Genomic DNA, 56,296 nt, shown 5'->3' with positions numbered 1-56,296 from the left:
ATCCTAGGCCAGCAATCAATCCCTGGCCTTTAAGGACAGCAGCAAATGCAGGCAAACACTCATACACATAAATATATGAAACGACAAGTATTGATGAGGCTGTAAAGAGACTGAAATCCTCTTCCATTGCTGGTAGAACTATAAGATGATAAACCCACCGTGAACATGTTCAACATCTTTAGCCATCAGGAAAATGAATATCAAAACTACTTTGAGATTTTATCTTACACCTGTTGATTTCTTAAGCTCCATAATACAAGGGACTGTTAATGCTGGTAAGGATATGTGGCAAGGACATGTACAAGTGCAAACTTGTACAGCCAATGTGGAAATCAACATGCAGTCCTCAGGAAGTTGTGAGTCAATTCACCTCAAGACCCAGCTATACCACTCTTGGACATATATCCAAAAGATCCTACCACAAGGACATTTGCTCAACTGTGTTCAGAGTGGCGTGGTTCATAAAAGACACAGACTGCTGTATCTGGGAGAGATTGTGTTGATGATTGACGTGGGAAAGTTCCTCCAATGAGGGTGGCAATATCCCTAAGAAAGTGGGCTTGGGCTACAAAAGGGAGCTATCTTAGCACGAATGAAGGAGTGACTGGGTAATAGAGAAAGCCAGGAAACAATCTTTGTCCATGGATTTTTGCATTCAACTATTAACATGATTTCCTATCCTAAGCTCTAAAAATGATGAAGTCAAATTACCCCACTCATTGTCTGAGCTGATTTTGGTTAGGGGATTTAATCAGAGCAACATAAATGTAAGTTAGGACAAAAAAAATGGAAAACCAAAAGTAATATTGTTGCTAGGCAGAACCTGGGAATGATGTCTCTTGAAACAGTGTAGAAGATATCTAGATTTTAGGTGGTGAAAAAAATATAGAAATTAGTATACAGAACTAAATTGGCTGTTCTTATAGGACCAGGAATATGGAAATGTTAAGAAGAATGTCAGAAAGTAGAGATTGAGATCATAGCATTTCAGTTGGAAATGATACACTCCATAACAGATTAAGTTAGAGGTCATTTGTGTGATATTTTGGCTCCAAAATCTTCCTTTTATTTTCTTATTGAGTGTGGTTGAAAAGGTACTTACAAGGGTTTTGATTCTGTGGTTGTTTGAATCAAAATGGCCCCGAAAGTCTCATGGAGAGTGGCACTATTAGGAGGTGTGGCCTTGTTGAAGTATTTCATAGTCACTTTCTGCTGCCTGCTGATCTGGATGGAGATCTCTCAGCTCTTTCTCCAGCACCATTTCTGCTTGCATCCACCATGCTTTCTGCCATGTTGATAATGGACTAAATCCTCTGAAACTGTAAGCTTGCCTAAATCAAATGTTTTCCTTTATAAGTGTTGCTGTGGTCATGGTGTCTCTTCACAGCAATAGAAGCTTTAACTAAGATACCCAAAAGGCAGCCAAACAGGCACGTCTCCATCTAGTATGTACAATGGCTCTCCCATAGCTGCATATGTGGAGCTTACCTTCTCTCTACTCTTCCACCGCACATATGCTTTCCATTACAATACATTTCTCAGTGAACGTAGAAAGTAAGCCCGATAGCACTCAAGGTAAATCCCCACTTTTAAAAATGGCTTTCTCATAGGTGCATACAAAGAATGTACATCCTCCCAAGTCTTTTCCAGGCTGTGTACTCTAGTTCATCTCTGAAACCAGAAGGTCACATGTCATTAGGCATGATTTGCATATAGGTGACTGGAAAAGAGGCTGTGTACTCAGATGGAGGGGATACTTTCTTTCATGATGGAATATCAACAGTCAGCAAACCCGGTGGTGGTCATCCTTGGTAAGCAGTCACAAGTGATCACAGGAAGGTACCAATTTTTTGTCTTTAGATAGTGCTGAGTAACAACAAAAGAAATCTGAATAGAAACTGTATATGATAATGTAATAAATTAGTATTTCCTAGGTATAAACTGTTCAACTAAACCTTAGATAAAACACAATACATTATTCATATGATACTTGGCATTACTACTGAAAGACCCCCAGTTCTTGGGAGACTCTCACTCAAGTCTTGGGATAACACGACACCCCCCATAGTAACTCACAAAGGACCATCTTTGCTGCAATCACAGGAGGCTTTAATCAATGAGATGGGAACCAGTACACTGGGGCCAAGACTCATAACCCATGCAGGGGAAGAGTTTGACCCTGAGTGACTGGGAGAAGGAGTTTTTAAGGGAAGAAACCATAGCCCAGTAATCCAAAAGTGTCATAGAAAATTTCAAAAATCCAGTGTTGGTCACAAGGGGGCAACTCCCTGCCTCTCAAGATCACTTCCAAGATTACAATCTAACTTTATCTTCAGCTAGTTCTTGAAACACAGTCACTGAACTGGCTAATCCTAGATTCTTGATTCTTCTTTTCTTGCTTAGATTTTTGGCTATTTTCTTCCTGCTGGGAGGGTCTGGATTTAACCAGGTATTTCACCACTATAACCATGCTTTTGGGTTTTAATGTATGTAGTTGATACCAAGAAACAGCAAACACATAACAAAATATCATGGAATTGATCCAGTCCAACACAACTAAGAAATCCCTCTTAAAACTGTGATGCTCCAGCTTACTCTAGAGAGTTACACAGGCAGACTCTCTATCCTTTCTATGGGTGAGTATCTCATTTGCTTTTTTCACTACAGACATGTATACAAAAAAGTTAAATAAACATTTACATCTTTGCATCCAAATCTCTAATAGTTCTGATTAACATACTACTTGTCTTTGGGTGTATTTCAAAGGCAGCCCTCCCTCAGCTAAATTCTATATTGTGTGGCTTACTCTCTAAGCATTGGTCAATCCTTTATATCACCAATTCTACATTGCGACTGAGTAGTAGAGTACTACACAGTACATGAGACCCCATTTACAACGTCCACAAATTAACTCCAAATGGACCTTACACCTAAATGTCAAGTGCTAAGTGCAGAACTTCTAGAAAATACTTGAAACTAGGCCTCTCTGACTTTGGCAACCCGCCTAGGCTTTGGGAGGTTTCCTTAAGGCAATGATGTATAGAGCAACAACAGAGCTCTGTCTCTGATCTCAGGAATACGCTTGGGTGGGAGAGCTGGCAAAGATGTGGGGACAGGGCCTTTGGAAAAGGGTTGTTTCAGATTCTCAGAACCCAAACCTTTACACAGAAGGGTGAAAGCTGTGGTTATCAGTTCCAACACCACTGTGGACTTTGTTTATAATGTTCTTGGTTTACCCAATGTTCTTCTCGTGCAACTTTTTCTGATTAGCCTCTTTCTGAATTTGTATACTTCCTTTTAAAACCAAACCCATTGATTTACATTAGCAAAAGACTTGCTGTTGAACTTGACTTAGATCTCCAACCAATCTGGGATTTGTTTCTGTAGATTAGCCGCCAGTGCTGGGAATGCTGTGCTGTGTCCCTTCTGCTTACCTGCTTCTGTCACTCAGACCTTACTAGCCAATGAGAGCCTCCACCAGTCAAATGGGAGGGTTCTTCTGGGAGCCAGACTTCCGGTTTAGCAGTTCCTGAAGAAATCACAGTCTCTCTCATGCACTGCGCCTTGTGATTCCTTGTGGGGTTAAAGCTTGTCAGCTAGGCAGCTGCACCATGGTGAGTGAATGGTTGCTCTCCCGAATGGGAGGAGAGGCAAGCCAAGGAGAGCAAGGGGCCAATGTCCCCAGGTGGGGAGGAGTTGCTGGCCTTGGTGCACGTGGTTGCTCTTCCCACGTGTGGAGGAGTGGCTGGGCTTGGTGGGTTTGGTGCTGCTGTCCCCAAACTAGGTGGAGCGGACTGCTGAGGCTCGTGGCTGATGTGATGCATCTTCGCCTGGCTGGGCGGGAGCCAGTGGACAAACACAGAGTTTAGTGTGTTCCTGCCTCATCCTAAGTAGCCCTAAGTGATCCTTGCAACTCCCTGTGGCAGACTCTGAATAACTTCACTGCCTGGGTGGGTTGTGTCTGCACAGAGCAGAGCTTTGGGAGCTGCAAATGGTGGTGCCTGTAGTGCTTATGTTGTCGCATGTGGAGAGATATCACCAAATTTTCCAAACTCAGAGCCTACTGGTCTCTCCAGTATCTACAGAAGTTCTGCACTTTTAACATTTATGTTTAGGATCCATCTGTAGTTAATTTTGTGGAGCTCATAAATGGTTTCTCCTGTGTAGAGGCACTCCGCTGCTAAACTGTGAAGTAGGAGAGCATAATTGAGTATAGAATTAATAGTTTAAGGATTTGCCAGTTCTTAGGAGACATTAAGTCACACAAAGTAGAATTTAAGTGAGGGAGTACTGCATCCCAAATTCCCCAAAGATAAGTAGTATGCTGGCCATGCCTGTTAGAGATTAGTATCATGAGATGCAAATGTTTGTTCACCAGGATTAATAAGCGAGTAAGGTACATTTCTATAATAAATGAGACAACCATGATTTACAACCAGCCAAAAGACCCACTTCCCCATCAAAGACCTCTAACATGCTGCCCAAGGGGCCATTACAGGGTCACAACCTGTGTGCCATGAAAGTATAATAATTCTAGGACAGCTGCATTTTTCAGTTTTTAAAAAAGCAGTTTATAGTCAATGTCCCCTATACTGTTTGAGGTGGACTTGAATCCTGTCTGTAGCCCCACAGAGCGTTACCCTTGCTATCCTCTTGGTTAACCGCCATAAATTTTTGGATTAAAAGTATGCTGCACCACAGAGTTCTAAAATTACCACTTTGAGTCTTATCGTGGTGGTGTCCATTGCAATAACAATAAAAGGATTTGTGTGTGGAGCATGGCTTCTCCCTTCAGACCCGAAGTGTAGGAACAGTATACTGTGTACACTGGAAGGGGGAAAAACTGGACAATAACTAGATCACAGAATGAAGTTTAAGGGAGTGAGCTTCAGGGGTATCCATTACAAAGAAGGACCTGATTGACACAGTGTGTGACTTTTGGTGTGATTTCCCATCATACATTAATTTCTTGCATGTGAATGAAGACAGACACCAGTGGGTGTGCAGTTTAAGGAGGATAGCTTGAACAACTACATATTTAGTTTCCAATTAGTGAACTCTCCCATGCAGGTATATTTAATCCTGGTTGACACCGTGAATTCAGCTCAGATGTTTGAGACACAGGCCATTGGCTGTAACTCCATGTGTCAGCTTACAGCACTCAGAAGCTAACATTTTACATGGGACAAAGTCATGCTTTCTCTTACTAATGGCATTCTCCCTACCAGGGAAGTGCCTACTCTGTTTCAAAGTCATTATAACTTATCGAAAATCCAAAAAACAAAAAAAAAAAAGAAAAACAAAGTCAGTATAACTAAGTGTTCAATTATTTTTTATTATTTTAAGAAATCAATTAATGGTTGTCATATTTTAGATTTCATTTTCTTCAAAGGCATAACTGCTATAATCTTGTATTTTCTAATGTTTCCCAGGTTTTGAATTTCATTTTTAAGAGCTGTTTATTTATTCATCTTTTTATTTATTTCAGATTAGAGCAGTGATTCTCAACCTGGTGGGTTATGACTCATTTTGGTGGATCAAATGAACCTATCACAGGACAGGCCTAAGACCATCAAAAAGTACAGATATTTATATTATGATTCATAACAGCAAAAATATAGTTATGAAGTAGTAGTGAAAATTGTTTTATAGGTGGGGAGAATACTACATCATGAGTAACTGTATTAAAGAGTCATAGCACTAGGAAGATTGCAAAAAACTGGTTTAGATCAGTGTCTCCTGTAGCTCGGGCTTGCATCATACTATGTAACTGAGAATTGCTATGAACTCCTAATCCTGCCTCTGCTACCTAGTGCTGCAAAAACAGTCCAGCAACTCCTACCATGCTGGACATTGACTGGTCTGTGTGAAGGAGAAATAGATCAGTGAATGAGTATACTCCAACTTCTTTAGATTTTATTGTGAATTTACAAGTGAAGTAGGACCTGTGTAATAACTGAGTTCATGGACCAATTCTAAAGCCAGTATCGTCACATCAGAAAAAGGGATGGGAAAGAAGGAAGGTAAAAGCTTTCCTACTGTGACAGTAGTTGACATTAGCAGTGAGTAGTGAGGTAATCAATTTTAAATGTTCCATAAATGTGCTGACTGGCCATTTCATGGGTCCACAGACCATGCATACAAGAATCTATATAAAGAAATTAACTTATCATTAAAGCAAATTACTGTAGTTACAGCAGTTCAAGTAAAATAGAAGAGCTGGATAAAATGGTGTGGCCCTGCCTACCATGATTTATTTTCTAGGTTTAAGATGTATACTGTGAGAGAAATGATGTGAGTAGCACTTCGTGTGCTCTGATACAAATCCCTGGTCTCTGGGGCACATGACCATAAAATCTGTTTCAACTTTTTAACAGAATTTTTCAGGATTATAAATACATTATTTCCACTATCTCTTTCCTGCCTCTAAGCCCTCCCATAGACCCTTTGTTGTGTTCTAATTCTCATGGCTTCTTTTTGTTTAATAACAATTACTGTTTGTGACCTGTGTTTGTTTGCAAGACCTCCCAGCTATGAAGTAAGGGGTTGGCTACTCTGGACCTTGAGTGTGTAATGGAAAGTGTACATATAGGACCATGTGCCTTGGAGGAGGAACAGGAAGTGCTCTGGGAAAATGGAAGATTTTACTAAACTACAAAATTTCCAGATTAGTATCTTGTCTGACCATAGTGTGGAAGGACAAACCTGGAGGATTTTTGCTTTCTAAGACATTTGATTTCTGCTCTCCCAGTAGGGTAACTGCCAATGTCTGGAAGCCCAGCTGGGTGGTCCTAGCTAATGAGGGACTCTGGTTGGCAATTAGGAGCACCAGCAGGAGATAGTTTACAGGTTCTTTCCAGTATTGTATCCACATTCTCTTGCCTGTTCCCAAGACTTACCACAATCCCTCAGTGTCTTCTAATTCATGGCCCACTTGTCTTTAATAGCAGTTGTAAATGTGACCTGTGTTTGGCTGCAAGATTTCCCAGGTATGAGGCAATGGGTTGGCTGCAGTGCACATTGAGTGTGTAATAGGATGTGCACACAAAAGACCCTGTGCTTTGGATGAGGAACAGGATATGCTCTTTGAAAGTGGAGGATTATCTACTAAATTACTCACTTTCTATCTAGGGCCCTGACCACTGGGCTGGAAGGACAGAACAGGAAGTACTGTGCTATCTGAGTCATTTGATCTTTGATCACCCAGTAGGGGAGCTGACAATATTCTGAGGCCAAGATGAATGGCCCTAGCCAAGGAGAGATTCTTGAAAGTCTTAGCAATCAGGTATAATAGTGGCAGGTTTCTTGCAGGTTCTTTTCAGGATTCTTTTCTACTTTTATTGAAGTGAGTTTTTTTAACTATACTATTTTGTTTTTTAAAGATTTATTTATTTTTATTTTGCATACAAAAATCTGCCTCCATGTATGCCCACATGTCAGAAGAGGGCACCAGATCTCATTACAGATGGTTGTGAGCCACCATGTGGTTGCTGGGAATTGAACTCAGGACCTCTGGAAAAGCAGTCAGTGCTCTTAACCACTGAGCCATCTCTCCAGCCCTAGGAATACCACAAGCTATGCCATGGTGAGTATAGGGTGTTCAGAGAAGGTCTGTTGAACTGTCATTTCTGCTGGGATTTGGATGGACCATGAGCCAGGCTGTGGTTCTGTTGCCCTATGTAATGACCTGGGCAGTGGTCGTTGTCCTCTGTGCCTCCCTGTATATGGATTTCCTGGGAAGAGGGACACTCTGCAGCCCCGGCAAGGTAGAATATTATACTTGTAATATCACTGTCCAGTGTACACACAGAGTCATGCTTTTGGTGTGCAGTGGGAAGACAGATTTGAAAACTTATAGTTTTATTTCTAGAAGTTCTGAATATTACATTCTACTTTCAAGTTTGTCTTATAAATGTTTCAAATAATTTAAAAGCTGGCAGAACTATGGTGATGTTGACTGTCTTTTAGCAATACATGATTAAAATGTTTCTAATTTGTCTGATACTACTAGCCACAATGATGTCATTCAGTGATATTTAGTTCCAGGTGACAAAAAGAGTTTCTGAGCTGCAGAGGTTTCTTAGGTGTGTATGGTGTTGGGCAGGTAGATAGGGCAGAATCTATATCTTGTGCCATAATCCATGTGACAGGAAGCAGAAATTATACTATATTGCTTTGGTATTGGGCATCAGTGAGACTGGGTTTACCTGAAAACATAACAAGACCGAAGGAGAGGTCTCTAGAGCATGGAGCCTCGCTGTTTGGAACAAATACCAGTAGCTGTAGGGTCAGAAAGAAGAGTTTATGGGTCATTTTGAGGTAGTTTTGTGAAAATTGTGAAGTCTTTATTTATTTAATTTCTCTACACATAGAATCATAGGTAGGCGAGTAACATTTTTTAAGATCACATGTCTTCTAAGTTTTCTTTGGTCTTTTTATTAATAGTTAATGATATTTTTCTGCCTATTCTCTCTTCTTTTTCTCTCCATCTCCTTTATTCTTTCTCAAATATTGTACACATTCTTGATTGTTGTTGCTTTTTCCCCCCAAGACAGGGTTTCTCTGTAGCTTTGGAGCCTGTCCTGGAACTTGCTCTGTAGACCATCTGACTTTGAACTCACAAAGATCCATGTGTCTCTGCCTCCTGTGTGCTGAGATTAAAGTGTGCATCACCACAACCCAGCAAGAATTCATATTATGTCAATTTGTGTACTATTTTTTCATAATCCCACTGATTACTCTGGGTGTTTCCACTATGAATATAACTTTGTAATCAGTTTTCCTGTTATAAATTGTTTTGCATTGTCATTTTAATGTATTTATCATGCAAATTTACCACACACATCATCTTAATTTTGATGCATCATGTTTCCAAGGGTCATTTATTTACTTCTTTATTTATTTTGGTTTTGTTGCTATTATTGTTAATCTGAGAGACTTTTGGTTTATTTGATAAAAGCCATTATGGGGATGTTGGCAGATGGCTCATCACATACTCATTTTGGAGAAGACCTATGTTCAGATACCTAACTCAAGTTGTTAGGCTCATAACTCTTCCATTTCAGATCCAAAGCATCTGAACCCTTCTTTTTTGTATGTCACCTGCATACATATGGAAGATATTCTAACTCATGTAAAATATATGCAAAAAATAACAATAAACTTGTTTTCAAAAGTACTTTTGACTTATAAAGCAATTAAAGTAAAACAAGTTGCTTTAGGTGTACAGATTCTTTAAAAAATCTGTTATCTTGCATTTTGTTTAAAAATGTTTTCATTTCCTCACTCTGATTGCAGACTTACAGGCAATTATCAATCATGGGATACAAATGGTGTCTAAGTGACCCTAGGAGACATCCTATTCCTTACTATAAGATAATGAGATCCTTTTAGTAGTCAAAACTATTTTCTACGAAGTTAAGACATGAGAAGGTTTCAAGGGAATCTCTCCAATTTTGGTGGAACATCCCTCCTCACCCAAGCCATTTTTTGTTATTGTTAAAGGAGAGAGAACTGAAGTCTATAGGATGAGTGCTGGTCAGTGATTTCTTAGAGTTTGATTTTGGTTAAAATCTTGTAGTTTTTATTTAAAGGAGCACAATATGTCTTTGTGTCTTTGTCATCTATGTTATTGATTTTATTAATTGTTATTTAAGAATATTCTTCATTTCTGGAAAATAATGGTCTCACTAACTTTGTATTCAAAAAATTTCTCATGTTATTAGTTCCTTGAGTTTTTATTGGTTTGGGAAGTTTCTGTGGAGAGACAGTACTAGTTTTTTCTTCTTTATCTTATATGTTTGCCATTTTCCATTTTCTGGCATATCTATCTTCATGTTTGTGTTTTTGCTGGTCAAGTGACTGATGCTATTAGTACATTGCCTTTAGATCTTTAAAATATTTTTGTATAATATTGTCTTTTTCTCTTAATTAGCCTCAGCTATCAGCATGACATAGCTTAGAGTGATCTGAGAAAACACCAATTAGGGTATTCCTAGATCAGAATGTCTGATTAAATTGTCTGAGAGAGATTGTGTTGGTTTTGATTGATATGGGAAGGTTTTTCCACTGTGTTGGCAATATCCCTGAGCAAGCAGCTCTGGGATAGATAGAAGAGCTAGCTAAGCACAAGACACTGACAAAACAAGAGAGAAAGCCAGAAAATAATGGTTCCACATGTTTTGCCGTTAGCTATTATTTTTAGCTTGAGTATCCGCTTTAAGCTCCCATAATTAAGAATTGTGAAATAGGGTTAACAACCAAATAAACTTACTCATTACCTGAGTTGCTTTTGATTAGATAATGTAATAGCAGCAACAGAGAAGAAAGTTGGAACAAAAATGGGACTCAAGTGCTGCAAAAGACTTTGGAATGTTGACTGTTATAAGAATGCTACAGATATCATAAAACTGAACAAAAAGCCTAATCAGCTGTTCTTTTGGGACCTAGAAGATGGAAATGTTGAGAGTAATGGCAGAGAGTGGAGGTCAAAGTCATAAAATTTTTGTGGGTTGTAAGCTCTGCAGGGAACCATGGAGTTGGCCTGACCTAACTTCCTTGAGAGACCTGTGTCATAGGTTTTTCAGTTCCAGTTGAATTCCCTCAGATAGTGAAACGTTCAGGCTGATTTGTGTTTCTTTGTATGATCCCTTAGTAGTCAAGGAATCATGAAAGTTTAACATGACAATTCAATTTAAACATTAATCTTGTGTACACTGTATAGCTTGCAAATTTTATTATATCCTGGTGTATACAGATGCCTAGGCTTGCAATAATTATAAAAAATTATTTTAATTACAAGACTGCTTAGCCAATAGCTTAGGCTTTTTATTAAGTAACTCTTACATCTAAAATTAACCTATTTCTATTAATCTTTGTGTCATCACATGACTGTGGCCTACCAGTAAGGTTCCATCCAGCATCTTTCTCCTTCGGCAGCTACATGGCATCTCCCTGACTCTGTCTTCTTTTCTCCTTTATCTCTGCTTGGAATTTCCACTTGTTCTATTCTGTGAAGCCATAAGCCCAAAGTAGCTTCTTTATTAACCAATGGTAATAAAACATCTTCATAGCATACAGGAGGAATCGCACATCACCTCCTATTTTCTGTCTAAATAAAAAGGAAGGTTTCGATTTTGACATAACAAGATTACATATAATGAAACCATTATCCAGCAAGAATTAGAGTTACAATATTTAGTCCCTTTACACTTGGCAAGTTAAGAAAAATACTATATCATCTATTCCATCTTTTTGAGTCTAAGGTTTTATGTCTAATCTATTTTTTATAATTATAAAACTGTCTCTTTCTTCAACTCCATCAAAGAATCCAGAAGGATATACTACTACCTAAGTAAACAGGAAGTACGTTGTAAGCAACTTCTAAAACTCTAGAATTGACAAAGACATCTTGCTGCCTGGACAGTCACCCAAAGTTCTTCTGTAACAGTGGGACATCCATCTCCAGCCTATAGGCCCATAGTGTCTGGCAGACTTTTCCATGAAGCAGGAAATTTCAAAGACAGTTCTGCCTATATTGGCAGTTTGTTAGTCACCTTTTTTTTGTGGATCCTGCAGAATGTCTGGCAGACTCTTGCATGGAGCAGGAACTTTGAATGACTTTCTCACCTTCTTTAGGCAACTTTAGCAGTCATTTTTCTGTGGGTCCTGAGTGTCCAGTTTATAAAACATACCATGAAGCAATTCCAGCAGAAGTTTCTTGCCCAAATGGCTAGTCACATTGAAGGCAAATTCCATAATGAGATTCTTTAATGCCCATCAACCTCTCTGAAATAATATGTGCTGCCAGAGGCAGATGTGGCTCACTGTCATGAAAAGTCCTAAGTTTTTAAAACATTTTAAATGCCATATTATGTATGTCTTTGAAAGATTTAAAGAATACTTATCCCATCTGAAATATATCTCTGTACTTCTAGAAAGCCTAACATGACTAAAAGTTTAACTGTTATAAAAGACAATCTATTAATTTGTATTTCTTTTTATTTATTTTATTGAAAAAAATTCTGCCTTCTCCCCACCTCCCATTTCCCTCCCCCTCCTCCCCCTTCTTCCCCTCCTCTCTCCCTACCCCCACGCACCTCCCCCTCTCCAGTCCAAAGAGCAGTCAGGGTTCCCTGCCCTGTGGGAAGTCCAAGGTCCCCCCCCCTCCATCCAGGTCTAGGAAGGTGAGCATTCACACAGGCTAGGCTCCCACAAAGCCAGTTCATGCAGTAGGATCAAAACCCAGTGCCATTTTCCTTGGCTTCTCATCAGCTCTCATTGTCCGCCATGTTCAGAGAGTCCGGTTTTATTCCATGCTTATTCAGTCCCAGTCCAGCTGGCGTTGGTGAGCTCCCAACAGATCAGCCCCACTGACACAGTGTGTGGGTGCACCCCTTGCAGTCCTGACTCCTTGCTCATGTTCTTCCTCCTTCTCCTCCTCATTTTGACCTTGGGACCTCAGTCCAGTGCTCCAATGTGAGTCTCTGTCTCTATCTCCAACCATCACCAGATGAAGGTTCTATGGTTATATGCAAGATATTCATCAGTATGGCTATAGGATAGGGCCATTTCAGGTTCCCTCTCCTCAGTTGCCCAAGGAACTAACTGGTATGACCACTGTATCCCTAATCTCTCCAAGACCTTTATCATAAACGGATGTTGAATTTTGTCAAATGCTTTTTCACCATCTAATGAAATGATCATATGGCTTTTTCTTTCAGTTTATTTATATGCCGGATTACAGTGATAGATTTTCATATGTCAAACCAGTTCTGCATACCTGGGATGAAGCCTATTTGATCATAATGGATAATTTTTCTAATGTGTTCTTGGATTCGGCTTGCCAGCATTTTATTGAGAAGTTTTGCATCGATGTTCATGAGTGAGATTAGCCTGTAATTCTCTTTCTTGGTTGAGTCTTTGTGTCATTTTGGTATCAGGGTAACTGTAGCTTCATAAAAGGAATTTGGCAATGACTCTTCTGTTTCTACGTTGTGAAATACATTAAGGAGTATAGGTATTAGGTCTTCTTGGAAGTTCTGGTAGAATTCTGCATTGAAACCCTCTGAACCTGGGCTTTTTTTGGTAGGGAGGTTTTTGATAACAGCTTCTAATTCTGCACAACTCTCGGTCTATTTACATTGTTCACCTGGTCCTGGTTCAACTTTGGTATATGGTACTTATCTAAAAAAATGTCCATTTCTTTTACATTTTCCAATTTTGTGGCATACAGGCTTTTGTAGTAAGATCTAATGATTCTCTGAATTTCCTCTGTGTCTGTGTTTATGTCCCTCTTTTCATTCTGATCTTAATTTGCATGTTCTCTCTCTGTCGTTTAACTAGTTTGGATAGGGATTTATCAATCTTGTTGATTTTTTCTCCAAGAACCAGCTTTTTGTTTCATTGATTCTTTGGATTTTTTCTGTGTTTCTATTTTGTTGATTTCAGCCCTCAGTTTGATTATTTCCAGTCTTCTACTCCTCCTGGGTAAGTCTGTTTCATTTTTTCTAGAGCTTTCAGGTGGGCTGTTAAGTCTCCAATGTTTGCTTTCTCCATTTTCTTTTTTTTTTTCTTTTTTGAGACAGGGTTTCTCCGTAGCTTTTTGGTTCCTGTCCTGGAACTAGCTCTTGTAGACCAGGCTGGCCTCGAACTCACAAAGATCCGCCTGCCTCTGCCTCCCGAGTGCTGGGATTAAAGGCATGCGCCACCACCGCCCGGCTCTCCATTTTCTTTAAGTGGGTATTTAGTGCTATGAACTTTCCTCTTAGCACTGCTTTCATAGTGTCCCATAGGTCTGAGTATGTTGAAAGCCTCTAGAAGACACATTTATTAAAACACTATGCTTGCCTGGCCTCCCTTGCCTACTCGGGCATCATCTGGCCTTTCTGTTGTGTGTATGCATCACTGCCTGTGGGCTGCATAGGTAGAGGCAGATTTGGGGTTTCCTGGAATAAGCCTTAAATCAGTAGAGGCTTAGACTGATCATCTTCTCTAAGTCCATGATGAGGAAAGGGCTTCTCAGAGTGTTGCCACCTCACCTCCTGTTCCCCAGCAGCTGCCACCGGAGCCTGAACCCCTCCCTCCTCTTCATCCCCTTATGATGGCAGTGCTTTCTCTAAGCTTTCCAAGCTGTGACTGTCCAACTGGAACATGAGTAATAAAATCTTGGAGAAATTGGGGATATTATATTATATTATATTATATTATATTATATTATATTATATTATATTCCTTTCTAGGACTGGTTTCTATAGCAGCTAGTATGGCTACTGGGATTAAAGGTGTGTGTTACCACTGCCTGGCCAGTAAGACTGACCAATGGGGCTGTTTTACTCTTTGAACTTCAGGCAAGCTTTATATATTACAACATAAATGAAATGCCACTACATCCAATACAGGATGAGCCTGTCTTCCCAAAACTACTTCAACTGCCTGCAGCTGTTCCTGGGCTAGGCTTTTATGTCAATGAGCTGTGTGTCTGGGAAGAACTTTTGTCACAGGAACATAGTCTAGGCTTGTATCCATGGTCTCTTAGTGTCTGCAGTACATCTATCTAGGACCTTCTGGCTTTCATGGTTTCCATAGAGAAGTCAGGTGTAAGTCTAATAGGTTTACCTTTTTAAGTAATTTGACCTTTTTCCTTTGCAGCTCTTAATATTCTTTCTTTATTCTGTATGTTTTGAGTTTTAATTCTTATATGGAGATTTTTTTTATCCAGTCTATTTCTCTATGGTTCTTGAACCTTCATAGGAATAACTTTCTTTAGGTTGGGAAAGTTTTCTTCTATAATTTTATTAAATATATTTTCTGGACCGTTAATCTGTACTTCTCCTTCTTCTACCCCTATTATTCTTTGATTTGGTCATTTTATTGTGACCCAGATTTCCTGAATGTTTTGTGATGAGAATTTGTTGTATTTGCTGTTTTCCTTGATCAGTGCATTTATTTTCTCTGTGGTATCATCAGTGTCTGAGATTCTTTCTTCTATCTCTTGTATTCTGTTGGTAATACTTGTCTCAGTAGTTCCTGTTCGTTTACCCAGATTTTCCATCTCCTGCCTTCCTTGGTTTGGTTTTCTTCATTACCTCCATTTCATTCTTCAAGTCTTGAACCGTTTCCCTTACCTGTTTGATTGCTTTTTCTTGTTTCTCTTGTTTTTCTTGGGTATCTTGGAGAGATTTATTCATTTCCTCTACCTTTTTGTTTGTCATCTCTATTTCTTTAGGGCAGTTTTTCACCTCCTGTTTAAGGTCCTCTATTATTTTCATATAGTTCCATTTAAAGTCGATTTCTTCTATTTCTTCTGGAGTAGGGTGTTCAGTTCTTCTTGTTTTGCGATCCCTGGATTCTGGTGATGTCATGTTGCCTTTCAGGTTGTTGGAGGAATTCTTGCATTGGTGCCTGCCCATCACTTCCTTCAAATGGAGCCAGGAGAGGCCTGGTGTCTTGGTTCAGTCTTTGCTGTGACTGAATCTCTGGGTGGATCTCCTCAGTGTAGAAGCAGGAACTGTTCCTGTCTGTATGGAAGTCCTCAGCACCATCCAGATGGAACTCCTCAGCACTGAAACAGGGAAGCCTGGTAGCCTAAAGACCCACGGACAGAAGGGCTAACGTGGGAAGCAGGGGGGGGTCGAATAGAACACAGGAGACCCTGCAGCACAAGGTGAAAGTGCCCTCGCTCCCTTGCAGGGGACCTTCAGGCCTGCCTGATAGGCAGGCACTCACCCCTCTGGTTGGGTAGCCTTGGTGCAGGAGCAGGAAACTATTCCTGAGCCAAGGATCTTGCAGACAACAGGGCAGGCTTGGGGGGCGGGTCTAATTTGTATTGCATCTTTAAATGAGCTGCACAAATATAATACCTTAAACAAGAACATATATATATATAAACAAAATTGACCTTAAATTTTTATCAATAGGTCAAAATCTATGCAAATGCAAAGTATTATCTCTATTTCATGGCTCCTTTAAATGTAAACAAATGTTTATAAACAATATTTGGGAATTTGGTAGTAGTTCTCTCCATACTCCTTCCTACTTTTTGTTTGTAGGGATCTCTGCATGGGCTTGCATCAGCCCCTGGAAGAAGCCTCTTTAATAACAATTAAGCTAAACAGCAATCTATGATAATAGCAGAAAATAGTTATGAATCATTTCATTGATATTTTTTCTTGGTCAACTGTATTTGGTTCTACCCTTGTTCTCTGAGCCATTCAAGTTCCAGCTCCTGGCCATGTAGGCAGTGTCAGTTATGGACTTCCTCTCACAGTATGAGCTTCAAGTTAGACCAGTCATCTATTGGCCACTAAGCAAGTTCTGAGTCACCAGTGCCCCAGCGTATCTTGCAGGTAGTACAAGTGTGGGTTGAATGTTTTGTGGTTGGCTTGGTGTCACAGTTCCACTGGTAGCCTTATGTGGTTACAGAAGATGGCTAGTTCAACCTCCTCTTGCATACTAGGAGTCCTCACTAGGGTTACCTTTATAGGTTCCAGAAAGTTTTCGCTACACTGTTTCCACATCCCCTGTTAAAAGTTCCCCTATTCCAGTTATCTCTCCCTGTCTTCTCCCCACCTGTCTTTTTTTCACTCACCTGATCCTTCCTGTTCCCATCCCCACCTGCCTCCAGTGCACCCATAAAATCTGTTTTATTTCTTCTTACCAACGAGATGCATTCATCTCCCGTAGAGCTGTTCTTGTTACTTAGCCTTTCTGTGTCTATGGAGTGTACTGTGATTAACTGTGATTACTGTGATTATACTTTAACTGGTAATATCCACCCATAAGTAAATACATGCCATGTTTATCTATGTGATTCTGTGTTTCCTCACCTAGGATATTAAAGAACTCAAGAAACTAGACAACAACAAACCAAATAATCCAATTATAATGGGGAACACCTCTAAACAGAATTCTCAGTAAAGGAATCTAAAGTGACTGAGAAACACCTGAAGACATGTTCAACATCCTTAGCCATTAGGGAAATGAATATCAAAACTACTTTGAGATTTCATCTTACAAGTCTTAGAACTGTTAAGATCCATAACACAAGTGACAGCTAATGCTGGCAAGGGGATTCATTGCTGTTGCAAGTGCAAACTTGTACAGCCAATGTGGAAATTAATATGCAGTCCTCAGGAAATTGGGAGTCAATCTACCTCAAGACCAATGTATACCACTCTTGAACATATACCCAAAAGATCCTACCACAAGGACATTTGCTCAACTGTGTTCATGGTGGCTTTGTTCATAAAAGCCATAAACTACTATATCTGGGAGAGATTGTGTTGATTGATGATTGATGTGTGATGGCTCCTCCACTGTGGGTTGCAATATCTCTAAGAAAGTGGGCTTGGGATACAAAAGGCACCAATCTGACTAGGCAAGAGAGAAAGCCAGGAAACAATCTTTGTCCATGTATTTTTGCCTTCAACTATTAGCTTGCTTTTCTATCCTAGGCTCCCAAAATGATGAAGCCAAAATACCCCCACTCATTGCCTGAGCTGCTTTTCATTAAAAGATTTAATCAGAGCAACATAAATGCAAGTTAGAACAAAAAATGGAAAACCAAAAGTAATATTGTTGCTAGGCAGAACCTGGGAATGATGTCCCTTGGAAGAGTATAGAAGATATCAAAACTTTAGGTGGCAAAAAAATAGAAAGTAGTACACAGAATTAATTAGCTTTTCTTGAAGGATCAGAAAGATGGAAATGTTAAGAGAAATGATAGAAAGTGGAGATTGAAATCATAGAATTTCAGTTGAAATTGATTAAGGTAGAGGTCATTTGTGTGATATTTTGGCTCCAAAATATGTCTTTTTCTGCCTGTGACCTGGAAATTTAGTAAAGCAGAATTTAAAAATATGAGCTAATTTCTTAAATGGAATATTGAATGTGGTGGATGGTTATTACTGATGATTCATTCAAGACCATAGTGGAAAAAAAACAAGTGGGGCAGAAATAAATGAAAATGAAAAGGCAGTTTCTTATGGCAGTCAATTACTGGAACAGGCTGGGATTTTCAAGGATTTTATCACCATTATAGAGAAGGACCTTGCTATGGAATGGAAGCCTAGCAAGGTGCTCTAAGGGTAAGACTCCATTCACATAAGCATTCAACTTATGGAAGGCGTAAGCAAAGTGATTCCCAACTGTAACCCTAAATGCATTTTTCTTCATTGGTGACCATGAGCCTATAGTGACCCAGGTCAGGATGTAATTGATTGAATAAAAACCTCCCATATAGGAAGATGTATTTGAACATGTCTCTTTTCTTGGCAACTTTCATTTGATTGCTTGTGAATCCAGTAGGAGGATGAGCCTTTCTGGATGAAATTCCTCATTGGACACGTGATATGAGTTTCTATAGCCTCAACCCATTCCCTGTTCTTTGTGCCTGCTATGTTGTGGTTGAAACTAATTGGTCAGCTTTCTTCTTTTGCTGTCATGACTTCCCTACCATTATAAACTCTATCACTAAATCACATTGGATTCAGTAGAATTACCTGCTATTTGATGCTAAGACAGTTTGGTAGCCTACAGTTTTCATTTTTGTTTGTTTATTTCTGAATACAAGATTTGTCTGTGTAGCCCTAGATGTCCTGAAAGTTGCTCTATATACCAGGCTGGCTTCAAACTCAGAGATCCCCTGAACCTGATTCCCAAGTACTGGGATTAAAAGTGGGCCTGGATTTTTTGTTTTTATATTGTTCTATGATGATTTTTGTTCCTATCAAGCATATGCTGTTGTACTGAGCTTCACCCATATCTTGAATTTTAAAATTTGACAGAGGGTATCATTATGTTTCCCAGGATGGCATGTATTTATGACATTGATACTGGTTGTGCTTTCTGAGCCATTGGATTGCAGGTGCATCACCTTCTTCTTCCTGCCTATTTTGTTTGGTTTGAATTTTTATTTTAATATGAGTATTTACTTGTACATGGATATGTACCATGTAAGTGCCTGATCCTTATATTGATTAAAAGATGGAACTAGAAACGCTGAACTTGGAATAATGAATAGTTGTGATCCCCCCATGTAATTCCTTGAGTCAGACCAGGAGTACTCTTTACTGTTGAAACATGTTTCCTGCTCAGTGTTGATTATTTGTGATCAACATAAATATTTGATGTTTTCATTTGTCCATTTATAAGAGTGTTATTGCTGGGTAGGTTGATCCCAAATTTCCTGAGACACCACACTGCTTTCCATAGTGGTTGCACAAGTTTGCATTCCCACCAGCAATGGATGAGTGTACCCTTTACTACACATCCTCACCAGCAAAGGCTATCGGTGTTTTTGATTTTAGCCATTCTGACAGGTGTAAGATGGTATCTCAAAATTGTTTTGATTTGCAGTTTTCTGATCACTAAGGAGGTTGAGCATGACCTTAATTGTCTTTTGGCCATTTGAACTTCTTCTGTTGAGAATTCTCTGTTCAGTTCAGTACCCTATTTTTTAATTGGGTTAAGTAGCATTTTAACATCTAGTTTCTTGAGTTCTTTATATATTTTGGAGATCAGACCTTTGTCTGTTGCGGGGTTGGTGAAGATCTTCTCACAGTCAGTGGGTGGACAGTGTCCTTTGCTTTACAGAAGATTCTCAGTCTCAGGAGGTCCCATTTATTCAATGAGGTCCTTAATGTCTGTGCTGCTGGGGTTATACGTAGGAAGTGGTCTCCTGTGCCCATATGTTGTAGAGTACTTCCCACTTTCTCTTCTATCAGGTTCAGTGTGTTTGGACTGATATTGAGGTCTTTAATCCATTTGGACTTGAGTTTTGTGCATGGTGATAGATATGGATCTATTTTCATTCTTCTACAGGTTGACATCCAGTTATGCCAGCACCATTTGTTGAAGATGATTTCTTTCATCCATTGTATACTTTTAGCTCCTTTATTGAATATCAGGTGTTCATAGGTCCATCAGCATTTCTTGGTTTAGTAAGTTTCTGTGGAGAAACAGTTTTAGTTTTCTCCTCTTGATCTTAGAGGCTTACTTTTTCTCATTTCTTGACCTATCTGTGTTTTTCAGTTCTTCATGTTTGATATGGTTAATATATTGATTTTGTGTTAAAAAATCTTCTTCTCCTATATTATCATCTCTACCTTAATTAGCTTCAGCTGTCAACATGATGTAGATTAGAGTCATCTTGAGAGAACATCAGTTGAGGCTTTGCCCAGATCAAAATTGCTATTTTTTCCTAACTATGGGAAAATTGTGTTGATTGATGATTCATGTGGGAAGGCTCTTCTCTTCCACTCATGGTTTCAATACCCTAAGAAAGTGGGACTGAGAGGGATAAGTAGGCTAGCTGAACAAGAGAGAGTGACTAAGCAAGAGCGAAAACCAGTAAATATTTTTCCTTAGTGTCTCTTGCCTTCATTTTGTAACTTGAATTTCTATCCTAAGCTTCCACAGTTGTGGGTTGTGATCTGGAAATATCAGTCAAAGAAACCCGTTTATTACCTCACATGCTTTTATTTAGGGAATTTAATCACAGCAAGAAATGAATAAATTAGGTCAAAATGTGGTACACCAAAAGTGATTTTGTTGCTGGGTAGAATGTGGAAACGTTGTCTTTTGGAGGAATGTGGAGGATATTAGGACTTTAGGTGGCAAAAGGAATAGAAAACTGTACAGAGCTTAATTAACAATTCCTGTAGGACTAGGAATATGGGGGTGTTGAAAGTAATGCACACAGTGGAGCTCATTGGATTTCAGTGGGAAATAGATTTCATGAAAAATTTATCTATGGGTCATTTGTATAATATTTTCTTCCCAAATCATTCCAATTTTCTCCATTCCCTGAGAAGTTGAGTAAGGCCAACTTAAAAAGTAGTTGGGAGATTTCTTAGACAAAGCATTGATTCGGTTGGGTATTTATTCCTGATGATTTATTTAGGTCTACAGTGGAAAAAAATGAGTGATGTGGATAGAAACAAAAAGTCAGTTTTGTGGAGAAAAACAACACTAGGAAGATTCAAAGGGCAGTCCTGTCATGAAAAAGAGGACAAAATTTCAAGAAGTTTAGAACCATTAAAGAGAAGGCCCTTCTTATTGTTTGAAGCCTAGGAAGGTAACTTAGGGAAAGATTTCATCTATCCAAGTCTTCAATTTCTCAAAGGAATAGGCAACCTGATTCCTAATCTGAGAAAGCAACTTCATGCAGAAGCTGCTGGAACTCTGAACGAAGCATAGTAGCATCCACAACAACTTAGAAGCCAAATTGTGTGTGTTGTGGAGGGACCCATGTTGTATTGTTTCTGGAAAAAAGAAAGAAGCAAAATTTTAAAGTCATAAATTCTTCCTCTTTAGTTTCAGTTGAACATGGTTTTGTCCATCTGTGTTTGGCAGAGTCAGAAACCCACTGAAGAGACTGTGAAACTTTTTATTGCATGAAGCTGTGAAGATGAAGACAGAGTTGTATTTTTAGATGATAGGATGTTGTAATACCCAAGCTATGAGATATCTGCCATGGAGAACTACATATAGGAGGTAGATATATACATATATATAATAAATATATAAGGATATATATATATATATATATATATAATTTTTCATGAATAGTGCTATCTAAGCTCTTTGAAAATGAATCCCTACCTGTCTGAGGCACAGCTAAAGGATTTGTTGTTTGCCCTACTGAGTTTTCGTGTTACCATGAACCAATCTTCCCTCACTGTGTCCACATTTCTCTCTCTCTCTTTTCAAAATTTATTCTTCTTGTAAACACAGGCTGCTTATTCATTTCCCAGGCACCCAGACCCGAAGAATCACAGAGAAACTATATTAATTACAGCACTGTTTGGCCTACTAGCTCAGGCTTCTTAGTAACTTGCTCTTTCATCTTAACCCACGTCTATTAATCTCTGTGTCACCACGAGGCTGTGGCCTACTGATAAGGTTCTGGGGCGTCTTTCTGCTTTGGCAGCTACATGGCCTCTCTTACATTCTGCCTACTCTCTATATATCTCTTCCAACCTGGCTATATTCTGCCTTGCCAAAGCAGCTTTATTCATTAACCAATAAAAGCAACACTTATACAGAAGGACATCACACATCACTTTTCTTATAATATATCCCAACTGCAGTTTTTCTGTTCTCCATTTCTCTCAGTCCTCTCCACAACTCCCTTCTCCACCAGATCCACTCAATCTTCATTTCCCTTCAGAATAGAGCAGACACACAAGAGATATCAATAAAGCCATATATAGCAAATTGAAATTAGACTAGGCACATATCAAAGACTGCATGGGTCAATCTAGTAGGAGAAAAAGGGTTCCAAGAGCAGGCAAAAGAGTCAGAGACATTCCCCACTCCCACTGTTAGGAGTTGCACAAAAATAGCATGCTACAAATGATAACACATATAGAGAGGAATTGGGGCAAACTCCTACAGGCTCCATGATTGCTATTTCAGCCTCTGTGAGCTCCTAAGAGCCCTGCTTAGTTGATTCTGTGGCCTGCGTTCTCCTGTATTATTTTAGTTAGAAAAGATTTTGACTATGAATTTTTTTGAAATTTTTTTCTGTGTTTTTGGGGTGAGATAGTTCTCCATTTCCTGTTATTATTAGGGTTGGTATTTTTCTAGTGTTTCAGATTTCCTGGATGTTATGTTTCAGGAAATTTTTGGTTTAACATTTTCTTTGATCAATATGTCCATTTCTTTGATCATGCCTTTAAAGTCTGAAATTCTCTGTTCAATATCTTATTTGATTATTTAGATTTTCATTTTCATAATTATTTCAGTTCATATTTTTTAATTGCTCCTATTTCTATTTTAAGGTCTTGAACAGCTTCATTTCTGCCAACTGTTTCTTTGTTTGTTTTTGGTTTTCTTTAAGGGATATATTAATTTTCTCCAATACTGCATTTATCTTTTCTCTACTTTTTTTAAAAAGGGATTCATTTACTTCTTTAAGGACTTCTGTCATCTTCGTAAAGTTGGTCTTAATTGTGCTTCAACTCTATTGGAATATTCAGAGCTTGCAGCAGTAGGATACCTGGAATCTGGTAGTGACTTATTGCTCTGGCTGTTGTTGATTGTGTTTTTATGTTGGTGTCCAAGTATCTGGGTTTTAGGAATTTGTGGATCTAGGTACTCATCTCTCAGTTTGTCTTTGTTGCATGGGTGTTATTTTGCTTGGTTTCTATTTGCTTTCTAATTTTCTGCTTTATGTGGCCTATGGTTGAGCAGGTGCTCTCATCCCAAGTTAGAGCTGGAAATCTTACAAATGGTGTTCACCCAATGTTTGGGCATGAAAGGAGAGGAGACCATAGGGAATTTGGAGATAGTGTTGATGGGGACTGAGAGACTGAGGAAGGCCATTTGGAAGGTGGCCTACATAGACTTCTTGCAGATAGTTGAAGTTGAAGGCTACAACACAGAGAAGAGGAGGGAAGTGGGATTGGGGATAGTGTTGTGGAATTATTAAAAGAATGGAGGTGCACAGATAAACCCATGTGAATTTCTGGTGACTTCCATAGGTTCTGGTCCAGCAGAGAGTCTTTACCTCTGTTTCCCTACCTGGTTTTTTTATTTTGGCTCATGTGGCCTGCACTGGAGCAGAGGCTATGCATCTGATATAGGGGTGGGTACATGGTTTTGGTAGTAGCAGCTGTAGGGTTGCTGAAAGATCATGTCTGTGGGAATGTAGGGAGTGTGGAAATTTCATGGGTTTGTGGTCTGCCTATCTGTTCTCACTGGTGTGACATACACATGAGTCTGCCTAAGATGGGAGGTGTAACACAGTCATATTCCTGTTTTTATGAATGGGACTATGCCCTGTGCCATTATATGTTGTAAATCTTTATTTATTTTTTTATTTTACAACATGTGACAGTCAAGAGATTGTCTAAAATGTCAGAAGAGACTTTGGACATTTGTGATGTTTGGGCTGCTACAGATTATAAGGATCATTGAACTTACACTAAATGCATTTTATTTTTATTTGTATTTATTCTTCTCGTATTCTATATATCCTGATTCAATTCTCACCCTCCTCTACTCATTCCAGTTCCTCCCCCACCAAATCCCATTGTCCCAGCCCCACTGCTTCCTTTTCCCTTCAAAAAAAAAAAAGAGCAGACCTCCCAGGGAAATCAACAAAATAAATCATACCAAGGTGCAATAAGACTAGGCACAGACTCTTATTTCAAGGCTAGACAAGGCCAATGCAATAGAAGGAAAAGGGTCCTAAGAACAGACAAAAGAGTCAGAGATGCCATGACTCCTACAGTTAGGAGTTTCACAAACACCCCAAGCTGAACTATAGCATGTATGCAGAGGACCTGGAACAGAGCCATGAAGACTCTGTGATTGCTACATCAGTTTTCTTTGAGCCACTATATGCCCTACTTAGTTGATTGTGTGGGCCATGTTCTCCTGATTTCCTCAACCACTGAATGCTACAATCCTCACACCCTCCTTCTACAAGATCAATACAGCTCAAGCTTATGTTTGGGTAAGGATCTCTGATGGGCTTCCATCAGCCCCTGGAAGAAGCCTCTTTAATAAAAAGTAGGCCAGGTGTCAACCTATGATTATAGCAAGAAATAGTTAAGAATCATTTTATTGATATCTTTTCTTGGTCAGCTGTTATTTGGTTCTACCCTTGTTCTCTGAGCCATTCAAGTTCTGGTTCCTGGCCATCTAGGCAGTTTTCAGTTATGGGTTTCCTCTCATAGTATGAGCTTCAAGTTAGACCAGTCATTTATTGGCCATTAAGAAATCTCAGAGTCACCAGTGTCCCAGCATATCTTGCAGGTGGTACAAGTGGGTTGAATATTTTGTGGCTGGCTTGGTGTCCCAGTCCCACTGTGAGCTTTATGTGGTTACAGAAAACGGCTAGTTCAACCTCCATATTCTTGATTACTAGGAACAGTCACTAGGGTCACCTTTATAGTTTCCAGAATGTTTTCACTACAGTTTCCACATCCCCTGTCTTTCCCTGTCTTCTCCCCATCTGTCTCTTCCTTGCTCACCTGATCCTTCCTCTTCCCATCCCCCCTGCCTCCAGTATACCCACAAGATCTGTTCTATTTCTGCTTACCAGGGAGATCCATGCATCTCCCCTAGAGCTGTTGTTCCTTAGCCTGTCTGTGTCTATGGATTGTACTGTGATTAACTGTGATTACTGTGATTATACTTTACTTAACTGCTAATATCCACCTATAAGTGAGTAAATATCATATTTTTCCATGTGATTATGGGCTTCCTCACCTAGGATATTAAAGAATTCAAGAAACTAGACAAGAACAAAGCATATAATCCAACTATAATGGGGAACACTTCTAAACAGAATTCTCAGTAAAAGAATCTAAAGTGACTGAGAAACACTTGAAGACATGTTCAACATCTTTAGCCATCAGGAAAATGAATATCAAAACTACTTTGAGATTATATCTTACACCTGTTAGATTTGTTAAGCTCCATAAGTCAAGGGGCAGCTAATACTGGCAAGGACATGTAGCAAGGGGATTCATTTTACAAGTGCAAACTTGTACAGCCAATGTGGAAATCAACATGCAGTCCTCAGGAAGTTGTGAGTCAATTCACCTCAAGACCCAGCTATACCACTCTTGGACATATATCCAAAAGATCCTACCACAAGGACATTTGCTCAACTGTGTTCAGAGTGGCGTGGTTCATAAAAGCCATGACTGCTGTATCTGGGAGAGATTGTGTTGATGATTCACGTGGGAAGGCTCCTCCAATGAGGGTGGCAATATCCCTAAGAAAGTGGGCTTGGGCTACAAAAGGGAGCTATCTTAGCACGAATGAAGGAGTGACTGGGTAATAGAGAAAGCCAGGAAACAATCTTTGTCCATGGATTTTTGCATTCAACTATTAACATGATTTTCTATCCTAAGCTCTAAAAATGATGAAGTCAAATTACCCCACTCATTGTCTGAGCTGATTTTGGTTAGAGGATTTAATCAGAGCAACATAAATGCAAGTTAGGACAAAGAAATGGAAAACCAAAAGTAATATTGTTGCTAGGCAGAACCTGGGAATGATGCCTCTTGAAAGAGTGTAGAAGATATCTAGACTTTAGGTGGTGAAAAAAATATAGAAAGTTTTACACAGAACTAAATTGGCTGTTCTTATAGGACCAGGAAGACAGAAATGTTAAGAAGAATGCCAGAAAGTAGAGACTGAGATCATAGGATTTCAGTTGGAAATTATAGACTCCATAACAGATTAAGCTAGAGGTCGTTGTTTGATATTTTGGCTCCAAAATCTTTATATTACCTGGATATTTAGTAAAGCACAATTTAAAAAAATGGGCTGATTCCTTAAATGAAATATTGGATCTGTTGGATGGTTATTACTGATGATTCATTCAGGTCTACAGTAAAAAGAAAACACGTGGGGCTGAAATAAATGAAAATGAAAAGGTAGTTTCAGGTGGCCACCAATTACTGAAAGAAGCAGGGATTTTCAAGGAGTTTATTACTATTATAGACAGGCCCTTGCCATGGAATGGAAGTCTAGCAAGGTGCTCCAGGAGTAAGACTCCATCCACATAAATCTTCAATTTATGTAAGGAGTAAGCAAAGTGATTCCTAATTCTAGGAAGCAATTTCATACAAAATCTGCTACACCTGTGGTCCAAGTGTGTTAGTGTCTGTCAATTAAGAAGTTAAGCTTTTCAGGACCACTCATCATGTGCTGGTCCTGTAAACAAGAAAGAATCAAAATTTAGGGTACTGGGTTTTTAGTTTGTGGTTACAATTCAGCATTGTTACTGGCATCCATGTTTGGCAGAGACAGAAACCCAGTGAAGAGATTGTGAGAGTTCATACCATGAAGCTATGAGGACAAAACCTGGTGTTGTTGTTTTTACTCTTTTGGAGGTCTGCCACCCAGCTCTCAAAAAGTGACATACACTGAGGCTTATTATTATTATTATTATTATTATTATAAATTTCTGGTCTTAGGTTGTCTTGTTTCTAGCCAGCGTTTCTAAACTAATTGTCCCATCTACCTTTTGCTTCTGGGCTTTTATCTTTCTCTATTCTGTATAAATTTTTATTTACTTCTTATTCTGTGGCTTGCTGTGTATCTGAGTCACTGGCCCATACTTTTCTCTCCTTTTCTTGGTCATCCTTCCTTTTTTTCCTCCAAGATTTCTCCTCCTGTTTATTGTTTCTGCTTGCCAGCCCTTCTTATACTTTTCTACCAAGCTACTGACTGTTCATTAGGCCAAATAGGTATTTTAGACCAGCCCAGTATCATAGCTTCACAGAATTATACACATGCAACATAAAAGAATGCAACACATATTTGTATCATTGAAACAATTGTTTCACAACATAAACAAATATAACACATCTTACAATAATATTCCACAACAGCCAGGGTTGTATTTTGATACAGCCTAGGTTGCATTTTGATAGCATAAGATATTGAGATGCCTAAACTATAAAACATCTTCTGTGGAGAACTAGCTGAATATAGGGAGTGAAATTAACCACAGAGATATATGAAAAGATGCAGGGCTGGGTGGTATGGTGCATGCCTTTAATCCCAGCACTCGGGAGGCAGAGCAGGTAGATGTCTATGAGTTCAAGGCCAGCCTGGTCTACAAGAGCTAGTTCCAGGACAGGCTCTAAAGCTACAGGAAAACCCTGTCTCAAAAAAAAAAACACAAAAACACAACGAAAACTAGATGCAGGGATAGGGCCATCTAAGCCCTTTGAAACTGAAGCCTTGTGTATCAGAGACAGAGCTACAGGATTTGATATTTGTCCTGCTATGCTTCAATCTTCTCTTGGTTCAATCTTCTCTCACTATGTCTCCATTTCTCTATTTTGCAGTGTAAATGGTGTTCCATATTCTATACCATTGTATGTTGGAAAGATGTAACTTGTTTTCTGATTTTTTAAATTTATTTATTTATTAAAGATTTCTGTCTCTTCCCCGCCACCGCCTCCCATTTCCCTCCCCCTCCCCCAATCAAGTCCCCCTCCCTCCTCAGCCCGAAGAGCAATCAGGGTTCCCTGCCCTGTGGAAAGTCCAAGGAACCCCCACCTCCATCCAGTTCTAGTAAGGCGAGCATCCAAACTGCCTAGGCTCCCACAAAGCCAGTACGTGCAGTAGGATCAGAAACGCATTGCCATTGTTCTTGAGTTCTCAGTATTCCTCATTGTCCGCTATGTTCAGCGAGTCCAGTTTTATCCCAGGCTTTTTCAGGCCCAGGACAGCTGGCCTTGGTGAGTTCCCGCTAGAACATCCCCATTGTCTCAGTGTGTGGGTGCACCCCTTGCGGTCCTGAGTTCCTTGCTCGTGCTCTCTCCCCTTCTGCTCCTGATTTGGACCTTGAGATTTCTGTCCGGTGCTCCGATGTGGGTCTTTGTCTCTGTCTCCTTTCATCGCCTGATGAAGGTTAATATTCAGGAGGATGCCTATATATGTTTTTCTTTGGGTTCTCCATATTTAGCTTCTCTAGGATCACTAACTATAGGCTCAATGTCCTTTGTTTATGGCTAGAAACCAAATATGAGTGAGTACATCCCATGCTCCTCTTTTTTGGTCTGGCTTACCTCACTCAGGATAGTGTTTTCTATTTCTATCCACTTGCATGCAAAATTCAAGAAGCCCTTGTTTTTTACTGCTGAGTAGTACTCTGATATGTATATATTCCATACTTTCTTCATCCATTCTTCAATTGAAGGGCATCTAGGTTGTTTCCAGGTTCTGGCTATTATAAACAATGCTGCTATGAACATAGTAGAGCATATATTTTTGTTGTATGATAAGGCCTCTCTTGGGTATATTCCCAAGAGTGGTATTGCTGGGTCCAGGGGTAAGTTGATCCTGAATTTCCTGATAAACCACCACACTGCTTTCCAAAGTGGTTGCACAAGTTTGCATTCACACCAGCAATGGATGAGTGTACCCCTTTCTCCACAGCCTCTCCAGAAAAGGCTATCCTTGGTGGTTTTTTTTTGGTTGATATTTTTTTTATTATTATTAATTTATTTATTTATTAAAGATTTCTGTTTCTTCCCCGCCACCGCCTCCCATTTCTCTACCCCTCCCCCAATTAAATCTTTCCCCCAGCCAGAAAAGCAATCAGGGTTCCCTGTCCTGTGGGAAGTCCAAGGAACCCCCACCTTCATCCAGGTCTAGTAAGTTCAGCATCCAAACTGCCTAGGCTCCCACAAAGCCAGTGCGTGCAGTAGGATCAGAAACCCATTGCCATTGTTCTTGAGTTCTCAGAAGTCCTCATTGTCTGCTATGTTCAGAGAGTCCGGTTTTATCCCAGGCTTTTCCAGACTCAGGCCAGCTGGCCTTGCTGAGTTCCCAATAGAACATCCCCATTGTCTCAGTGTGTGGGTGCACCCCTCGCGCTCCTGAGTTCCATGCTCGTGCTCTCTCTCCTTCTGCTCCTGAGATTTCAGTCCTGTGCTCCAATTTGGGTCTCTGTCTCTGTCTCCTTTCATTGCTTGCTGAAGGTTAATATTCAGGAGGATGCCTATATGAGTGAGTACATCCCATGTTCCTCTTTTTGGGTCTGGCTTACCTCACTCAGGATAGTGTTTTCTATTTCCATCCATTTGTATGCAAAATTCATGAAGTCCTTGTTTTTTATTGCTGAGTAGTACTCTAATATGTATAAATTCCATACTTTCTTCATCCATTCTTCCACTGAAGGGCATCTAGGTTGTTTCCAGGTTCTGGCTATCACAAACAATGCTGCTATGAACATTGTAGAGCATATACTTTTGTTGTATGATAAGGCCTCTCTTGGGTATATTCCCAAGAGTGGTATTGCTGGGTCCAGGGGTAAGTTGATCCCGAATTTCCTGAGAAACCGCCATACTGCCTTCCAAAGTGGTTGCACAAGTTTGCATTCCCACCAGCAATGGATGAGTGTACCCCTTTCTCCACAACCTCTCCAACAAAGGCTATCATTGGTGTTTTTGATTTTAGCCATTCTGACAGCTGTAAGATGGTATCTTAAAGTTGTCTTGATTTGCATTTCCCTGATCGCTAAAGAAGTTGAGTATGACCTTAAGTGCCTTTTGGCCATTTGAACTTCTTCTGTTGAGAATTCTCTGTTCAGCTCAGTACCCCATTTTATAATTGGGTTGATTAGCCTTTTACGGTCTAGTTTCTTGAGTTCTTTATATATTTTGGAGATCAGACCTTTGTCAGTTGCGGGGTTGGTGAAGATCTTCTCCCAGTCAGTGGGTTGCCTGTGTGTCTTAGCGACAGTGTCCTTTGCTTTACAGAAGCTTCTCAGTCTTAGGAGGTCCCATTTATTCAATGAGGTCCTTAATGTCTGTGCTGCTGGGGTTATACGTAGGAAGTGGTCTCCTGTGCCCATATGTTGTGGAGTACTTCCCACTTTCTCTTCTATCAGGTTCAGTGTGTTTGGACTGATATTGAGGTCTTTAATCCATTTGGACTTGAGTTTTGTGCATGGTGATAGATATGGATCTATTTTCATTCTTCTACAGGTTGACATCCAGTTTTGCCAGCACAATTTATTGAAGATGCTCTCTTTTTTCCATTGTATACTTTTAGCTCCCTTATCGAAAATCAGGTGTTCTTACATTTGTGGGTTAATGTCAGGGTCTTCTATTTGATTCCATTGGTCGACTTCTCTGTTTTTATGTCAATACCAAGCTGTTTTCAATACTGTAGCTCTGTAGCAGTATTTGAAGTCAGGGATGGTAATGCCTCCAGACGCTCCTTTGTTGTATAAGATTGTTTTGGCTACCCTGGGTTTTTTGTTTTTCCATATAAAGTTGATTTTTGTCTTCTCCAGATCTGAGAAGAATTTTGATGGGATTTTGATGGGGATTGCATTGAATCTATAGAATGCTTTTGGTAAAATTGCCATTTTTACTATGTTGATCCTCCCAATCCAGGAGCAAGGGAGATCCTTCCATTTTCTGGTGTCCTCTTCAATTTCTTTCTTCAAAGACTTAAAGTTCTTGTCAAATAGATGTTTCACATCCTTGGTCAGAGTTACCCCAAGATATTTTATGCTATTTGTGGCTATCGTGAAAGGTGATGCTTCTCTAACTTCCTTCTCTGTTTCCTTATCCTTATTGTATAGAAAGGCCACTGATTTTTTGGAGTTGATCTTGTATCCTGCCACAATACTAAAGGTGTTTATCAGCTGTAGGAGTTCTTTGGTAGAGTTTTTGGGGTCGCTTATGTGTACTATCATATCATCTGCAAATAACGAGAGCTTAACTTCTGCTTTTCTGATACGAATCCCCTTGATCCCCTTATGTTGTCTTATTGTAATTGCTAGAATTTCAAGCATTATATTGAAGAGGTATGGAGAGAGTGGACATCCTTGTCGTGTCCTGATTTTAGTGGGATGGCTTTGAGTTATTCTCCGTTTAATTTGATGTCAGCTGTTGCCTTGCTGTAAATAGCTTTTATTATTTTTAGGTATGACCCTTGTATCCCTAATCTCTCCAAGACTTTTATCATAAAGGGATATTGAATTTTGTCGAATGCTTTTTCAGCATCTAATGAAATGATCATATGGTTTTTTCTTTCAGTTTATTTATATGATGGATTACATTGATAGATTTTCGTATGTTGAACCAGCCCTGCATCTCTGGGATGAAGCCTACTTGATCATGATGGATAATTTTTCTAATGTGTTCTTGAATTCGGTTTGCCAGTATTTTATTGAGAATTTTTGTGTCGATATTCATGAGTGAGATAGGCCTGTAATTCTCTTTCTTGGTTGGGTCTTTGTGTGGTTTTGGTATCAGGGTAACTGTAGCTTCATAAAAGGAATTTGGCAATGCCTCTTCTGTTTCTATATTGTGAAATACATTAAGGACTATAGGTATTAGCTCTTCTTGGAAGTTCTGATAGAATTCTGCAATGAAACAATATGGTCCTGGGCTCTTTTTGGAGGGGAGATTTTTGATAACAGTTTCTAGTTCTTCGTGACTAACAGGTCTATTTAGATTGTTCACCTGGTCTTGGTTCAGCTTTGGTATATGGTACTTATCTAAAAAAATGTCCATTTCTTTAGCATTTTCTAGTTTTGTGGCATATTGGCTTTTGTAGTAAGATATAATGAGTCTCTGAATTTCCTCTGTGTCTGTGGTTATGTCCCCCTTTTCATTTCTGATCTTATTTATTTGCGTGTTCTCTCTCTGTTGTTTAATTAGTTTGGATAGGGGTTTGTCGATCTTGTTGATTTTCTCCAGGAACCAACTTTTTGTTTCATTCATTCTTTGGACTGTTTTCTGTGTTTCTATTTTGTTGATTTCAGCCCTCAGTTTAATTATTTCCAGTCTTCTACTCCTCCTGGGCACGTCTGCTTCTTTATTTTCTAAAGCTTTCAGGTGTGCTGTTAAGTCTCCAATGTATGCTTTCTCCGTTTTCTTTAAGTGGGCACTTAGTGCTATGAACTTTCCTCTTAGCATTGCTTTGATAGTGTCCCATTGGTTTGATTATGTTGTCCCTTTATTTTCATTAAATTCAAGGAAGACTTTAATTTCTTTCTTGATTTCTTCCTTGACCCAGGTGTGGTTCAGTAATTGACTGCTCAGTTTCCATGAGTTTGTTGGTTTTCTGGAGGTAGCGTGGTTTTTGCCTTCTAACTGTAATCCATGGTGATCTGATAAGACACAGGTGGACACTGATTTTTTTTTGTATCTGTGGAGGTTTCCTTTGTTTCCAAGTATGTGGTCAATTTTCGAGAAGGTTCCATGAGCTGCAGAGAAGAAGGTATATTCTTTCCTATTTGGGTGGAATGTTCTATAGATGTCTGTTAAGTCTATTTGCTTCATTACCTCCAGTAGTTCTCTTAATTCTCTTAGGTTTCTGTCTGATTGACCTGTCCATTGCTGAAAGAGGTTTATTGAAGTTTCCTACTACTAGTGTGTGTGGTTTAATGTCTGCCTTGAGTTTTAGTAATATTTCTTTTACATAAGTGGGTGCTTTTATTTTAGGGGCATAGATATTCAGGATTGAGACATCATCCTGAAGAATTGTTCCTGTTATGAGTATAAAGTGTCCATCTCGATCTCTTCTGATTGATTTTAGTTTGAAGTCAGTTTTGTTAGAAATTAATATGGCCACACCTGCTTTTTTCTTAGGACCATTTGCTTGAAAGACCTTTTCCCAACCCTTTACTCTGAGTAGATGCCTGTCTTTGTGGTTGAGATGTGTTTCTTGCAAACAGCAGAATGTTGGATCCTGTTTTCGTATCCAATCTCTTAGCCTGTGCCTTTTTATAGATGAATTGAGACCATTAATATTAAGTGATATTAATGACCAGTGGTTGTTAACTCTGGATATTCTTATTGTTTTTGGAAGTAGAATTTGTGTGTCTCCCTTTTTTGAGTTGTGCTAGTGAAGGGTCGCTAGATGCCTCAGTTATTGTAGGCAGTGTTGGCAATGTTGGATTCCTTGGTTGCGATTTTCCTTCTATTATTTTCTGTAGGGCTGGATTCGTGGCTACGTATTGTTTAAATTTGTTCTTATCCTGGAATGTCTTGTTTTCTCCATTTATAGTGAATGAAATCTTGGCTGGGTATAGTAGTCTGGGCTTGCATCCACGGTCTCTTAGCTTCTGCAGTACTTCTATCCAGGACCTTCTGGCTTTCATTGTTTCCATAGAGAAGTCAGGTGTAAGTCTGATCGGTTTATCTTTATAAGTTACCTGGCCTTTTTCCTTTGCAGCTCTTAATATTCTTTCTTTAACCTGTATATTTTTTGTTTTGATTATTATAAGGCGAGGAGATGTTTTTCTTTGATCCAGTCTCTTTGGTGTTCTGTATGCTTCTTGCATATTCAAAGGAATATATTTCTTTATGTTGGGAAAGTTTTCTTCCAATATTTTGTTAAAAATATTTTCTGGCCCTTTGAGCTGTGACTCTTCTCCTTCTTCTATTCCTATTATTCTTGGGCTTGGTCTTTTTATTGTGTCCCAAAATTCCTGAATGTTTTGTGATGAGAATTTGTTGGCTTTGCAGTTTTCTTTGATCATTGCATTTATTTTCTCTATGGTGTCCTCAGAATCTGAGATTCTTTCTTCTATTTCTTGTATTCTATTGATTATGCTTGTTTCTGTCGGCTCTTCTCGTTGACCTAGATTTTCCATATCCAGCTGGTCTTCAGTTTGTGTTTTCTTCCTTGCTTCCATTTCAGTTTTCAAATCTTGAACTGTTTCCATTACCTGTTTGATTGTTCTTTCTTGGTTTCCCAGGGTATTATGTACGTATTTACTCATTTCTTCAAACTTTTGGTTATACTTCTCATCCATTTCTATAAGGGCATTTTTCACATGTTGTTTAAGGGACTCTATTGCTTTCATAAAGTCAATTTTTTCCACTTCTTCTGTGTTAGGGTGTTGAAGACCTTCTGTTGTAAGATCGTTGGGTTCTGGTGTTTTCATGCTGTTTTTCAGATTATTGGGTGAATTCTTGCCTTGGCGCCTGCCCATCTCCTCCTATGGATGCTATCTAATGGGTTTTTTTAAAACTGGTTCAGGTTTCCCTGCTGGCCAGGGGCTCCTCTTACAAAATGCCCTCACTCTGTTTCCTGGTTCCTGCCGGGGGGCCAAGGTCCCTCTCACCCCTCAGAAGGGTCTTCAGGAATAGGGCCTGGCTCCTCCTTTGCCAGGGACTTCACCAACCAAAGGCCTACCTCTTTGATTTAATTGATGTGGGGCGATCTGGTCTCGGTGTGCGGTCCTTGCAGCCTGTATCTGCTGCCACAATGGTTCCCGTTTCCTGTGGCCTGCGTCTTCTGCTGCCGCTGGTCCACCTCTGCGACAATGTTCTGTCCGCCTCTGCGACCAAGTTCCATCCCTGTTTTCTGATTTTTACAAGATATTATTTGCTGTGGGACACTGGTCTTGTACCTTGCAAAGATTTGTCACTTGTATTAGTTTAATAAAATGCTGATTACCAGTAACCAGGCAGGAAGGATATGTGGGGTGACCAGAACAGGAGAATTCTGGGAAGAGGAAAGGCTAAGTCTGCAGTCATCACCCAGACATAGAGGAAACAAGATGAGAATGCCTCACTGATAAAAGGTACCAAACCCTGTGGCTAACACAGACAAAAATTATGTACTAATGTAAGATGTGAGAATTAGTTAATAAAAAGCCTGAGCTAATAGGCCAACCAGTTTATAATTAATGTAGACCTCTGTGTGTTTCTCTGGGATTGAATGACTGAGACCAAGTAGGACAGAAACCTCTGTCCACAAGTCACTGTCAAGTGATTGTTTTGAGCATCAGAAGAGATTTTAACATTTGAAAAGTGTAGGGGCTATTGCAGACTATGAGTATCATTGAAATGACCAAATTAATTTTCTTCTTGGATGAACATAAGCCTCTAGTGACCCAGGTTAGAATTTAATTGATTGAATGAAAACCTCCCAGATTAGAAGATGTATTTTAACATGTGCCTCTTCTTGGTAACTTTCATTTGATTGCTTGTGAAATCATTAGTAGGAGGAGCCTCTCTGGATAAAATCTCTCATTGAGGCTGTGATATGATGTAGTAAAGAGGGCTACTTGTTTGTTCCCAGTTGCTCAGCCCTGAAATAATCACACAGAAACTGTATTAATTAAATCACTGCTTGGTCTTTTAGCTTTAGCTTCTTATTTAAGGCTAACTCTTACATTTTAATTTAACCCATTTCTATTAATCTGTATAACACTATGTGGCTGTGGCTTACCAGCTAATGTTCCCAGAATCTGTCTCTGGCAAGGCTACATAACTTCTTTCTGACTCCGCATTCTTCCTCCCAGCATTCAGTTTAGTTACCCCCGCCCCACCTAAGTTCTGCCCTATAGCTCTGCTATAGGTCCAAAACAGTTCCCTTATTAAACAATGATAATCACAGCATAGAGAGAGGAATTCCAGATCACCTCCCAATTCTTCAACTCCAACAGAGACTCCAGAAGGATATAATATTACCTAGGTAAACAGGAAGTATATTGTAAGCAACTTCCAAAACTCTAGAAATGACAAAGACATCTTGTTGCCTGGATAGTCACCCAAAGTTATTCTGTGTTGTTGGGGGCATTCAATCTTCAGCTCACAGGTCCATACTATCAAGCAGACTTTTCCATAAAGTAGGAAATTTGAAGACCTGTTCTGCCTTGCAATGGAAAAGTCCATCATTTGCCTTCTTCTGTGTCCTGCAGAATGTCTGGCGGACGCTTTCATGAATCAGGAACCCTGTGAGTCCTGCATGTCTAGTTCATCAAGCAGTCCAGCCTAGAGCAGTTTCTTGCCCAAATGGCTAACCAACTCCATAAGGAGCCTCTTCGATGCTGATTATCCTCTTGAAGTAGATTGCTGCTGCCAGGAGCAGATGTGTCTCATTGTCATGAAAAGTCTTAAGCTCTTAAAACATTTTAAAGGTCATATTCTGAAAGTCTATGAAAGATTTGAAGAATCCCTATCTATCTGAAATACATTTCTATACATCGAGAAAATCTAATATGCTACTAACTATTACTATTATAGATGACTCTCTATTTACCTATATTTTAATTATACATTGCATTTTTAAATGAGCTAAACAAATACAATGACTTAATCAAGAGCAGAAATGCATAAATAAAATTGACCTTAAAATAGTATCAATGAACCAAGATCCATACCAATGCAAATCTCTATAGCATATTCCCTTTTAAATGTAAACAAACATTTATGAACAGTATTTGGGAATATGGGCATAGTTCTCTTCAAACTGCTTCCTGCTCTTTATTTGGTGAAGTAATTTTTTGGGTGTGTTCATAGTGACCTTTTGGGCGGTCTTGCTTCATCAAACCACATTAGTCTGGAGGGATTCCACAGGTTCTCATCCTTTGTGGAAAAAAAAGAGAACCTCTTTTGCAAAGCAACAAATCCTTAGACCCAAATCCTGAAGACATGATACCTTTAAAATATATATGTTGGTTACTTAGCTCCTTTACAGCCAAAAAAAATTAAAGAAAACACAATAATATACATAATCCAGAGACTCTGTATATAGTCCATGTTTATGTGGCTTATTTTTTTATTCTATTACTTTTTAATATTTATTTTATTATCTTTACTCCTTTAATTTATGATTGTCTATACTCTGTCTCTCTAAAGACTTTGTTTCGTTTTTATAAACCATTTACTTCTTTTTATAACTTTCTATAGTTTTCTTCTCTCTCCCAAGCCTATGTACATTTTTTAAACACACCATGTCTCATTTAGAGGTCTTTTAGGTATGAATCTGTCCTATTGTGTGTCTGTAATTCTTTACTGTTTAGGAGCGCTTCTTAAAATGCTAAGCACTGTGGAACTTAAGCTGTGCCATTGGTAGAGCAAATACGGCCTGCCTGCTTGCTCCATCCAGTCCAACATGGCAGAGGTATGCTTGCTGCCTCTGAGAGCCATGTACATTGCCCCATTTTCAGGCATATAGGGGATCTAAGTTGCCAGTAGCAATCTGCTCACAGATCCCATAGCTGGTCCTCCAGAAAGTCAAGAGTTCACGGTGGCAGCACAGTCCAGAAAGCCGGCATTTCAAAATGGTGCAGGTTTTTTTTCCTGCTATCTCTAAATCAGAAAAACTCTCTTAAAGGAACCGCAGCATGTCACCAGTAAGCAAACCCCATTTGGGGAAATAAATGTGGCTAAACTTTATTTTTTTAGTGTCTAGAATCCTTTTCCAAGCTCTCTAAGATTTTAAGTGGATTTTAGTTGGCCACACAAGCACCAGTTTGTTGTGGGAAGCCACTTGTTAGTTCCCAGCTGCTCAGCCCTGAAATAATCACACAGAAACTGTATTAATAAATCACTGCTTTGCCCATTAGCTCTAGCTTCTTACTGGCTAACAGTTACATATTAATTTAACCAATTTTTATTAATCTGTGTATTGCTATGTGACTGTGGCCTAGTAAAGTTCTCAGCATCTGTCTCTGGTGGGGCTCCATGACTTCTCCCTGACTCCACTTTCTTTCTCCTAGCATTCAGTTTAGTTTTCCCCACCTAGCTAAGTTCTTTCCCATAGCTCTGCTTAAGCCCAAAGCAGTTCCTGTATTAACTAATGATAATCACAGCATACAGAAGGGAATCCCACAATATGAGTTTCTGTAGCCTCAACCCATTTCCTGTTTTTTGTGCCTACCATGTTGTGGTTGAAACTAATCAGTCAGCTTTCTTCTTTTGCTGTCATAACTTCCCCACCATCATAAATTCTAACACTAAATCACACAAGATTCAGTAGAATTAGCTGCTATTTGGTGCCTAGGTGGTTTAATAGCCCACTGTTTTCATTTTTGTTTGTTTATTTTTGGAGACAAGGTTTGTCTTTGTAGCCCTAGCTGTCCTGAAACTAGCTCTATATACCAGGCTGGTTTCAAACTCACAGATCTTTTGACTCTGACTCCCATGTGCTGGGATTAAAAGTGGGCCAGCATTCCTGGCTTTTGTTTCAATATTGTTGTATGACGGTTCCTATCAAGCATATGCTATTGTACTGAGCTTCGCCCATATCTTGAATTTTAAAATTTGTCAGAAGGTTTCATTATGTTTCCCAGAATGGCATGTATTCATGACATTAATACTGCCTGTGCCTTCTGAGTCATTGGATTGCAGGTGCATAAACTTCTTCCTGCCTGTTTTGTTTGTTTTGAATTTTTATTTTAAAAAGAATATTTTTGTAGGAGGAGGAGGGTGGCCCTTTGTTCCCTTCTATGCGACAAAGATGGGATTGCTTGTCGTCCTGGCTAGCTTACACCCAAAATAATCACACAGAAGCTGTATTAATTTAAATACTACCTGGTTCATTATCTGTAGCCTCTTATTGGCTAACTCTCATATATTGATTTAACCCATTTCTAGTAATCTGGATATCACCACAAGGTTGTGGCTTACCGGGAAAGATGCAACATGTCTGATATTGGCACCTCCATGGTGGTTCTCTATGACTCTGCCTTCTTCCTTCCAGAATTCAACCCTATCTACTCTGCCTACCTCTACGTATTTTACCTGTATGCATGGATATGCACCATGTGAGTACCTGGTCTTTACACTGATCAAAAGATGGTATTAGAAACCCTAATCTGGGAACAATGGATAGTTATGATCCCCCATGTAAGTCCTTGAGCCCACCTGTATGCAAGACCAGGAGGACTATTTACTGTTGATCTATCTTTTTTGCTCTGTGTTGATTATTTATAATCAGCATATTCATTGCTATTGTTTTCATTTGTCAATTTGTAACTTTAAACACACAGTGCTTCTAGTAAAATCTTATTTACATTGCAGTTAAAATTGGGACACTTCAGGTTTCTGGTAGATGAATAAAGAGTTCAAGTGAATGCATAACTCTTTGTAGAAACCAGTAAAAACCTATGAGTTATTTCTTTTATATTTGTTTGATATTTTTCATGTGAAACAGATATTTAATATGTATTTCTTGCTGTCCTAGCAGTGATTGCATAGACTAGGCTGGTATTCAACTCAGAGGAAGATAGATATACATGCCTCTGCCTTTTGAGTATAAGGATTAGAGGTATGATTCAATACATCTGGCTTTTTCATCTTATTTTTCTTTTTGTAGGTAGGTATTAACCTTTCATACAGTTTCTCTTATCTGTACTCTGTACTCTTGATCTGTTTACATATCTTTCATTGTTGGTCAGTAGGCATTTCTCTTGTAAGGTGATATCCCATTCAAAGGGTCAGAAATGACAGAGGTGAGCCTCCTATTCATTTTGCTTCTAAAGTGACTTGGTGATTAAATTATGATGTCTGTGTCATGGAGTAAGTATGGGGAGCACCAGAATTATATGACTATACTGTCAAAGAAGTATACATTTACAGTGTTGTCAGAATCGTGCTTTTGGTTGTACACATGTATGGCATATTTTAGAATACAGTGACCCATGATGATGTGCATGTCGACTTCAATTGGGAAGAATGGACTTTGCTGGATCCTTCCCAGAAGAATCTCTACAAAGATGTGATGGTGAAGACCTACAGAAACCTCACTACTATAGGTAGGGCTGAATTATCTTTCATGTTTCAAATAAGGGGACAACTGTTCATTGGTTAATGGTGCTCTTTTGTAATATGATTGAGAAAGTAGAATGGGGTAAATAAATCAGGCATGGTTGTAAGGTTTACTACAAATGGTGGCTAAATTTTTTTTATAATTTTTAATATATAATGTCTGGCACTATATTTTAGGATACAGTTGGGAAGACCATAATGTTGAAGAACATTGTCAAAGTTCTAGAAGACATGAAAGGTAATTTTCATTTATAAATATACAAATATACCTCTGAAGAATTGTAATACATCCTATATGTTTTAAACAACACCAGCAGTGTATATAATAACATGCATTGATAATTATTAAATTCTCACAAAATCATATACCTTAATTTCAGATAGGTGAACTGCATTTGCAAGTCATTCTTTTAAGAAAGAAGTCAAGGAAACAATGTCTTAACTTATATTACCATTTGAATCATAATACAATGAGAACTATACTGTAAAATTGTCTGTTTATTTCATATTATTCATATTATAAAAGATATACATGTTGAAAAGATGATAAGTATATCTCTAAAACTCTCTATTACACTAATAGTCCATAGAAAAGGTAGTTTAACCCATATACTTGTGACTGTGTTAAGTTCAGTGAGCGGGCAGTTAGAGTCATGAATCAAGGGGCAGCTGTTGTGGAGAGGCCTTAATCCAGATGCCACAAGTCTATGAGGCCATAAAGTGTGATCTCAATGTGGAAATCTTGTATTTGTTATTCTTCCTTTACTAGGTATATCATATGTTACTCTGGATACAAGCCACATGAGCATAGGGATGTGAAAAGATATAGCATACCTCTCTCTCAGAACAAACAGAAGATGTGTAGCAGTCTCCATGTTGAGTATACGTGTTGAATTTGATATAAAAGTATACAAGTAATTAGTTTTATAGCCTCATTGTTAATATATCAACAATCTCACATTTCAGAAAAGCACCATGAGTACTAGGACTGTACAAATATTTCTCTTTGTCCTAGTTTACTTAGCAAATGTAGTATCACTCACAGTAGAGGACACATGAATGCAATAAGAGTGGTAAAGCTCTGAGTTTTTTCAGTTCTCTTCAAATACACGAAAATTCTCATGTAGAAAAAAGATTCTGTAAATGTGAATCATGTATCTTCAAAGATGAAAAGCAAGCCTTAATGGGGAAAAACAAAATTGTAAAATTGTAAACATAGTAATAAAATGTTAACATTTAATTCCTCTTTATAAAAGGACTAAATTGTAAAATTAATTTATACAGATAAAAAATTCAACAATGTATTAAATGTAGTAATGCTTTCACATGTACCATTATCATTGTAGGCATGAAAAAAGTCAAACTAGAGAGAAAACTTCTGCATATACTCAATGTATTAAAGCCATTACATGTGACAGTCATCTTCACATGCCTGAAAAAACACCTATAAAGGAAATGAGTGTGGTCAAGCCTTTTCACATCACAGTCATCTTCAAATGCATAAAAAGACAGACACTGAAAAGAAATGCTATGAATGTAACCAGTGTGGTAAAGCCTTTGCATGTCACAGTTACCTCGAAAGCATAAAAGAACTCATACTGGAGAGAAACCCTATGAATGTAATCAATGTTTTAAAACCTTTGCACATAACAGTACTCTTCAAACACATGAAAAAAGGCATATTGGAGAGAAACCCTATGAATGTATCCAGTGTGGTAAAGCCTTTGCATGTCACAGTGATCTTCAAAGGCATGAAAGAACCCATACTGGAGAGAAACCTTATGAATGTAACCAGTGTGGTAAAGCCTTTGCATGTCACAGTAATCTACAAAGGCATGAAAGAACCCATACTGGAGAGAGGCCCTATGAATGTAACCAGTGTGGTAAGGGCTTTGCATGTCACAGTGATCTAAAAAGGCATGAAAGAAGCCATACTGGAGAGAAACCCTATGAATGTAATCAGTGTGGTAAAGCCTTTGCATGTCACAGTTACCTCAGAAAGCATAAAAGAACTCATACTGGAGGGAAACCCTATGAATGTAACCAGTGTGGTAAAGCCTTTGCATGTCACAGTAACCTACAAAGGCATGAAAGAAGCCATACTGGAGAGAAACCCTATGAATGTTGATGGAGGAAGGTCATTGGCTAATATAGGAACTGCCTCGGCCCATTTTATTGGTTAGAAGATAGGTGGGTGGAGTAAACAGAACAGAATGCTGGGAGGAAGAGGAAGTGAGCTCAGACTCAACAGCTCTCCTCTCGGGGCAGACACCTCAGAGAGATGGCATGCCCCGCTCCTGGGCAGACACATGCCATGAAGCTCAGACCCAGGATGGACTAGGCTAGAATCTTCCCGGTAAGACCGGTTCTCACAGATTATTAGAGATGGGTTGATCAGGATGTGAGAATTAGCCTGTAAGTGCTAGAGCTAAAGGGCCAAGCATGTTTAAAAGAATACAGTGTCCGTGTAATTATTTCAGGGCATAAGCTAGCAGTGCAGGCGGCCAGGGTGCTGGGAATGCAGCCCCACCGCCCTTATTACTACAGAATGTAATCAGTGTGGTAAAGCCTTTGCATGTCACAGTAACCTCCGAAAGCATAAAAGAACCTATATTGGAGAGAAACATTGTGTTTGTAATTAGTGTGGTAAAGGCTTTGTTTATTATAGTCATTTTCAAAGACATACTAACACATACTGGAGACAAACCCTATGAATGTAATGAGTGTGGTAAAGCCTTTGTACGTCACAGTACTCTTCAAATGCATAAAAGATCACACACTGGGGATAAACTCTATGAATGTAATCAGTGTGATAAAGCATTTGCATGTATGAATAATCTAAATCATGAGAAAAAATCGTACTGCAGAGAAACCCTATAAATGTATTCAGTGTGGAAAAATTTGTGCTTTATATAGGAGTAAAATTTTTATTTGCAGCAATCTTTTAAAATCTTTGCATATTACAGTAGACATTGACCTGAAATAAAAAAGAGGACTTCTTATTATACAGTATTTGGTCAGATCTTTAGCCAAAACATTTATAATCAGCTACAAAGTGATTTGGTATTCCCCTCTGTACGCTGTGAATATATTTTGTTGCCTTTGTTTAATAAAAAAAAAAAGCTGCTTTGGGTCTATAGCAGGGCAGAATAGAGCAAGGCAGGAATTCCAAGCAGAGATAGAGGAGAAAAGAAAGTGGAGTCAGACTCCATGTATCTGGAGTCTGGAGACAGATGCCCTGGAATCTTACTGGTAAATCACAAGTCTTGTGGTAAAATACAAAATAATAGGAATGGGTTAATTTAAGATGTCAGAGTTAGCCAGGCGATGGAGTTGCACGCCTTTAATCCCAGCACTCGGGAGGCAGAGGCAGGCGGATCTCTGTGAGTTCGAGACCAGCCTGGTCTACAAGAGCTAGTTCCAGGACAGGCTCCAAAACCACAGAGAAACCCTGTCTCGAAAAACCAAAAAAAAAAAAAAAGATGTCAGAGTTAGTTAATAAGAATTCTAAGCTAGCTGGGCGGTGGTGGTGCATGCCTTTAATCCCAGCACTAGGTAGGCAGAGACAGGCGGATCTCTGTGAGTGTGAGGTCAGCCTGGTCTACAAGAGCTAGTTCCAGGACAGGCTCCAAAGCCACAGAGAAACCCTGTCTCAAAAAAAAAAAAAAAGGAATTTTAAGCTAATAGGCCAAGCAGTGTTTTAATTAATATTGTTTCTGTGTCATTATTTTGGGTCTAGGCAGCCAGGAATGAACAAGGATCTTCTGCCTACAACACAGAGCTATTTCTTCTGTAGAAATAAATTTGACAGTGTTAACAATCTTTTCAAGCATTATGATGTCATTTTTATACTGTTTGTACTTACAAACTCATGGTAAAATGAATTTATGAAGTCCTATGTGTAGGGTAAATGGGCCAGCCAAAAAAAACCACATCCTGACTCTGAAATCAGAGCCAGTGAAATACATAATTTTGACTCTGAAACTGGAGACAAAGAAATACATCCTGACTCTAAAACCAAGACAAGGAAATACACTTTGTTTCTGAATCCAGAGCCAATGAAAGAAACACCTGACCCTGAAATCAGACTTAAAAGACTATAAAAGGCAAGGGATAGAACACACTTTGACTCTAAAACAAAAGCCAAAGAAACACACTCTACCCTTGACCAACTGAGCACAAAACCAGCTAATCCCTAAGCTCAAGATCTACCAACCCCTGAACATGAAATCCAGCCAATCTCTGCATTGTTCAAGATCAGAGATTGACATCTAACCAATTCCCACCATGAGAACCTTCTCCCTGGGAATACTCTGTGACTAAGAAGTCCTATATAAGTTCTGTACATGTTCAGCTGGCTTCTGCCCTGGCAGAGAGAGCCCCTCTCCTGGATTCTTCCCTTCCAATTAAGTTTCTTGAATGAGTTTTGGGTGAAAAACTTCACTGTAGTGGTAAGAAACTTTGTAGTGGATTGGAACAGAGAAGCTTTGGTCACCTCTGCTGGCAAACTCCCTTAAAGGAGCAGAGCAGAAGTAGCAACTCTTCACCAGTGACTTCAACATTTCTGCAAGTTTCCCATTAACTCCAGTGAAGCAGAGAAGTAACAATTTGGGCTGAAGCTGAGAAAAAAATTGGCATCTCTGTTAGGAAACTCCCTAGTGGGGTGAAACAGAGAAGCATTGAACATCTCTGCTAGGAAACTCCCTTAGGGAAGTGGAGTATAACAGCCATGGACATCTCTGTTCTGAAGCTCTCTTAGCAGAATGAAGCAGGGCCCAGCTGTGATGGCTCTTTTGGAGAGGAGCAGTATTGCTACATCCTGCATGGAGAACATCTCCCACTGGAACACAGCCTCACATATAGCCGGACTTCCCAATAGCCAGTATTTGTCAGGGACCATCTTTGACAAGTATACCAGTTACCAGGGTAGGGGCCTGGGGATTAGAAAAATAAGCAAAGAGAATGAAGACACAAGTGAAAATAATAAAGCAGAAGCATAGGATAGTACTGGCAGGGAGTTCCAGTGAATACTGTAAATCTGCCTGCATTTAATTTCCCATTATGTTTATACCCCAATACAATGGGGGGGGGGAGACAGAAGACTGCTTTAACACAATGCCAAGGACAACTAGAACAGTTACTTGCTTCAATACTTTGATCCATCAAGTCCTTGATTATTGAGAAAAACATTCTGTTATTCAGGCAGTGAACCGACCCTAGACCAAGGATCCTAAAGGCAGTCATTCCTTAGGCCAAACATCTTAATTCAAAAGAAGGAGCAGAAGTATGTTTGAATTCTCTCACCTTTGCTCAAGGGGGAGTGGATTTATCTGCCTGGGCCCTCTTAAAGTCCAAAACATAAAACAACCACACCTTAGGTCAGGGTGTATAACCACACCTGTTAACAACTTTGCCACCCTGAAACTCTGACCTTCAGACAAGGTGGAAATAGGCTCATGGTTTGGGGCCTCTACAAGGATACCTTTTCTTGTCATAGCTGTAGGTATCCAGTACACTTTCCTTTCACAACTGTAGGTATGGCCTGACTTCTAACAATCAGGCTACCATTTTCTTCAGAGCCCTAGGTATCAGGCTACCTTCCCTCCACAGCTTCAGTTATAGCCAGACTTCCGGGAATCGAACCAGGGTTTTTATTTATTTATTTATTTATTTATTTTTTAATTTATTTATTTATTAAGGATTTCTGCCTCCTCCCTGCAACTGCTTCCCATTTCCCTCCCCCTCCCCCGATCAAGTCCCCCTCCCTCATCTGCTCGAAGAGCAATCAGGGTTCCCTGACCTGTGGGAAGCCCAAGACTGCCCACCTCTATCCAGGTCTCGTAAGGTGAGCATCCAACCTGCCTAGGCTCCCACAAGGCCAGTACCTGCAGTAGGATTAAAAACCCACTGCGATTGTTCTTGAGTTCTCACTATTCCTCATTGTTCGCTTTGTTCAGCTAGTCCGGATTTATCCCATGCTTTTTCAGACCTAGGCCAGCTGGCCTTGGTGAGTTCCCGATAGAACATCCCCATTTTCTCAGTGTGTGGGTGCACCCCTCGTGGTCCTGAGTTCCAAGAGGAACATGGGATGTACTCACTCATATTTGGTTTCTAGCCATAAATAAAGGACATTGAGCTTATAATTCATGTTCCTAGAGAAGCTAAATAAGAAGGTGAATCCAAAGACAAACACATAGGCATCCTCATGAATGCCTTTCAGACGATGAAAGGAGACAGAGACAGAGACCCACATGGGAGCACCGGACAGAAATCTCAAGGTCCAAATCAGGAGCAGAAGGAGATAGCCAGACTTCTCAACAGTCAGGATTCCTTTCTCCTTATAGGTGTAGGTATCCAGTATACTTTCCCTTCACAGCTGTAGGTATGTCCTGACAGGTCAGTGAGGGTACCTTTCTCTTTAGAGCTATAACTATTCAGAATACCTTTTCTCCACAGTTTCAGGCATAGCCTGACTTAATAACAGTCAGGGTAGCTTTCCTATCAGCTGTAGATATCCAGGATTGTAATTTGAGACTGTTCAGGAAGTTTCTGGAGCCATCTAGACCCAAATAGTCACACAGAAAATATATTAGTTACAACACTGTTTGGTCTGTTAGCTCAAGATTCTTATTGACTAATTCTTACATCTTAAATTAACCCATTTCTATTAATCTCACCACAGGCTGTGGCTTATCAGTAATGTTCTGTTCTGGCATCTTTCTGCTTGAACAACTACATCTCTTTTACTCCACCTATTCTCTCTCTCTCTCTCTCTCTCTCTCTCTCTCTCTCTCTCTCTCTCTCTTCCAGCCTGACTATATTCTGCCCTGCTGTAGGCCAAAGCAACTTTTTTTTTACCAATGGTAATAAATCATGTTCACAGCATACAGAGGAGAATCCCACATCCCAAGATACCTTCTCTTCACAACTGTAGGTATAGCCTGACTTCTGACAGTCAGTGTTGTAGGGAGGTTGCTTGTTTGGTTCCCAGGCACCTGGCTAGCTTAGATCTGAAATAATCACACAAACACTGTATAAATTAAACAACTGCTTGGCCCATTAGCTCTGGCTTCTTATTGGCTAAGTCTTACATATAAATTTAACCCATTTCTATTAATCTATGTATGGTCTTGTGGCTGTGACTTACTGGGTAAAATTCCCAGCATCTGTCTTCAGCATCTCCATGGCATCTCACTTACTCTTCCCTTCTTTCTCCCAGCATTCAGTTCAGTTATCCCTGCCGACCTAAGTTCTGCCCTATCAACAAGCCAAGGCAGTTTCGTTATTCATTAATGGTAATCACATCACACAGAGGGGAATCCCACATCAGATCAGGGTATCTTTCTCTACACAGCTATAAATATCCAGACTACCTTCCTTTCATAGCTGTAGGTATAGTCTGACTTCTGGCAGTCAGGATAATTCCCCCCCCCCCCCGAGCTGTAACACTTGCACTATGAATTTAAACAGTAATGTAACCCTTTTAGATTTTATATTTCTCCTCAATTGAATGGAATCACTGATTCAAGTGTAAAACTTTATTGATTTATATTTGTTCCTTTTCTGTTGTGATATAATGTCTAGGTCAACTTATAAAAATTAAGTTGGCCTTTGGCTCCAGCGGGATACATACAGGATCACCATGAAAGTGACATGACAGCTGGACAGTGGTGGTGCATACTTTGATCCCACACTCAGGAGGCAGAGGCAGGTGGGTCTCTGTGAGTTTGAGGCCAGTCTGGCCTACAAAGCTAGTTCTAGGACAGACTTCAAAGCTACAGAGAAACACTTTCTCAAAAAAGAAAGAAAGAAAGTGTTATTGCTACAACTGTCTAACATGACAGCTAAAACAGGTTAAGAACTCAAATCCTTAACTTACAGCATGAAGCAGAGGGTGTAAACTAGAAAAGCCTACCCACAGTGACTTATTTCCTCCAGCAGGACAGCATTTCATAAGTCTTCCCAAATGATTCCATCAACTTAGAAGGATTGATTTCTCAGACTTCAAGCCTGCCTGATTGCTTCATGGTGAAGAAAAACTCTGTAAGCCATTAGGTGCCTTAACACCTATATTATAGGAATGAATTCTTACATGAGAAAAACTTTCATGACTGAAAATATGTTTAAAGAGTTGTTTTAATTGTGATTATGTGATATCAGTGTGCTTTGTGTGGGTATGTGAATGTGCATGCTGGTTTCTGATATATTAGATCCTAGGATTTTATTGCAGAAATTACAGGAGGTTGTCAAAAAATCAGACCTTGGGCCACGTAGCAAACATTTCTTAACTGCCCAGCCATGTTTCTAGTGCTCTAAATATTTTAAAGCCTATGTGTATCAATTAAAAGACAGAAATATGAATAAACTCACATAAAAGAAAACGCTTTCTGAAAATGATTTTGTAAAGGCTTTAGACATTACAGTTGTCTTCAGCTTCAAGAAAAAAATAATGATCCATTTATTTTTCATTATAGCCTTGAAGGAAGTAAATTATTTACCATGCTCACTGAAGACTGATGGTAGAGATCACTGCCTTGTGGTTTCTACTTTGAAACATTTGAGGTAGATACTAAAGTGTGCTCCATGTGTGACAAATCCATTTAGTAAAGTTTATTTTGTGGTCCTTATTTTTCTTCCGTGACTTTTGTTAATCTGTATTTTTCTACTATAATGTGTAGAATGGTAACCCCATCATCTAATTGATTCATTTTTTTATCTAAATATCAGGCAGTGTGTGATCATACTTTTTAAGTAAGAGTATCTATGAAATGGTGGTGGGTTGTTGCTCCTGGTTTTGTTTTTCATATTTCCACAAATTCCCTTGAGATTTTCTTGTTTGTTATTCAGTTTTGCCTAAATGTTAGTAATGATTCAGGGATATATTTGAACTCTTGATCCTCATGAGTCTACCTCCTTAGTACAAGTCTAAGGGTAGATGAAGTACTCACAACATTTGCTCTTTGGTCAACACAATTTAACAATGTTAATGTTAAAAATGCTTAATAGAAGAGAATATAAGAAACATTAATGATCTCGTGTGTGTACTCAAAACAGTATTTTCATTTATTTGGTAGAGATGTAATAAAGTAGGATAATGAACATTCAACTGTGTATCTCATACCATAGCTTGATGTTTTATATGTGTGTTGTAAATATATATTAGAATATATATACATAATACTGATGTTCCATGCTTCCCTGCTGCCAATTAGTTAACCATTTTATCTTGAAGAATTGCCTTCTAAGGAAATTATCCAAAGATGTCAGGTAATGTAAGGGCACTAAGATTTATTTTGTAACAAAGATTTACGGTGTGTGTGCAATGTGATTATGGGTTTTTAGGACCAATGCAGATATTTGGAGACCAGAAGACCACTTTGCAGTTTCTACTTTTGGTCCTCTTAATATGATAATCAAGGTCAGTTTTCCATCCTTGCACACCACAGACCTTTCCCATGGAGCCATTTCCCTGGTCCTCAAATAAGATTATGAGGAATATTATAATAGTAAACTATTGTCCTCTTTTCAGATTGTAAACAAGACAGATGAACACTGTATAATTTGAATGCAAAATCCTCTTTGCATAGGAAAATATTTGTATGATCAAACTGCCACACCAACTCCAGTGTCATCTCTGTGACATGACATATGTCATTATACCGGATGGGAGCTACGTATCCTATGGGACTAGCCTTCCTGGAGGTCAATGGAAGACAGCCTGGTATTAGCCACCGCTGAGGCATAGACGGGTTTCTCGATTAGATGGCTATGCGGGATATGAACTTTGCACAAATTCTTTCATAATAATGATAGTTTTTATATATATTCAAGACAAGGATCATTCTCTTCAGAAACAGCTCTGGGATAAGGAAGCACAGTATGGGAATGTATAAGACTACAGCAGAACCTTTGTTATACACAGGGTGTATGATGAGCAAGGGAATAGATGGGTTAATGTTGATGGACAAAAACTGTTATATAATACTTTGAACTTTATGGATAGGCTTGCTAGATCCCAACCCCCATGATGTCTGCTGCATAAGAAGGTATTAAAAAGTATAGTTCAACAGGTGCAGAGAACTGATTAGGTATATTTGGTCACTAGATGAAATAAAGGATTAGGAAGAGGAAGGGCCATGATAGCGATAATGAGACAGAAACTTTCTATTCTTAAGATGAAACCACTTGTCTGAGGTTTACAGTCCCAAGGACAAGATTTCCTCTTCTAAGGATGCTTTATGTCTAACACCTGTTCCTGATAATGTACTTTTCTTAGATATTGCTGATGTGACTAAAAGAAGCTTTCATACTGTGTCAACCAATGACACCTGACCTTCTGATTTGTTCTTTGTTTGAATACTATATAATGAAAACATGAATTCAGTAAAATCGCAGCAGATTCCAACCACTCTCTTGTGTGTTGTGTCTGTCTGTCATTCACCGAACTTGTGCCTTCCTGTTACCAGGACCCTGCTTCTCCCATGGTCTGAGTGGCTCCCCTAAGCCGGTCCATGGCACAAACATTTTTTTAACTTGCTTATTCTGGGGACTAAACATTTGTTTATAACACTTTCTCAAAAACCACAATTGAATTCCAATTAATTGTCTCATTCATTAAAATTGGTTGCTGATAAGCCTGATGACCTGTGTTCTATCTCTGGGTGATCCATATTGCTCCTACAAGTTTTTTCTTTTATTTCTAAACTTGGGAAGTGGCATATGCACACTCCTACACACATAAATAATTTTTAATCCTGAATAAGTGCAATTGAGACCAATTGCAGTCAAAGAAATCCCTAGGTTTCATCACTAAAACTCACATAGGGGAAGAAAATAATAGACACCTGTGAGTTGCCCAGGTGTATACACACAAACACTCTTCAAACATTTTTACATGGATAAAGTTAATAAAGTAAAGACAATGACCCAATTATTGAGCACATATTAAATGATTGCACATTTCAATTACAGAATTTCAAGAAATTTACTCTTCATCTGAACAATGATGGTCCCTTTTAAATCATACTTTATTTTTCATTCTCTGATTCAATGATAGGTCATTTAAAAACATATACCTCAACTGGATTTAGAGGTGTATGGCTATAATCCTAGCACTTGAAGGATTGTGTTTGGCCAGTCTCTGAGTCTGTGGCCATCTTGGCGCCCATAGTGAATTCCATTGCAGCTATGGCTCTGTGGACATACCCTGGGTCAAAAATTCCAAAAATAAAATCTTATCTCAAATTTTGGAACTTTTCCTAATATAATCTGGCTGGACTCTGAATGGTTTTAACAGAAGCTTTTATAGTCTTACATCAAGAGAACTGTGTTAACAATAAAACTCAGAAACAATATGGAGAGGTAAAGAAATCCATTAAATTCTTTGACAACCATCAAGAGGGGACTTTCCTCACCTTCAAGTGATAGGAGACAGAAGGAATAGTAGCTCATCTTCATCTTTAGCATTATTATGACCTGGAGAGTTGGCTCAGTAGTGCTGCTCCTCTTGGATACTGAAGTTTAATTCCTGGCACCTATATCTGATTCTTCAGAATGACTTGTATTTCCCAGTCTTAGAGATCTGGTGCATTCATCTGGCCTCCTAGGGAACCAGATATGCAAATGGTGGAAAGACATCTATATATATGATTACATATTGTTAAAAGGGTTTTCTTCATGTGTCTATTACCTTAGAAAAGAATAAAATTTAATTTAAGTGTATAAGTTTTGCCAGTGAGTATACCAATGGCATGCCAGGAACCAGTAGTGACTAGAAGATGTTGTCTGATCCCCTGTGACTAGAGTTACTGACAATTGTAAGCTGTCTTTTGGGTGCTGGAAATCAAAAGTCAGGCCCTGTGGGTGAGCAGCCAGTGTTTTAAGTGCTGAGCCTTCTATTCAGTCCCATGAACATGCCATTAATAGCAATAACGTGTGACTGGTTGATCTAAGTAACAGTTGACTCCCATCAAATGCAGCCTTCCTGTCTTAAGGTCCACTGTCTTCCAACTATGAGCAAAATTGTTTTTCTTTATCTTTGTATTATAATTCATCAAGAGACTAGAGCACAGTACTGTCTTTATTCTACAGATGGTTGAAACCCAGGCTCATGGAGATTGGTGGAGTTTTAATATAATTAAGTGTAACTGCTCATCTTACTCACCCCAACTTTCTAACGAATGATTAAATGGAGTTAAAGCCAACTAAGTCAAGCATGGTTACAGATGTATAACCATGGTACTTAGAAAGTGGAGGCAGGAATTTCAGGATTTCAAAGTCATCTAAAATGAGAATGGTCAGTAGGGTATGGTGGAAGGCCCATTGAACCCAGGGAGCCTGTGGTTTGCTCAGGACAGTGTCCATAGTCTTTCCTGCAGCCCTACAACTTCAGGGCTGTGGCACCAGCAAATGTTAGATGAGGTATTTGCCAATCTAAGTTTTTTATTCTTGATAATGTTTTCTGTCCAAGTCAGCCTAAGTCACTTAAGGGTCAGAATTATGTTGCTCAATAAAGATTGCAATTCTCCTACAATTGGGTGAATTAGCCTCAGGCGGGGATGAGATCCCTATTTATGTATCTGAAACAACATGTTCAGTTCTGAAACAATAACACAAAACCAACAGAAATGGACTCAGCAGGTTTTATTAATATAGTTGCACATCCTTATTCATACAGACTTAAGGAAGGAATTAGAAAAGAAAATTTTGGGAATAAATTTTAAATAAAAATGCAGCTTGCAAGATAGCTTAGCAATTAAGAACACTGGGTGTTGTTGCAGTTGGCACAGGTTACATTGCCAAAAATCATGGTTGCTAACCATCTCCTGCAACTCCAGTTCCAAGGGATCTGATTCACTTATCTGGCTTCTGCGGGTACTGCACAGGGACACCTGTGGGTAAACACCCATATACATAAAATAAAACTTAAAAAACGAGATTCTGTACAGTAATGTCACAGACTTGAAATAAACACCAATCAGGGCTGTTCATCAAAAAAGCATCTGTGGCCTTTCTCTGAGACAGCTAGCTTGGAGGCAAAAGAAGGATTATTTTGAGGTTAGAATGGCTCAGAACAGCTGTTGACTTAAGAACAATCACAGTGTGGATAGGTGACTTTCCCATAACATTGTTTTAATTTGTATTCTATGTCCTTTGTATATGTGAGGATTGTAGCATCAGTACATCTTAAATATATCATTTAGATCATATATTAAGATCTATTTCTCTTTTAAGTCATACATTGTGATATATTTTATTTTTATCATAATGCATAATCTCAAAGATAGTTTTGTTCTGTAAATCTCCATCTGCCTAAGTGGCTAGACTTGCATTCTCCTGTCCCTATTTACACTGTTCAATGTATAACCTCAGGCCTGAACCTAAAAAAAAGACTTAAGGATGACAGCATATGTGGAATGCAAAATCTGGACCAGGTGGTCTCCTCTTTTAGCATTAACCACCATGAATGCATACTGTTACTAACGGAATTTATGTCTATTAAACTTTAAGTGTGTGAATGATTTATCACTGGGAAGACATATTAATTCTAGAATAGCAGTACCTCAAGCATTGTAGAAAAATGTTTCTGAGAAAAACATTTCTTTGTTGGATTAGGTAGCCTTGATCCCACACCATTGCTCCCCAGAGCAATGACCTTGTTGTCCTTGTAATTAAACTAAATTCTTGGATGAAAACACAATGACCACTGAGCTCTAAAATTGAAAATTTAAGACATGTAGTCAACTGTCCATTACAGTAACAGGAAAAGGATTTGTATGCGGAGCATGGCTTCCACTTTCAGACCAGAATAGGAGGAATAGTTTATTGCATACACTGTAGGTAGGCAAACATCTGCTGGAGTCACCATTATGAAATAGGACCTGATTGTGACAGGATCAGTGATTTTGTAATTTCCCAGCATATGTTAATCTGTCATGAGAATGAAGGCAGGCTAGATTTGGGCTGTGTAATTCGGGAAGGTTAGCTTGAGTCAATAAATATTGACTTTCTAACAAGGGAACTCTCCTATGCTTATATGTCCAATCCTGCCTGTCATGATTCTATCCATTAGCTGCAGCTGTGTGTTTCAGGTCACAGGTCTCAGCAGCTGACACTGCACATGGGGCATGGTGAAGTCATGCCTTTTTAATGTCAGTCTCTTTACCAGGGAGTGTTCTTCTCTTGTCCAAAGTCAGTATAACTGTGTTTTTAAAAAATTATATTTATGTTTTTTAAAAGATAATTGCTATTTTCACTTTTTAAATTTTATTTACTTTAAATGCTCTAATTTCTGCTCTAATCTATTTGTTTCTATTCCCTATTATTAACAGGTCATTAAGAATTTCTTTCCATTTTTTCTCAAATTCTGTTGATTATTTATTTCTGTCTCCTGTAGCTTAGGCTTATCTCACACTACATATTTGAGAATTGCTTTGAACACCTAATCCTGCTCCTGCTGCCCAGAAAGCAAGTTCTGCAATTGCTTCAAGACTGGGCCTTAACTGCTCAGTGAGAAGGATAATAGATGAGTAAATGAGTGTCCTCCAGCTTCTCTGGATTTTATTGTGAGTTCTAAAATTATCAGTTTGAGTCATATAGAGCATGGCTCCTCCCTTCAGACCAGAAGAGTAGGAACAGTGTACTGTGTGCACTGCAGGGGACACACTGGACAACACCTAGATCACAGACTGAAGTCGAAGGTCACGAGCTTCAGACCAGAAGAGTAGGAACAGTGTACTGTGTGCACTGCAGGGGACACACTGGACAATACCTAGATCACAGACTGAAGTTTAAGGTCATGAGCTTCAGACCAGAAGAGTAGGAACAGTGTACAGTGTGCACTGCAGGGGACATACTGGACAATAGCTAGATCACAGACTGAAGTTTAAGGTCATGGGTGGCAGGGGTGTCCATTACAAAGAAGGATCTGATGGGTCACAGTGTGTGATTTTCCATCATATATTAATTCCTTCCGTGTGAATGAAGACAGACACCGGTGGGTGTACAGTTTAGGGAGGAGAGCTTGAACTACTAAGCATTTAGTTTCCATTAGTGAACTCTCCCATGCAGATATGTTCAGTCCTGCTTGACACAGTTAATCAGCTCAGATGATTGAGACACAGCCATTGGCTGTAACTCCATGTGTCAGCTCACAGCACCCAGCAGCTAACATTTTACATGAGACAAAGTCATACATTTTCTTATTAATGATGGCGGAGGAGTAGTGGTTCTTTGCTCAGCTGAACCAATTTGCAACAGGAAGTAAATTTCTAAAAATTAAACAACAAATGACAAAAATTATTTAAAATCATACAATTTGAAATATATCTCTCTCTTCACATTTAAACAGTGTAAAGCTGGTAGCACATACTTAAGTCCTGGCATTGGTGAAGGCCAAAGCAAAGGGATCATGAGCTGATAATAAGACCCTATCCTAAAAAACACAAAACTAAACGATGAACTGAGATACTATGGAGCTGAACATGTAGCTCCATGGTAGAGTACTTGTCTAGCATGTATGAAGCTTGGGTTTGATACCAACCGATGGAAAGATAAATAACTAAATTTAAAAATTAAGTAAAAATAAGAGGAAATCATTTATATAAAAGTAAGCAAATACTTTGAAAATAGAAGTGAAAGTCAATTTTTCAACAGGATCACAACATAAATAGAGAAGTATATACCTAAGGCATCAACATCAAATTTATTTTTAACTGAGATAAACCAGACATTACTTTTATGAATCAGTAAGTCTTTTTGATGGGTATTTTTGTTTGTCTGGTTTTTGGTTTTGTTTTTTCAAGTTGAATTTTTTTTTTGCTTTTGTTTTGGAGCATGTCCTGGAACTAGCTCTTGTAGACCAGGCTGGCCTTGAACTCACAAAGATCCACCTGCCTCTGCCTCCTGAGTGTTGGATTTACTACTGTGCGGCAATGGGCATTATTTTTAAAAGTTAAAAGAGCTTTACTATTATCTAAAAGAGAGATAATTACTTTTCCCCTACAAAATTTATTGAGTATTATGTAACAGTATAATGTTAATTAAAAGCTACCTTCAATAGTCATGATGAGAAATAAGAAACTTACTAGGAAAATCATTCTGACAAATATTCTACTTCATCTAGATGACTTTCTTAAATTAGCCCATCTCCAAAAGCTTTTCTAACCTGTGTGGAGAATAAAGCTTGAAGCTACTTCATCACTAGTTCATATTTCACAGAGATAGAAAAGTATATCATAGCATTTTAGGAAAATATTTACAATGTATTTTCTAAATATTCTTAGGAT

The 56,296-nt window shown here is 39.0% G+C and overlaps 1 long non-coding RNA gene across 1 annotated transcript; it reads left to right on the top strand.

Moving 5' to 3' along the window:
* The first annotated feature begins 7,495 nt into the window (after positions 1-7,495).
* LOC142833856 (uncharacterized) lies at positions 7,496-49,041 on the top strand. Its single transcript, XR_012907457.1, has 4 exons — positions 7,496-7,585; positions 39,871-39,997; positions 40,188-40,248; positions 47,952-49,041. It is a non-coding gene; the product is annotated as an uncharacterized LOC142833856 (long non-coding RNA).
* The last annotated feature ends 7,255 nt before the right edge of the window (positions 49,042-56,296 follow it).

The sequence above is a fragment of the Microtus pennsylvanicus genome, chromosome 13, assembly GCF_037038515.1.
Source record: "Microtus pennsylvanicus isolate mMicPen1 chromosome 13, mMicPen1.hap1, whole genome shotgun sequence".
NCBI classification, from domain to species: domain Eukaryota; kingdom Metazoa; phylum Chordata; class Mammalia; order Rodentia; family Cricetidae; genus Microtus; species Microtus pennsylvanicus.
This window is presented reverse-complemented; position numbering and strand designations above follow the sequence as displayed.